Source organism: Malus domestica, chromosome 17 (genome assembly GCF_042453785.1).
Source record: "Malus domestica chromosome 17, GDT2T_hap1".
In the NCBI taxonomy this organism is placed as follows: Eukaryota; Viridiplantae; Streptophyta; class Magnoliopsida; order Rosales; family Rosaceae; genus Malus; species Malus domestica.
Genome location: NC_091677.1, coordinates 30,541,745 through 30,613,833, shown reverse-complemented (window position 1 = coordinate 30,613,833; position 72,089 = coordinate 30,541,745). Strand labels below are relative to the sequence as shown.

Sequence of the window (72,089 nt, the reverse complement as noted above, 5' to 3'; positions counted from 1 at the left end):
GAGATCAATATTGATGTATCAAGTAAAGCCTATCCATGTTCTTGTTCAGTGTACTTGAAGGGATTTTGTTATTGGTTTGCAACAGATGGCGAGGAATACATACTTTCATTTGACTTAGGAGATGAGATATTTTCCAGAATACAATTGCCTGCTAGGAAAGAATCCGGTTTTAAGTTTTATAGTCTTTTTCTGTATAATGAATCAGTCACTTCTTATTGCTCTCATTACGATCCAAGCGAGGATTCTAAATTATTTGAAATATGGGTGATGGACAACTATGACGGAGTTAAGAGTTCATGGAAGAAACTCCTGACTGCTGGACCCCTTAAAGGCATTCGTTATCCATTGACACTTTGGAAAGGTGACGAACTTCTTATGCTTGCCTCCGACAAAAGAGCCACCTCCTATAATTCTAGTACCAGAAATCTCAAGTATCTTCATATTCCTCCTATTATCGATGAGATCATAGATTTCGAAGCTCTTATTTATGTGAAAAGTATTGTTCCAATCAAGTGAGGAGTGGTCACAGTTCCATTTTACCCTATTTAATTTGTATGTATGATATAAGGCTTGAGTTTGCACCTACAAATTTTGCTTTCCAGCCTTTGTACTATGCTTATCAAGGGCTACCTTTAGTTTTCGGGCCTTCCAAATTTTGTAATATTTCAAAGTGTATGATAACTATTCTTCTACGGTTACTTAATTAATAATAACAATTCCATTATGTTCGTTTCAAAAAATAAAAATAAAATAAAAACATTACGTTTTTCTTTTTCTTTTTTTCTTCTGAATTCCCTTCTTAAATACTTAATAAGTTTTTCCTCATTTTACATAATCAATTTACAGGCCCTTTATGAAAATGGATTTTTATTATTTTTTTATAAAAATGGGGATTAGGTGTGGAGTCTACTCCACATCGAATTTCAAGGATCCGAACCGTTTATTTTGTAAGTCTCGATTCATAAATCATTCTTATAAAAATTCAATTCAATCCGAAGCCATTTGTCTATTTAATTATTATGATCAAATTTCATTGTTTCTTATATAACAAAGTATTCGTTCATTTCTTTGAACCCAATTAGATGTCTTAAATATTTCCGATTTGGCTAATATTTTGCAAGGATGATCTATGAGGTACAACTTGAAAAATAGACGGTTCGGATCGTTAAATTTCAATATGGTATGGACCCCGCAACTAATCCCCATTTTTATAAGAAAAAAGGGAGAACCCTTCCCTTAAAGGTTTCCTAAATAAATTTCAGGGTGCTAAAAGAAATTTAGGCAACAAAGAATATTTATAGCCTTTTAGCCCCTAACCATAGTTAGTAAAATACGGAGCGGATATAGTATGTGAAAATACGTACATGTATTATTCTGCAATTTTGCTAAAACTTTACTTTGAAAAATTCGGCCACTTTTTTTTTAGAGTAAATTACATAGTAACCCCTCAAGTTTGAGGTCTATTACAACTTCATACAACATCTTTAAAACATTTCACTTTCATACCTCAAGTACTATTTTATTTCAATATAATACATCCGTTAGATTTTCCATCCATTAATCTGTTAAATGCTGATGTGGCTGCCAAATGTGTGCCACGTGTCCCAAAAAAATAATTTTTAATATTTTTTTAAACCTAAATCTTCTAAATAAATTTATAATTTAAAAAATAAAAAAATAAAAAATAAAAATAAAAAACCAAACTCACTTCGTCTTCCCTCCTTCCCTCCCTCCCCCCTCCCCCAAAAACCCAACCTGCAAACTATAACCCAGAAGACGAAGAAGAGAAAAAAAAAAAAAAAAACAAACTCATCTTCATCTTCCCCGACCCCTTCCTTGCAACCCACCCCTTTCTTCCCCCCTCCCGTCTTTCCCAAACCCACCGCACCCATCCTCCACGTCCTCCTCCGCGCCCACCCTCGCACCCACCGCGCACCCATCCCCCGTACCCATCGCGCACCCACCCCCTGTACCCACCCTCTTCCCTCCTCTACACACCCCACTCCTTAAATCCATACCCATTGGGGAAGATGGGATTTGGGTTACAAGGAAAGGGAGATGAGTTTTTTTTTTCCTTTTCTTTTCTTTTCTTTTCTGGATTGCAGGTAGCGTGGAGGGGGGGCTTGAGTGAGGTGGGTCGCGGGGTTGGGGGGTGCTACGGTGAGGTTAGTTGCAGAGGGGGGGGGAGGGATAATCGATGGGGGATCTAGGGAAGGGATAATCGTTTGCAACATACACAAATGAAAACACAAAGCACTCAGTAGTAAGATTAATTTAAGTAGGCAAACATATACACCCATCATTTCTAACCAAAACTCAAATTTAAACAGCAAAAATAAAAATTACCCAATTCATTGCTCACAGGCAAAGTTCAAATGGTAACAAATTAGCACCAAAAAAAAAAAAATTGAGTACATAAATGTAAAAACAAAAAATTTGGGGGCAGAGAGTAGTACCTTTCGAACCCTTTTCCTGCGAATCGCTTCGATTTCGTAGAAGCCGTCATCAAGCTTGTTACGCTCTCTATTTTCGTCATCAGCGCCAGCCTCACCGTCCCCGTCGCCACCTCCCTCATCGTCAGCGTCCTCTTCAGCTTCGCCGTCTCCGTCGTCATCGCCATCTTCTTGGGTAGCTTGAGGTTCCTCCTGATGCTCTTGCTCTTGAGCGGCGGCAGAAGCTTGCTGTTGGTGAAGAGCAAAAGGGGCGTCGGGGTGGTTGTTGCCGGCGTCCCGAACAAGAACAGCACCGGCAGCAGGCATTGCCTCCTTCCAATTGTTGTCCCAAATCTCCCTTCTTCCTACCTTGGTTCTCATTTTTTCTTCTTCTTCTTCTTCTGGGTTGTAGGTTGAGTTTTTTGGGGTTTTTTTGGGGGTGGGGTGGGGTGGGGAGAGGGAAGGCGAAGTGGGGTTTGATTTTTGTTTTTGTTTTTTTTTTCTTTTAAATTTAATTATAAATTTATTTAGAATATTTAGGTTTAAAAAAAATTAAAAAATTATTTTTTTAGCCACGTGGCACACATTTGGCAGCCATGTGGCACAAATGTGTCAGCCACGTCAGCATTTAACAGCTTAATGGATGGAAAATCTAACGGATGTATTAAATTGAAATAAAATTGTACTTAAGGTATGAAAGTGAAATGTTTTAAAGATGTTGTATGGGGTTGTAATAGACCTCAAACTTGAGGGGTTACTATGTAATTTACCCTTTTTTTTAATATTTATTTATTCCTCATCAAACTTATTCCAATATATGTGCTGGATGGGAATTGCTACTAGGCACCCACTATTTCTTGCTATAAAAAGGCTAATAAAGGGTTACACAACAAATGCAAGAGTGAGTCATTTAGGGTTTTGGCAAAATCTCCCATCTCCAAAGGAATCCTACGACCTCTGATTAATTCATTGTCTTCCTTTTCTTCGAGAATATCCTCCGACCTTCACAACCATAAGAACAATATAGAAAGAAAAAAAAATACTCTATCAGAGAATGAATCTCAAACAATCCGTCAGCAAACTAACCGACGTCACACAGAGAATTACAAACCTTCTGCTTACCACTCAAGGCAACGAGGAGAACATGGTGTATTCGCTGTTGGCTATTTAGGTTGTGCTGAGTTTGATAGCATCTGGATCAAACAATCCAACCGAGAACTAATTGCTCTCGTCCCTCTGGTTTTGGTCGATGGATCTCCTAGCGGAGGTCCATGCTTGTCCTTTGCCATGGGCCTTTGAGTCGAAAAGCCTGTCCCCCCTCAAGCCTTCTTTCAAACAAGTGGCTGAAGAAGCGAATGCCAAACTCAATTTTTATGTTCGTGTCGTTTTTTTTGTGTTCGTGTCATTTTTATGTTATACCCGATATCTTAACGGGTCTTGTCATTTAAGACCCGTTAAAGTAAACAGGTAATATGACATGATCCGAAATCAGGTAATATGACCTGGTCCGAAATCGACCTATTAATATTATCAGGTAATATGACCCATTACCTGTTAAAAAATATTTTTTAAATCAATAAATAATGAAAATGAAAAACATAATTTGACACAAAAAATAGAAAACATAATACTAAATTAGTATATGCATACTACATTATCACTAAATATTACTCTAAAACATTAAAAAAAATATTTGTCTTTCAAGTGTTATATACTCCAAAATTAGAGCATAATGAAAAATACTAATACATTACTATAAAATACTAAAAATGTGAAAGGATATGCAAAATGAAGGGAGTTGCGTTTCAAGATTGAGAAACCTTGCACGTTTATATATCCTTTCACATTTTTTTAGACTTGTACATTAAGGATTATGAATTTTATTTATTTTGAACTCCCTTAAAAATACTATTCATGAGGGTTTGTATGGTTTTAAAATTCAAATGATGTTGTACCCATACTCATAGCGTAGAGGATGTGAGCATGAGCCTTTGCATCCTTTTTTTTCTTCACATTTTTCGCACTTGTAAATTAATTATTATAATTATTTTAATGTGTTTGGTATTTTTAAACTACTTGATACTTTTATTTTAATGTCTTTTATAAATTTTTTTAATCTCACTTTTGCCTATTGTATACTATAAATAAATATATAAAACTTAATTTTTTAAAATTTATATAGAATAATAATAAAATAACACATATTTAATATTTAATATACAATATATACATATACACTATGACTATTGTATTTATAGAAAGTTTTTTTTTAGTAGTTTAAAAAATTAAATCATCAAAATAACTTTTTTCTTAACGTTTCGAAACAGGTTACCCGCGTGTCACTTTTTATGTAAACCTATTAATGACCAGTTATTAATGGGTTCTTATTGTGAGACCCAATAATGATCCAATTAGTTATCGTGTTGATTCGAAACCCATTATTTTCGTGTCGTGTTAACCGGTCGTGTAAGAAATTATCAGGTCTAATTTGTGGGCCAAAAGGAGACTAAGGGAGTTATTAAGGAGGCTCTTCCGCCAAATTCAATTGACCATTTAACCAGAGTCATCTTTGCGAATGCATTAAACTTAAAAGGAATTTGGGATCAAGGTCACAGTTTTGATACATCACAAACAAAAAAGTACTACTTTTACCTTCACAATGAAGATAGGAGACTACCACCGGTTAGGGCACCCTTCATGACAAGCAATGCGAAGCAATTTGTAAGAGCCGTTCATGTGTTAGAAGACTTAAAGCTTGCTTATAAATTGGGGTCAGACCGGGATTTTCTCAATGTATTTGTTACTTCCAGATGCAATAGATGGACTATGACACACTCCAACCCCAATAACACAAGTTATGAGGTAACCCCAATAACATAAGTTATGAGGTTGTAATGTGCTGGCCGACACTAAATTGACTACATGACCCCATCCGGAGATGACATCATAAGTCAACTCAATGACGAAGCCATAGTAAGATATTTATGATATGTAAGAATTTGAACCAAAAGATGTTCATTAAAATAATAAATCCAAAGTTGCTGCATAAGTACTTATCATCCTCCCCACTTGGGGACACAAGTTATCTCGGGTTTGACCCCATTATTAATTACATCACATCAAAGCAGCTAGAAGTTTCACACAACAATAAATACAACAAAGTGCAATGCTATGCATAATCAAAAGTGTGATCATGCAATAATTATTACAACATAGATAAAACTGCATGAAAGGAGCCATCACCCAAAATCTAGAGGATGAAAGCTTCACTGCCAAACCCACTCATCCCCACCGATGTTCTTCTTAGTCTCGTTGCGTCCCGAAGGTGTCGATAAAACAAAACGTGAGTGGACCAGTTTTATCATAGTTATAAAATCATCATTTAAACATAATAACTAAGGCTACGTTCGATACAAAACGGTTCGGTTCATTTTTTTTTTGTTTTCTTCGGTTCCTTTTTTTTTTATTCAGCTTTTTTCAGTTCAGTTTCAAATTGGTTTTGGGTTTTTTTTTGTTTTTTTTGTTTTGTTCTTTTTTTTAAGGAAAAACAATTGAAACATATAATCATCCTAACATTAACACACCACAAGTCTGCAATGACCTTGTCATGCTAACATGGTAAGCCAAAACTCAGAACAGGGAATCAAAAGACTATCTATTTTGCACAATTTATCCAATATAGTATTGTTGCTTCAATTCCCAACCAAAAGAGGGAAAAGAAAATAGCAAAACCCATGAAGTTGAAAAGTTGCTGAATCCATGAAATTGAAAATAAAATCTGCAAAACCCATGAAATTGAAAAGAAAATCAGTAGAACATGAGAGAAATTACCATGAGAGTAACCTTGCAAAGGAATTTTTGGGTCGAGACTCAGAAGATTGAAAAATCCAGATTAGAATCTTCCAATTTGGAGGGGGTTTTGATTCAAAAATGGCGAGGGGAAATCACGGTTTGGAAAAAGAAATTCGCGAGGAGAACCCAAGAAGAGGGAGAGAGAGTCTGATTTAGAGGAAGAGAGGAAGAAAATAAGAAAGCAGAGCATGGAGGTGCATGAATTCGACGGTGGGAGAGAGAGAGGTTGAGAACAAAGAGGAAATGAAATGGGAGTAAATTGGATGGCTAGGGTTTTGTGTTTAGAAATCTTATAAAGAAAATATCCATAATCAGTATATATGTTTTACTAATACGATTATAGCAACACAAAACTTGTTGTCAAGTTGGCTGAAACAAACACTCTAAACCTGAAGGTAAAGGAAACATCTGGCCTTTAGATTATGAGTATTTGTATATGATTTATATAATGAATACATATTAAATAATTAAATATAAACCGGTTCGGTTTGATCTGGTCTAGTTTTTGGACAACCAAAATCGAAACCGAACTAACCTATTTCGGTTCGGTTCGGTTCACTTAGTTCGGTTTGATTTTTTTTTTTGGTTTGGTGTTCGGCTCTGTTTTTTTCGATTTTTTACCCACCCCTAATAAGAACCCCTATTTTGAAAACATATATAGCGAAAAACTATATAATATAATACTACCATAATAGTAAAGTTTCATTCATCAATATCAACGAAAAACCATCAAGTCAAGTCTAGATATCATACCTTCTGTCAATCAATCATGCTAGCATCCAATATGAGTATAGAAAGCAGGAAATATACTAGCTCAACTAGTTAATCTCAATACTAGTAATAATCGTAAACCTTAGCATCCACTAGGACAAATATAACCCGCAAACAAATCTACAGTCGAAGATAATTATATGACACGTCACATGATGACCATGTGGTGAAAATAGATCACAAATGATCTAAAGATATTATCAATATCATCTTAAGTCTTGTTTGAGACTAACATAATAATATGCATCCACATATTAAGCATAAAAGCATAAACATATATATAAGGTTAAAACATTTGGTTTTTTGAAAAGGTCCACTCACAGGTAAGCAGAGCGTCCCTCGCAAATAGACTCATTGCATGTATCCTTTTAATCCTCAATCAACCCTGTGAATATCAATGTAAGCTAAAATAAGCTTAAATAATCATTTTAATGGAACATTGTCTAATTCAACCATTTAGGCTTCAAATTTTCACAAACAGAGGGCACCACGTGTTTTAGAACACCAAAAAACCTAGGGTTAGGTCTCGGGTCTATCACGTGCCTCCATGTGCTTCCATACTCCAGCCACGAATCACCACGCGTCGGGAAACATGTGCCGCCATGGGCTACCGTCGTAGGCGAACGTGCCGCAGTTCGGCGAGTAAACGTCGCACTCGTCAAAAACGGTGCTACAGGCCGATGCAGTGAGGGTTTAAAACAGTTAACGAAATATACCTTTGCTGTTAGAAGATTATGTTAAAACTAACAGAATCTCAATCCCTGCCGTCAAAGTTAACGGTGACCGTCACAGGTCACCGGTGCTTCGCCAAAATCTGCAATGAGAACCCAGAACACTTTGCAGATCCTATGTGGTCGAAATCAGCGTATCCATTCACAAGTAATTCCCATTCAACATTTCCTACATACACCAACATAAAATCCTTAGTTCTGTACTTAAGGATTGCCTTTAAGACTTCCTAAGGTGTTTTTATTTTTTATTTTTAATATTTTAATTTTAATTTAATTTATTAATTTTTTGCGCTGCGAAGTTAATTGTTTGTGCAACGAAATTACAAAATGTATATTATATTAAAAATGTACATGGAGATTAACAAAGTACAATGATAAAATCTTATTACAAGTCTATTGTGGTGGTAGTGGTCGGGGATATGGTCTGATGGCGTCCTAATCCTCGCCTCCTCAACTTCCGCCTCCAAAGTCGTAACAATTCTCTGCGAAAAAACAAACATTGTCAAATAACCAAAAAAACAACATAAAATAATACCAAAATAACCTCCCCTAAAATCAGCATACCTCAAATCCGATCCAAACTCCACTGCGTACCCCATGCCCCAACCCCAAATCCAAAATCAACTCTAAAAACACATAATAATGAAAAAAAATGTAAAATTCAGGGAGAAATTAGGGAAAGGGAAAGAGAGAGAGGGAGCAGAGAGTGAGTGAGAGTGAGACAGAAATTAGGGAAATTAGTGAGAGTGAGAGATAGAGAGGGAGAGAAGAGAGAGTGAGAGAGTGAGTGAGAGATAGAGAGGAAGAGTGAATATATTAAGTGTGAGTGAGATGAGATAGTAAGTATGAGAGAGGGCCAGATTTGGAAAGGGAAAGAGAGAGGAGAGGTAAGAGAATAGAAAGAGAAGTTGAAAAAATTGAGGAGTTAATTGGTTTTAGACCATATAAATTTTTGCTACAAATGATTCGATTTGTGCAACGAAGGCTTGGTTGCGCAAAGTCTTAAAAGAATTTTCTTGCATCCCATTTTTGGTGGCCACCCACGGTTTACTAATATGGTGAACAGTTCAAGATCTTCCACATCCACTGCGTCACCAAGTAAACCCGATATGTTTTCACTAGGGTAAGTTCAAGTCCAAAAGATACTTCACCTGATGCATATCATGTCTATTATCTCTCAGTTTTAGGCAGCCTAGTCATATATTTGCATTTAAATGTGGGGTGTTATAAGTAAATTGGTGGTGTTTGAAACAAATTTCAACTCACATGTGGGGTATTATTGGAAATTTTGAGTAGAATTTTCATTGTCCCACATTGGTCACCAAAAGGTTCCCTCAGTTTATAAGGCTTTGGTCCTTATAGAAAGTGATTGGAGTGATGGACCATGGAGAATAAAATTGGGCTTGGCCTTGGGGTTAGACTTTGAGGTGTACTAATTAATTGATAATTAATATATAATTAATTATCAAAATATGGGCTCTAATAATTAAATTCTTTAATTAATTATTTTTTTATCAACAAACTCATCTTTTCAGATGAAGTCTGAAGTGTGGTGAAGCATCGTAGAGAGCAAAGCACCCTTCTGAGAAGATGTCTCCCAAAAGATGCATCCTTTTATCATACATGTTGCAAACAGGTATAAACCTATTATATATACATCCATCTGCATGGCTTTTAGAACATAGAAAATAAAATCCTTCTTCTACAATCCCAAACATTCTTACTGAGAGAACCACAAAGAAATTCGCTAGAAGTCAAGTTTTTCGATGTTGGAATTCTGACTTAGATCGTTGAATCCTGGTGAAGCAGACGTTAGTATAACTATAAGGACTGAGTAGGGACGAAATATATGTTTCAAAGACATTGCAGTACGTAAGCCTCGATCTTCAATGTATCTATTTAATATTATTTCTTTGTTCATACTCTGTTAATTTAGTTGTTTGCATTTATTATTTATTAGCAAAAATAAATTTATCATTGATTGTTGATATTTATCCAACAGGGAAAGGTTTGAAGCAGATACAAGAGGGTTGAAGAGCTTGATCTTTGTATACCATGTACTGAAGCCTTTGTTGGCTTATAATAAGACTTTGTTGGTGACTATAACCCTTGTTGGGCATAAGTACTCCCTCAGTTGGGTTGAGTTAAGCTTGCTTATCCCCTTTTTTAGTTGTAAGGCTTTAGGGTTTTTGATTATTTGTGAATGTTAAGGGTTCACATGTGCAAATTGTATTGCTTCTCACCTAGTTGGTGAGAAGAATGATGAGTTTCCAAGGAAAAAATGTTTATTAATAGTACTAGTTGTACTCTTTATCGCCTGGTTGGTGATATAATGGTGAGTTTCTTCATCACTTAGAGTACGAGTTGTATCCTTCATCACCTGGTTGGTGGCAAGAGTGGCAAGTTGCTGAAAGATATTAGAGTATGGGTTGTACCCTTCTTCACTTGGTTGATGATACAAAGGTGATTTCCTTCATCACCTGGTTGGTGAGAATAAGGACAAGTTGCCGCCATTGTAGCAAGTGTCGAATAGCAAAATGTATGTTGACACCTATTCGAAGCTCAATTGGCATATGTATGAATGTATTGAAATGTTTGAAGTTTATGTTGACTGACATAAGTAATGCTTATGAATGTTTTGCTATGCATATAGGAATCCATTTTGGATGTGTGAACCATGTTGGTTGTAACACTTATTTTCACTTACTTTGTGTCAAAGTACGTATACTGAAGCTCTGAGTTACAGTATAGAGGTAGGTCAGCGTTGACCAAGTGTTCCAGTGCTAGGAATGTAAAAGACTCAGACGAAGTTGTCTTAATTCCATCTTCATTAAATATATGTTGAATGGCTTGTATTACAAATGATCTCATACGATTAAAGGTTAAAACATTTGTAATGTGTATGCCTTCTTGTAATAGCATTTCCTTCAGCACCTAGTACCCCCACTTTGAAAGAGCAAGGCTTGACCCAGTGGTCATAATAGTTGAAGGTACATTCACCTCTTGTTATCTTGATAGGAACCTTTATCCCTCTTGCTGTAATAAGCTTACTGAGATTAAAAATCCTTCCTCTTGCCAAGAAACAGATACGTTTTGTGACTTAACGGGTAGCTAAGTGAGGCAAAAGAAGATGCAATGAATGTCTGAACGGCCCAAAACCTTCCCACTTAGTAGAACTTGACTTCCCCTCCCCATTTGTTGATAGGGGTTAATCATAGGATGGTTATTTTGGTATGTCATTGCCTCGGTAGAGGCATGATTGTAAGCTTGTATCATCATTTCAGAGTAAGTCTTCCAAGTGTTAACATTGATCATGTACTTGAAAAAGAATTCACGTATGCCTACTGTTAACGCCCTAAGTGTTGTTTTATCATCTGCCTTAACACAACGAAAGTACTCATGATTGAAGCGATCAGCATATTCACACAATGACTTGTTCGACTTCTAATGAATGGTGTATAACTCATCAGCGGAGTGTAAGCGATCAGCTTGGAAAATGTGTTGAGCCACGAAAATGAAGGAATATTTTGTGAAAACAAGTTCATTTAAGCAACATCTATAAGCATGCAATTAACAATTAAAGGCGGAATCATGCTTGCATGCACTTAAAAACAAAACTTTAACCATGAAATTCAAAGCCTAGTAGATTGGTGAATCAAAACTCAACTCAAAACAAAGTGAGTTGAAATTGTACCTTTGTAGATTCCTCTTTGCATAAGCAAAGGCTAATCACCCAAAGAGAGGGCCTTCATTCCTTGCATCTTAAATCTATGGATTTGGATGGATGAATAGGTTTCTCCAAGTTCCCAAAATTGAGAACCTCTAAGTCTCTTCACCAAGGAGAGATTGGAGAAGAAATGAGTGACCTTGGAGTAGTGGGATTGCAAGATGCACCCCCCAAGGTGGCTAGCCTTTTTAGAGAGAAATGGAGAGACAAGTTCTCACCAATTTTCTCCAAAACAAACCCTTAATGAATTTTGGCTATAAAGTCATATTTATACCTTTATTCATTTGAGTGGCAAACTTGTAAATAAGTCCAAGTTCACTACCCTAAACAATATGGCCGGCCATTAGGATATTTTGGACTAATTGGGCATTTGTGAATCATTATTCTTTAAGTTGTCATACAACTTAAGTTAATGGGCTTGACGTTCGAAGCCCCTTGGGCCTTAAGGTCCAAAACTATCCCGAGGTCTTTAACGAACTTATTCGTTTGATTAATTAACATATTAATTAATCCTTGCCATAAATAAATGATTAAACCATTTAATCATTCTTACTCATCTCCATTGTTTCTTCAATCTCCACCTTACACGGTGTGCGATCCATTAGGTTCCTTTTAGCGAGGCAGTGGGCGATTAAAACTATTTTACATCGATTGTGAATTGAAACTTACTTTCAATTCTCCCTTTAGTGATTACACATGTTTAGGGCTTCCACAAATCATGAGTGACACCTTGCAGCATATCATGGTTACCGAAGCTAATCAGAAGAGGTAAAGAAAACCTATTCAGTTTGGGATTACAAATGCAATACGGTCTTTCTCTAATACAATACTCTTGACCACATTGTTTGGTTTGATAGTTTATTTATTCATGTCTACTATCCAATGTGATTCGTGTGCTTATATGATTACCTTGAATGTGATTTAGAACGACTTTTCTAAATCTCATTCATACTCTGGCCAGAGATTCTAAATCATATCATAGAGTATTCTCCCTCAAACCATTTGAAGGTTAGAGATCCCTTGTTGCGCATTCACTTGCCTCCATGGCTAAGTGGCTTAACCCCAACGATGCCGTGGACACTCCAATGGAATGACGTTTGACATAATCAAAGATCAAGAACTTAACCACAAGACAACTGTGATGCCTCAGGTCAAAGGACTACTTTGCATTATCCCAACCATGAGTTCTCATGCGACATGAGTATGAGAACTCTTCGTTGATCGCGTTCAGTGAACTCATTCTCTACTGAGCACCTACGTACTTGTCTTGATGTCACACACACCAATGACTCGAGACTAGTCACTCTCCCTGAGAGAAGACATAGCACGTACCGATCTTGACGGACTGTCAATGCCCAATTGGCAATCCTATGATCAGGAACATTTAGGATGTGTCTACGAAAGAATAGTCTCATGAATCCAACTTCATTAGATTACATTCTCCCAATCACATATTCCTTGGACTTTATCGTTTAAGCATATAACATTTATATGAGACGGCTCAAACAATAATCTTTGCCCTTTATATTAAACTAGATTAGTTTAACATGTGAAATGTCCGTAAAGTATCATCATATGATTGGTTTTAGGGCACATTTCCAACAGAAAAGTCTTTTTAGCTCAGTGAAGGAATCCATAATATTAGGTTGAAGACGACAATACCAATTAAGAGCTCCACTAGAGAGAGTTGAAGGAATATAAGACATCGTTCATCATCATTGAGTCTTATGTATACCATGGTAGATTCAAAGACGTGGATATGCTCAATTTGATCTTCCCTCTTAGTATGCGATTGTAAGCCAAGCTTCTGTTTTGTTTTTCCTTGTAAAGGGGTATGAATGATCCTCATTGTTAGAGGGTCTTGCATTGGATGATTCCAGTCATGTTCTTGGCCTGTCTCTCAGTCTTCAGCTTGTTCACTTCCTTGAGAATTTGTAGGATAATGGGGTCCTAAGTAGAGTCAAGCACCATTGGAACCCTCTTTTGTAAGTTGTCTTACGAAAGTAGGAAAGCTTGGTCAAGGAATGTTGCCTTTCCTTAGATTTAACGTACTGTATGTTAGGATGTGCCTGTTAAAAGTCCCCCGAGTCTCATAAGCCCTCTTGTTTTCCAAAGGCATGCCACTCCTTTCCTAAATTAGAGGCTAGCCTAGGTTATGATAGGGGACAAAGTCCTTTGATGATCTTTGGGTCATTGATTCTTGAGCCTATATGGATAGGTTTTTCTTGATGTTGCATTAAGAAGTCTTGACAATTGCGATAAACAGTTTTAAATCCTTTAATTCCTTTTACAAAGAGATGTCTACTTCCACATCTCATGCTTCGGTGTGTAGTAGCTGGGTTGAAAGAAGTCTCATGTTGATCAATATCTGGGTGAGAATGTCGCTTCTCATTAAAAACTCTCATACTAAAGACATGTAAGTCTACGTGTTGTAGGGTACCCAAAGGGTGATCCACATTCACGAGGGTGATGGGCTCATAAAATAGAGATTGTCTAGCCTCATAGAGCATCTCAAAGAGCTTCTCGTATTGTTCTTAGAGGATCTCACTCCTGATCGCTATTGTGTTGTTTCGAGCTTTTAACTCTTTGATTTTATCATGAAGAGTAACCTTCTTCCTTTCCCTCATTCGTTGCCTCACACTAGGTATGAGGAGGTGTTGTTCTACGTGTTATGACTTCCTTCGTTTCCTATGTTGAAGAGGGATGTATGATCAAAGGGGAGTGTACGAACAATGGAAACCAACTTGACAAAGTTGGTGAAAGTAGGAATAAGTGAGACTTTGGAACAATGTAAAGTGTCAAGTTTGTGACCTTTGCACGACTTCTCCAATCACCTAGTAAGGATGATATGTGAAGAGATAAAGATAGGGAAGCAAACACAAGATGTACGTGGTTCACCCTAAGTTTGGGAATGTCCAATGAGCAGATGGGTTCTCATTAATAGTGAATTTTTTACACAATACATAGGTTCAAGCATAATGATCATTAATAGGTTCTAATGATGAGTTTAAGTACAGTAATGACATTTGTTCTTATTGTAGGAGAATGATCTTATTTTATAGTTGATGAGAGTCTTTGGCTTTCAACCACTGTCGATGTGGCTAGGAGTTTTAGTCTAATGTTGACATGGGTTGTATTGTGATTGGCCTCCTGGGTGGAGGGAAACTCTTATGCTTCGGCAATGTTGGCTTAGTGTAAACCCCTCAGTGGGTCCTTAAGGGTATAAAGTTGATCGGTACTTGGTAGTTTCAGGATTGGTCAAGTATGATACAAACAATCAGAAACTAGCTAAGACATAACGTACCTCAAGGGTTGTGCCCCTTCCACAGGGAAATATTAATGTAGGCTTTATAAAAGTAATTTCATCAGCTTACAAATGACTCATCTTAGCCAATCAAATGTTGTCAGGTGTAAAGCAGAACCCTACCATCGCCGGTCACTCCCTTATAAATATCCCATCTCCACCATTTACTGGTAAGCTTTCGCTACACACACAAACCCTAAACTTTTACTCTTTTCAGAGTTACTGACTTAGGTATCGAAGATCCATTGGCCAAACCCCCCGCTCCCACCTTGTGGGAGCGTGTGACTTTGGCCTTGATCAAAGATGTTGATAGACTAAAGACGGTGAATTTTTACTACCATAAAGTGGTGTTTTCATTGAGAGCCTAATTTGTTACCCTCGAAGAAGGCTCTCGCATTTGGTCTTCGAAATTTTTTGTTACGTTGAATTCTTGTATGCTCCTAGTCATTGAAATTTTGTTAGAAATGTTCCTTGATTAGTCCCTAGGGAAATGATACAATGCTAGGGAATTTCAAAACCATGACGAACGGAACCTCTGCATTAAAGGATACAGACCAGAGGTTGGAGACCAAGACTAGGCTCAACGTGATGACAAAAGGAGACTTGTATTCCATAGTAACTAAGTCATCAAACAAAGTTCCTAGCCATTTGGAAAGTCAACTAGACATTGACTATCCGGAAAGGTCGGTTTATACCACATTAAGGTTAGCATGGTCTCATGCTACGCTTGTTGGAAACGTGATAGATATACAGGTGCTTATCTATAAAAACAAGTCTAATCAACACTGACCGCCCAAGAAGCTTAAACGTATAGATGCTTATCGCTTGTCAAATGTTGCAAAGCTTCTAGTTGTAGTTTGCAAATAGTTCTTAGAGCTAAGGCATCATAGGTGTCGTATATTTGTAGATATGAACCTTGATTTCTCCTTATAACCTTCAATGAGATCACAGAGCCAGATAATGTGATATTCAAGTTCACATGTACATGTATGAAGGTACATGAATGTGCGATACTATCACATTTTGGGTAATTGTTCAATAGAAGGAGATATCCCCCAAAGTCACATGAGATGCATCATGGCGATCATCGATAAATGTATGTGATTTGACATATCACATAAATTTTGATCTGGATATAGATGATAGAACAACCAAACTGCATTGTAACTACAATCAAGGTTCAAAAGAGTATCATGATTAGTTATGGTATATTTCTACTAATCTAAGGAGCCATGACATGATGCTAGGTACCATTCATGGTTTGTGGAATTATATTAATTCATTGATTAATTTCACTGCTGGCTTTAGCTTGAATCTAAGTGGTAACGCATATGTTAAGTCGTAGTAACGTTATATGGATGATGATTAAATATAATTAATTGTTAATTATATTGAATTAATTATTTGTGTTTAATGGTCGTGATTTTAGTTAAATAGGCGTTAAATTTGTTTAATTAAAAAGGAGTCCAAGTCACCCAAAGTGGGAAAGTGATTGGACTAGGCACAAGGAACAAGTCCATGTCGCGAACACTAGGAAGGTACGGCTAAAGGGGGTGTGGCAAGGAGTTTATAAATGATTGGGTTAAGCGCATGGAACAAGTCCACACGTGCTTCACATCACCCAATTCGTGTTATCCATATGTTTAGCCTGAAAATTCGCCACATGTGAGTGGACGTGTGTGGATATACAACGTGTCCCACATCAGTGAAAAAATAAATCTTGCAAATGCTTTTAAAAAGATGAGTTACTCCTCATATTGCTAATTAGTTTTATGCTAGAGCCTCAACTTTCTTCAAAAATCACATTATTTGTAATGCAAATTCAAAACAAAACACAAGGAGTAGTTGAAGCTATTGATCAAATAGAATGCAATGATTGAAGGAACGAAAACAAGAGGTTTTTGATCAAATCATCGTTCCAGCGGATTGATCACTTGACCAATGAAAATCAATGTTCCAGTCATTTCCTCTCTAATAAAAAACCGAAAGCGTGGTGATCAACCACACGGTCTATCTTTTGGACGGGTTGAGGAGCACAACATCCAAACTCCCGAAAACACCAACAGTAACTGCTGCAGCTTCATTGTGACGGTAGAAGTCATTTCTTCTCTTGCAAATTCCTATCTTCATGATTTTAAATTAATGAAATCATTAAATTCGTGTCATTTTTTTGCCTATACTATTAAAAAAATCTAGCTTATTATAATTTTTGTAGTTTTATTGATGCGAGGTGACGGGTATAGTTATAAATTCGTGTATTATACACGTACTTATTTATTTTTTAACAAATACTTTCATTTTCCATACATATTTTAATGATTTGTTAAATTGAACATTTTTTAAAAGTCCAAGGTACAATACATGTTTTAAACAGGTAACTACATGTAGTACACGTTTTAAATAGGTACGTACCTAACGCGTTATTGCCACACAATTTTTAATGGAATCGGATCCCCTCCTGAGCATAGGGTGGGAATCCTCGTGACCGGATCATCTGGACCATTGAAATTTGATCCAACGGCTACAATAATTATAACTTTTAGAGGATCCCTCTATTTGTAGCCGTTGGATCAAATTTTAATGTCCCAGATTGCCCGATCAGGAGGTTCCCACCCTATGCTCAGGAGGGGATCCGATTCCATTTTTAATAAGACATACAAAATTCATCTAACACATATTTTTAACATATTTTTGAAAGAATTAAAATAACTAATCAAGAAATATTAAAATTAAGGGTCAATCTCAGTTTACTACCCTGAAGTTTCGTGATTTTCAACATTTGGTACATGAAGTTTTTTTCATCCCAGAGTCATACCTCAAGTCTTAATTTTGGGACAGTTTCATACATCCGTTAAGTTTTCCGTTAAAAGTTCTGTTAAATGATGAAGTGGTGTACATATGGACAATAACTAAGTGCCACGTGTCAATATGAGTTCCACGTGGATATTAAAAATAATTTAAAAAATACAAAATCACAAAAAATAAAAAATGGGCGTCTTCTTCAACCCGAGACCTCTGCACTTCCGATACCCCAACCCTCAGAAACTCCCACCCACCCCAAAAACTCCCGACAACACCCCTCCAACCACATCACCCCAACCAAATCATGTACTGGAGTATACAATTTTTTTTTAAAAAAGCTCAAACCTTTTTTTAGAGAGTTCATCAAGCATCCTTTTCCGTTCGGCCTCTGCCCTCGAAACCTTCAACATTCTGGCCTTCAAATCCTTCCTCTGTCTTTTCACAATGTTCCTCAATTTCTCCATCTCCTTTACCGCCAAGTCCCTCTCTTGCAGCGCGACCTCCCTGGTCTCTGCCACACTAGCAGCCTCCCTAAGTTTCTCCTTCTGAAGCCATTGCAATATCGCTTCCGGCTGAGCCGCAGAGCTCTGCGACGATACCTGCATTCTTCCGTATAAAACCTAGTCTTTCACGTCTCCTCACCATCTGCGGCGAACATCCAAAAACCCTAATTCGTGCAGTGGTGAACTGAAATTGGAGCTAAATTACTTCAAAAGCCTCACACTGACACCGCTATCAGCGTCGGGAGAGTGCGAAGCAGAGCGAATTGAAGGCAATGGAGGTCTCTGCGACGGTTTATGAGAATTAGGGTCTGGAATTTGGGGGGAAATGTTGGAGAGGGAGAAGTAGATATGAGACTTCGCCAGCAAAGAGGTATAGGTTCAACGGTAATTTGATGTATTTAAACAACTGAAACGAGTAGTGTAAATTTTGTTTGGGGGAGACTGGTTTTGGTGGTGAAGGAAGATTGGGGGAGAGGGTGCAGGTTGCAGAGGGAAGAAGGAATGGAAGGGGTTGGTGCGAGGTAGAAGACGGGTTGGGTTTTTTTTTTTTTTGTTGTTGTGTTGTTTTTTTTTTAATTGAGATTAACCTTAAAATTAAAATAATGGCCGAATTTTTAAAAGTTTTAGCTAAGTTGTCGAATAATACATGGATGCATTTTCACATATTATAATCATTCCGCATTTTATTAACTACGATTAGGGGTTAAAGGGCTATAAATATTCTTTGTTGCCTAAAGTTTTTAGCACCCCGGATTTTATTTATAAATGTTTGCACTCCTATGCTTGCAGGTTTCACATGATTATGTTAAATGAGTAAAAAAAAATTAGTGTAAATTACACAAAATTATCTCACAATGTCCTACTCTATGTTTTAATAATTATAATGTCATATCTCACCTTATGAATTTGTTGTAATATCAGACCTCCATTAATTGTTTTGTCAATTTCTCTCTTAAGTGTTAACGTGGCTTGAGGTGATCCCACTTCCTAACCCAATCGGATTAAAAAAATTAAAAATAAAACTATTTAAATATTTTTATAAAAAAATGTATGACCCACCCCTACAAACTCATCAACCTCACCTTCTTCCCCAATCCACCTATTGAAGAATATATTTTCATTTACTCAATCAAATAAGATTACAATCTGAATGTATATATACACCTGTGTTAGACTAACTAACTCATAACAAATAACAACTTTCCTTAACCTCTAAGTATTATCCCTTGATAGTGTATTGACAGTATTACCCTTAATATCCCCCCTCAAACGAAACTGAGGGACCCGAAGTTGAAGTTTGTCCCTGAGAAACAAAAAACGTGCTGCAGCTAAGGATTTTGTACAGATATCAGCCACTTGGTCTTGGGAGCAGATGTAGTGAAGGGAGATGTGCTTGGCAACTACTTTTTCACGGATGTAATGATAATCAAGCGCGACATGCTTGGTCCGAGCATGAAAAACAGGATTCTTGGCAAGGGAGATAGCAGATACGTTATCACACCAAAGTTGAGGAGAACAAGGCAGACAAAAACCAATGTCAGCAAGTAATTGACAAATCCAAGTGATCTCAGAAGCAGTGTTGGCAAGGGAGCGATACTCTGCTTCGGTAGAGGAACGAGCAACAGTGGGTTGCTTTTTAGCGTTCCAACTAATGAGAGAATTACCCAGAAAAATGCAGTAACCACCAGTGGATCTCCTATCTAACTCACAACCAGCCCAGTCAGCATCGGAAAATGCCTTGAGAGATGGAACAGAGGAGCACTTCGAGAACCAGAGACCGTGATCAATGGTGCCCTTAAGATACCGGAGGATACGCTTGACAGCTTGGAAGTGAGAAACTTTGGGAGTGTGCATGAACTGGCAGACAAGGTTGACAGCGAAACTAAGATCCGGCCGTGTCCAAGTTAGATATTGAAGAGCACCCACCAAGGACCTGTACTCAAAAGCATTATCAAGGAGAGGAGAAGCATGATCAATCTTGGAAGTGCTCAGTGGTGTGTTGCAGGGTTTTGCACCAACCATTTTGGCTTTGTGTAGCAAATCCAGAATATATTTAGTTTGGGAGAGGAAAATGTCAGTAGAAGAGCGCTTGACCTCGAGACCAAGAAAATAGTGTAAATGACCAAGATCCTTAATAGGAAACAAATTGCTGAGCTGTGTGATCACATGTTGACAATCAACAGAAGAGGGCCCAGTAACCAAAATATCGTCCACATACACAAGAACAAAGACCAAGGATTTGTCCTTTTTGACAAACAGAGAGTGGTCACTTTGAGAACCAACAAAGCCAAGAGAAGTAAGAGCAGCATGTAGTTTATCATACTGATAGGATTTTTGCTACTCATGTGAATGCGATAAAAACCTCCTATTTTACTTGCAAGAATCACAAGGTTATTGTAGTATAAACGGATCTCGCAAGGTCATTCTCCACAGGGATTATTAAATAATTCGAAACAAATCAGATTCCAATTAATGATTGTAAGTAGAAATTTAGATGATTGATTTTATAACCTATTTAAATTAAAAACGAATTTAACTATTAATATTAAGACAATCTGCAATATTAGAGCTAGAGAGAATAAAACAGTTTTGTGAGAATAAAATTAAGAAAGCACTAGGGATCCACCATCACCTAACAATCCTATGAATTTTTACCAATTACTTATGATCTACACATGCCACTTTGAAGGTTAGATTTTCCTAATTCATATTCTACTTGGAACCTCCAACATAGAACGTATATCTAACATGCAACCCGTCCGGACGTTCGGATCAAATATGAACATGAAAGACTCATTATGCTTTATGAAAATCCTTTGAAAAACCATGCAATCCTTAAGACGTGATATTCATCCTAAGAGAAATTACAATTATTAATCACAAGAAGCCAGCGTCAATTTCAGGGAACCTTCCGACCAAAATTGCATCAAATTACTTTTCTAACGATCCTAATGGTGATCAGGCATTAAAACAATTAGATAGTTTTTATCTCGGTGATTAATAATTCAAAGTACGCATGCAATCAATCATAAGCAATTAAATAAAAATCACATATTCATGCTAAGGCTCAAGGCTTCGCCCTAGCAATAGAAATTAGTTCTGCATATTCATAATTGAAATCATAGAAAATATATTCAAGAAAAGGATTGAAAGCACCTTCAAGTAAAAAGTCTTCAAAACCCTAACAGTTCTCTCTGTCTCCAAAATTGCATAAAAGAAAGCGTCTCCTAAAACTGTAAACGGCCAAGCAATATATTTGCTAAGCCCCCCACACAAACCCTTGCAAACTAAAATTAATAAAAACCCTAAATAAAGATAGCAAAATTCGTCTAAAATCTGAACAGCCACGTTTTGGCCCATAAGCTGCTCCAAAACTGGCCCAATATAGCTGAATTTAATGTTTGGAATATTCTGAACACTTTTCCAGAAGGGCACGAACCCATCCGAGGTCATCTTGGGCTCCAAAAACGTCATTTAAGCCCAAAAACGTCATTTTCCAACACTGCACGCTGCTTCTTTATTTCATCGCCAGAAAATAACCGCTTAGTGGAAAAATCCCAAATTTTGATACAATCAAGCTAAGTGACTCACGAACGTCCTCCAACTGGAATTACTCCAAAATTCGTCCATTTGGTCCTATTTTGCTCCAGAGGAAGTCGAAAGTCCTATATTGAAAATACAATTCAAAGTATCAAAATTCTTCCAAAATATTAACCAAAATATACTAAGATTAGGGTAAAATATATAATATAAAATATACTCATCACATACCAAGCTCGGGGAGCTTGTTCAGACCATATAACAATTTATGAAGCTGGCACACATGATAGGGCTTGGTAGAGTCTGCAAAGCCGGGTGGTTGTTGCATAAACACAGATTCAGAAAGAGTGCCATGTAAGAATGCATTACTGACATAAAATTGGTGCAGAAACCAATCAAATTGAGCAGCAAGGGTGAGTAAGAGGCGAATTGTCACAGGTTTAGCCACAGGGCTAAACGTTTCAGTGTAATCGAGACCTTCCTGTTGGTGAAAGCCCTTGGTAACCAACCGAGCCTTGTAGCGATCGATGGAGCCATCGGGTTTTCGTTTGATGCGAAACACCCATTTGCAGCCAACTATGTTCTATGAAGAATGATATGGAACCAGGGACCATGTTTGAGTATGAAGAAGAGCATTGAATTCCTCCTGCATTGCTTGTCGCCAATGAGGGTGGTGAGATGCTTGGAGATAGGTTGTAGGAATATAATCCAGAGACAAATGAGAGGGAAGAGGATGATTTGTGGCAGTAAAAGCTTTAGGTTTGTAAATGCCGGACTTAGAGCGGGTTTGCATAGGGTGAGTGTTTATGGAGGAAGAGGGTGTAGGGGATGGCGGTGGTGGTGCAGGAGGAGGAGGGGAGAAGGAGGGGCCAGAGGGTGGTGAGGATGGCGGTGGTGCAGTGGGAGGAGGGGAGGAGGATGGGCCAGAGAAAGGAGATGAGGGTGAGGAAAGAGTAAGGGATGGAAAAGTTAAGGAAGATGGAATAGCAGAGGATGGAGTTGCAAGTTGTAATGGGGAAGAAGGAGAGGAAGAAGAAAGATCAGAAAATGGAAACTTACTTTCATCAAAGAGAACATGTCGGGAGATGTAAAGGCGGCCCGTAACTGGATCAAGGCATTTGTACCCCTTACGATTGAGACTATAGCCCAAGAAAACACAGGGCTTGCTCTTAGCATCCAACTTAGAAGAAGTATACGGCTTTAACCATGGAAAGCAGAGGCAACCAAAAACTCTGAGGGTACCATAACAAGGCAATGTCTTGAAAAGAGACTCCCAAGGTGAGGGCTGAGACAGAGTAGGTAACCTGTTAATGAGATAGATTGCAGCTGCAAAAACATCAACCCAATATAAGTGAGGAACTTTAGATGCTGCAAAAAGAGTCCGAGCAGTTTCCACAAGATGCCTGTGTTTTTGTTCAGCACACCCATTTTGCTCGGGTGTGTGAGGACAAGATAACTGATGCTGGATGCCATGTTGTGCCAAGAAAGTAGAGAAAAGAGTACTCATGTATTCACCACCAGAATCAGATCTCAAAGTAATAATTTTGGTGCACAGAGTATTTTCAACCAAAGATTTATATTGCATGAAGACTGATAGTACATCAGATTTGTATCTCAGAGGGTAGAACCAACAGTATCGAGTAAAATCATATACAAATATGACATAGTACCGGAAACCATCCTGAGAAGTTATAGGAGAGGGTCCCCAAACATCGGTATGAATGAGTTCTAAAGGTTTCATGGTAGTACATGTAGTAGATACAAATGGCAATCTAGAACACTTTCCTAATGCACAGGCTGAGCAAAAAGAAGAGGTCTTATGTTGGAACACAGAGATACAAGATTGAGAAGCGAGCTTATTTAAAATCCTGAATGAAAGATGGCCCAACCGTCCATGCCACAGAGTCCGGGAAGCTTTTGGAGTAGCAGTAAGAGCTGTATGCTTGGCACCAGTGTGAGATGAAGGATAAAATGGATAGAAGCCATGCTGAACAGGACTTTTAAAACGCATCCTCCCCGAAGAAAGATCCTTCACAGTAAAGTGAGAGGGATAAAGATGCATAAAGCATTGATTATCAATAAGAAATTGATTTGCAGAGAGGAGATTATGCTTCAGATCAGGCACAAATAAAACATTTTTTAGTGCAAAATTACTATGTGAAGTGGTAATGGAAGAAGAGCCAGTGTGAGTGATAGGCAAACCTTTGCCATCACCGATATACACTTGTTCAGGCCCTGTGTAGACTTCAGGATTCTGGAGAGTGGCATAGTTGTTGGTCATATGAGAAGTGGCTCCAGAGTCGACAATCCACGGAGAGGAGGAGTTGGAGGTGTTGGCAACCAACGCAGTTTGGGATGACTTGCCATTATAGTGAGGGTCCATGCGATGAGGACAGTCACAAGCCTCATGGTCAAATTGACGACATATTTGACAAGAACGTTTCCTGTTAGATGAAAAATTGGACCGAGGGCCTCGATTGGAACGCTGATTGTTGCCTCGATTGAAAGTGGAGAATCGCGGATTGTTGTTCTGCCTGAAATTGCCACGAGAATTGTGGTTGCCTCGAGTAAAGTTACGATCCAGTCCACGGTTTTGATTGTGAGGAGAGAACGACTGCTGAGCAACATAGCCGTGAGAAATAGAAGAAACAGGCAGAGGAAGAAGACCAGTGGAGGTGTTGTAGGCCTGAAAGGAAGACACCGGTGGACTTTGCTTGCGATTGGTCAATTGGATCTCTTTGCTAAGAACCAAGACGAAACTGAATGGCATCCATAAACGAGTCAAATTCAGGAGGTAAGCCATGGAGAATGACAGAAATCAGCTTTGAATCTTCAACTGGAGCACCGGCACTAGCAATAGCATCAGCAATCTCCTCAGTGCGTTGAAGATATTGAGCGGCTGTGAGATCTCCTTTGGTGAGACTGCGAAGGTGAGATCTAAGTTCGTGGATGTGAGAATGCGAGGCAGCAGCAAGGCGAGACTCCAATTTGGCCCATAGTTCTCGAGCCGAGGAAACTCCAACAGTATAAGGAATTAAGGATTCCGAGAGAGTCGAATTAAGCCAGATGAGAATGTTCTAATCATTCTCAAACCAAGCAACATACGCCGGATTAAGATTGCGATTTCCGGAAGAGTCGGTAAGAAGTTGAGGCGGCGCCGGCGAAGAACCATCAATCAAACCGGTGAGATTGTATCGACGAAAAATTGGAGCAAAAAGAGCACTCCATGTCAAGTAATTGGTAGTGGTAAGCTTAATCGGAACCATAGATCCAATGTTCTGTATGGTAATTGAGGTAGAATTCGAGGAATTAGGGTTTGAAGCTTCTGACGGTGGAAGAATTGGAGAATCCGATGCCGTAGAGGAAGAGACGGCAGGAGCCATGATCAGAGATGCAGAGAAGAGGATGAAGCGGAAAAGATCAACAAGATCGGAGTAGCAGATAAGCGGGAAGATTTGGGATCGAAGAGAGAGGTCGTCAGACGAGGGCGAGTGATACCATATTGAAGAATATATTTTCATTTACTCAATCAAATAAGATTACAATCTGAATGTATATATACACCTGTGTTAGACTAACTAACTCATAACAAATAACAACTTTCCTTAACCTCTAAGTATTATCCCTTGATAGTGTATTGACAGTATTACCCTTAATACCACCGACCACATCGATCTCATCGTCTTCTCCCTCATCTAGTCCCACTCCTTCCTCGGCTGCTCCCTTCACCTCAGCCTTTTCTGCCACTCCTTCGACTCCTCCCTTCGTTTCTCATTTCTCTTCCTGTAGAAGGACTTTCCAATTTTCCACAGCCCCAACTCACCCATCCTAAACCACCTGCAACCTCCAATAGCCCAACCAACCCTTCCCCCACCCAGACCCCCATATTCTCAGACAACCACCCTAAGTGCTCCAAATCTTATATCGTTTTCAAATATGGGTTTCCTCCATCCTATCATTTTTGGAAATTTCATGAATAATTTATTTGAAATCTTTAATTTTCCTTTCTAATTTTCTTAGAATAGCTTCAATTGGAATTTCTTATATTTTGCAATTCAAGTTCTGAAGGCATTGGAATTAGAACCCAGTGGGTATTTACCTCTAGAATTTGGAGTGATAAAAATAGCACCATAACCCACCATAGCCACCACATATCTGATCTCTGGTTCACCGGAACCAAGTTCTCCTATTTTCTAGAAAACTAGAAAAGTTAAAAGAAAAAGGAAAGAAGCTCTAGTTCATTGTGCTTGCATCTCGTTCATGAGGAAGACAACATAAAAGGAAGAAAAGGGAGAAAAAAGAGACTTACGGGAGGCAGAGAAGGGGAAGAAGAAGGCAGAAGGTTAAGGTGGATGGAATGGCCAGCTAGGGAAGAAAGTGAGATTGATAGTTTGTAAGGATGGGTCCCACCATTTTTTATAAAAATAATTAAATAGTTTTATTTTGAGTAAATTACAAAAAATCACCTTATTTATAGGTCACATCATAATTTTGTATCTTATATTTTAAACATTACAATATCGTGCTTCGAATTTACAAATACATTGCAATGTCATATCGTCGTTAAAAATTCCGTCAATTTATTTTTAAATACTGACCTGACAACAAATTAATGAAATATCATCAAATTTGTGCCACGTGCCAAAAAAATAATTTCAATAAAGTTTAATAATCTAATAATGCCAAAAACAAGAAAATCTATTTAAAATATAAAAAAGTTTAATCATTTTAAAAGAAAAAGTTGCAGACCTTCCCAGCACCCATCTTCCCCAACCAACCCCAACCCTCTCGACCCTTCGTTGCGCAATCCACGAGAATCATCCAGCCAAAACACCCCCCCCCCCCATCGAATCATCCACACCGCAATTACATTACTCCTCAATTTTTGGGGTTTTGGTGATGAGAAAGGAGGTGGAGAACGGCGAGGTTTGGTGGCAGAGGAGGAAGTGAGAGTGGGTGAGTGGATTCACCAACGACTCGGCACTGATCGCAGTAGGCAGATCGTCTGGAGCGGGTGACTCCTCGTCCACCACGGTGAAGGGAAGCACGGCGGGTTGCCAGCTCGTCGCTTGCATCGTCGTTGGCGATAGGGTCTTCTCTTAGTTCTCTCTCCACATCGGATCGTGCGGCTATCGGGTCATCTCTCAAATATGGATCATACGACTATCTGGTGTAGAGGTCTGCAACTATGGCAATGGATGCCATCGGCTGTTGTCGTCGGAAGTAGATTGAGGATAGAAGAGAAGGAGGCTATAGAGTGAATTTCATTAATTTAGGGCCCAAATTGTAAATATATATATATATATATATATATATATATTTTTTTTTTAATTTTATAATACTTTTTATTATTTTCAAATATTTATAAATAATAACAATTTTTAATTAGTTTTTGTCCATGTGGCTTAAACTTGACATCTATATTAACAAAAAGGGCAAAAGACTGTTTACTACCCTCATGTTTCGTGGTTTTCAACATTTAGTACATCAAATTTTTTTCGTCCCAAAGTCATACCTAAAGTGTTAATTTTGGGACAGTCTTATACATCTGTTAGTCAAACTGTTAAGTTTGCTGTTAAATGATGATGTGGCGCCTATGTGGACAATGACTGGACGCCACGTGTCATTATACGACTATCTGGTGTAGAGGTCTGCAACTATGGCAATGGATGCCATCGGCTGTTGTCGTCGGAAGTAGATTGAGGATAGAAGAGAAGGAGGCTATAGAGTGAATTTCATTAATTTAGGGCCCAATTTGTAAATATATATATATATATATATATATTTTTTTTTTTTTAAATTTTATAATACTTTTTATTATTTTCAAATATTTATAAATAATAACAATTTTTAATTAGTTTTTGTCCATGTGGCTTAAACTTGACATCTATATTAACAAAAAGGGCAAAAGACTGTTTACTACCCTCATGTTTCGTGGTTTTCAACATTTAGTACATCAAATTTTTTTCGTCCCAAAGTCATACCTAAAGTGTTAATTTTGGGACAGTCTTATACATCCGTTAGTCAAACTGTTAAGTTTGCTGTTAAATGATGATGTGGCGCCTATGTGGACAATGACTGGGCGCCACGTGTCATTAAAGGTCCACGTGGAATATTAATTTTTTTTAAAGTTAAAATATTAAAATAATTAATTAAATAAAAAATATATATATATATAAAAAAAAAAAAAAACCCATTCAGTCTTCGCCAATCCAATCCCAGGCTTCTTCCCCCGCCTGGAATCCAACTCCCAGATCTTCCAGAAACCCTACCCTTCCTCTCAAGATTCTCTCCCATTCCTCCAAGATCCACTTCTTTCTCTCTTCTCTCCGCCTCCACCTCCGTCTCTTTCGCTCCTTTTCTTCTTCACTTCCGTCTTCGATCAAGCTCCTTCGTCTTTCACCGGCGAAGAACCAGAAGCTCCAAACACCCACAAAGAAAGCCCAGTTCGAGCTCATCACAATATTAGCCATTAGAGAACAAAGATACAAACTTCAACTTCAAAAAAGCCCTAACATTTAATTAAAATCAAAACTGAAACAAAAAGATTAAACACGATGCGCAAGACTAAATTAAATCAGTTCCCAGTCTCAGAAAAAACAAAAATTAGAGAAGCCATTAGAGAAGTACCGATAACAGCTTCCAAGAACAGGAACGCCATGGCTGAGTAGCAAGGTGCAGAGAGAAAGAGAGGTTTTGAAGAATTGAACCAAATCCGCTCCCCATTTTTCTGAAACCCCGCCCTCTCTCTCTCTCCTCCAAGCCCTCCCTCTCTGCTTTCTCAGTAACTCCTGCCTCGTACAACCCGACATGTGCATCGATGCCTGCAGATCCGACATGTGCACCGTGCCGCCATCACGACTGCAAGCCGAGGGCGCAGAAAAATCGATAAGGCCCACTTGGAAAAGAACATAGCCATCGTGAGCAGCATAAATAGGGGGTTCGGCCCTTGGTTTAGGGATTTCGTTAATTCCGAACAATTCAAGAACATCGAAAGCTTCACAACTGATAAGAAATGAGGGGAAAAAATAAAGAAAATTGAGGCGAGATCAGAGGGTGATTTAGGGATTTCGTTTCAACCAACCGTTCTTGGCGAGCTCGAGGACATGCGTGGTGTGCTTAGCAGAAGCTCGATAGGGTTCGCTTCAAGATAAGGTGGAGTTAAGGACCTACACCTGCTCGCTGACCTCGCTCAGCAACGCCCTTCTGGGAAGAAGAAGGAGAAGAAGAAGAGGAAGAAGAAGGAAAAAAAAAAACGAATCTAGGAAGAAGAAGAAGGTTTTTTTTATTTTTTTTAAAAATTAATTATTTTAATATTTTTAATGACACATGGCGCCAGTCATTGTCCACATGGGTGCCACGTCATCACTTAACGGGAGAATTAACAGTTTAACTAACGGATGTATGAGACTGTCCCAAAATTTACACTTTAGGTATGACTCTAGGATGAAAAAAATTGATGTACTAAATGTTGAAAATCACGAAACATGAGGGTAGTAAACAGTCTTTTGCCCTAACAAAAATGTGAGCTTTACAATTGTCACGTTATTATTTAACAGATAAATTAACAGAAAATTTAACTAAAGTGTGACATTGCAATGAATATCTAAGATGAGATATGATATTGCAATGTTTAAAAGATGAGGTATGAGTTTGTTATTTGACATAAAGTTAAGGTGGTAAAATGAAATTTACTCTTTTATTTTTAATTTTTAATCTAGTTGGGTTAAGGATGGACCCATCTCAAGCCACGTTAGCACTTAACAAAAAGTTTGACGGATGTCTGACATTGCAACAAATTCGTAAGATGAGGTATGACTTTGTAATTTTTAAAACATAAGGTATAAGATTGTGATTCAATCTATAATTAAGGTAGTATTATGTAATTTACCTACAAAGTTATTAGGTAATTTCTAAGAGTGGAATTTCCGAATAAAAAAAACATAAAAACATAAGGGAATTGCTAGGATTAATTAACTCTAAAAATAGTTATCATACACTTCCAAATAAAAAAACATTAAAAATATGGAAAGCCAAAAAACGAAAGGCAGTCCATGATAAGCAAACAGAGTACAAAGGCCCCAAAGAAAAATTAGAAGATGCAAACTCAAGCCTATACAAATTAAATAGGAGAAAATGAAATTTTGCCCTCAACTCAGTTGACTGGAACAATACTTTCCACATAAATAAGAGCTTGTAAATCTATAACCTCATTCATAATAGGAGGAATATGAAGATACTTGAGGTTTCCGGTACTCGAATTATAAGAGGTGGCTCTTCTATCTGAGGTAGCCATAAGAAACTCGTCACTTTTCCAAAATGTCAATGGATTCTCATTGTGTTTAAAGGGTCCAATGGCTAGGAGTTTTGTCCATGAACTCTTCACTCCGTGATAGTCATCCATTACCCATATTTCAAATATTTCAAATAATCTAGAATTGTCACTTGGACCGTAAAGAGAGCAAAAACAAGCAAGGGATTCATTATACAGAAAAAGATTACAAAACTGCAAACTGGATTCTCTCCCAAGAGGCATTTGTATTCTATGAAATATCTCATCACCTAAATCAAATGAAAGTATGAATTCCTCGCCATCATTTGCAATCCAATAACAAAATCCCTTCAAGTACACTGGACAAGAATCAAGATAGCTTTTACTTGATATATCAATCTTGATCTCCTTCCAAGAGTTAGCAGTCGTGGTGTATACCTGAGCCGTATGAGGAAGATCAATACGATGGTAATATGTTCGTTCAGCATCTGAATACTCACAATTTTCTGTAATTCGCACAACCTTGTATTCTTTAGCTTTGCAATCATAGCCGAATCCCAATCCTCCAAAGCTCGTCTCCAATTGGAATTTTATGTTGGGAAGGGGTAGAAGGAGGCAATCGGGAAGTTGCCTGAATTCCCCAATTGCAGGATTGCATAAAACAACATGTTTCCCTGTTATTACACAGACAATCCCATTGCAATGACCGTGAATCACTACAGGATGATGGTCTTCCATTGGAAACGGTATATTTAGGTCCTCAACATCATAATGAAGGTTGTGCTCATCACTATCAATGGAAAGGCTAATCATGGACCAAAAAACTTCATATTTCCAACTGTTGTCTGGGAAAACGGGCATCTGAGAACGGTTGAGAAGGATACAAGTGTTGGATGAGCGTTTGTTGTCCACGGAATTGTTGAGGTGTTTGGCCACAAAACTTGGACTATTGATGAGAGTGCACCAAGACTTGCGTATGCATTTGAATCGCATCAGAGACTTGGGTGGCAATCTGGACAAAATTTCGACCACCTTATCTTCAGGACTTTCACTTTCATGCACCTGGGACATTTCGGCAGTTTTGTTCCACAAGAATTCTTCACATGTATATATACATAGGAAAAGAACACCACCAGTTTGAGAGACAAGCTAAATAAAACTCTTAAGTCGTTAAGGCCTGGTAGATCGAGGTCCAATTATTAAACATATTACCACATAAGACGCCAAAATTCAACAGTACTAAATAAACTTGGAGTTCTACAACCACAACATATTTAGCTATAGAAAACATGGGTGACCCAGTCACTTTCGAGTTTTTTGGAGGATCATATGTTCAAATTTTACTATTGTTAATTTTTTTAATTAATTAAAAATAATCATTCGAATTTTGTCTTTTAGCTTTACATTAAATTGATGAGAAGATGAGCATGATATCTGTATAGTCAGCATGTAACATCACACGATTTTAATTAACTAAGAAAGAAAAATTCACATATTCACACGAATTTTAATTAATTAAGCTAATTTTTTCATTAGAAATACAATCACATAACTGTATCCTTATTACAACTATGACTTCTATTTAAGCACAATTTCGCAATTAAGTTTACCCCAATTTCTATCTAAGTGCCGTCAAAATTAAAAAATTAAACATTTTCTCAGTTCACTACATTTCTTCCAAAATGCCGTCAAACATGAACACATCATCCACAAACACCCCAACGCAGCCTCCCATGCACCCCCAATTTTTGAACTTCCAACGGTGGATGACAAGGGTACAAATAGCCTAAAACTCAAAAACATTGCTCCACTGGCCCAAAAATTGAAGGGCAATCAATAGGCCCCACTGTACCCAACTTAGTGTTAAGTTAAGGCAAGAATTTTTAGTTTAGTTTTTTTTTTTTAGTTAATTTGTTCCTACCAACTTTAGCTGACAGAAGGCCACACGCAAAGAAATGGTTTTTAGTTGGCTTTAGCCAAAAGGAGGAGACGTCAAATTAAACTTGGGCAAACAACTACATAGTTAAACTTGGATAAACAAAGTTTCATATAACTTTTATGCAATCATATGTTCAAAAAATATTAAAATATGTTTAAAACTCGAGACGAAAATTGGAGGAAGACTGGAATGAGTGCTAACAGAGAGCATGGGGATGTAGTAGGTATGAAAGGAAGTAAGAGTATTAAGGAATGTGGATCTGCTGCTGAGGATGACGTCGCATCCATTATGGCGGCGCCTAGGCCTAAAGTGGGGAGTCTAAAGTCTGAGGAAGCGTATCCGAGAGGAGGTTGCTGAAGCAGAAGGGAGTCACAAGAGTCCTCTTGATGAAATTGACAGATGAAGTGCAACACTTGGAACTGTAGGGGTCTAGGGAGACCTGATTTTAACTGTATTTTAGTTTTGTGTACTTCAATTAAACTGGACCTTTTTTGCTTGTTTGAAATGAAGATGTCTTTAGATAAGGTCTAAAAATACTTCTATGGGAGGTTCTTTAATCCGGTTTTTTGCTACGATCTCATTGGGTGGAATTTGCTTGTTTTCGAATTCTACCAGTGTTGATGTTTCGTTTGGAAATCCATTTCCCGTTTTATTCACTGTGTTGTGAAGGATTTGTGCAATGACCGTCTGCAGTTCGTTACTTTTGTTCATGCCTTCCTAAAAAACATTTACAGGATTGTCTTGGGGAGGAAATTTTAACTCAATCCTTTTAATCAACCTTGGTGTCTAATTGGGGATTTTAACCAAATTTTTTACCCTTTAGAAAAGCTTGGTGGTTGTCAAAGTACAGTTACATGAATAAGTTTATTACTTTCATGAACAATGGAAATCTTCATCCCTAAATGCAACCGATGTGCCTTGTACTTGGTGTAATGGTCACACCGATAACACTAGTCTATGAAAAACTTGACAGAGGTATAGCTAATCCTCAGTGGCTAACTGAATTTCATGATTATAGCTTGCATAACGTCCCAATTTGTAGCTTTGATCATAGTCCCATACTACTAATAAATATTTTGATAACGGTGAGTAATGCTAATTATACCTTTTGCGTTTGAAGTGGTTGCATCACCCTAACTCTAAGGATTTTGTTAAGAAACCATGGCACAGTGTTGATTGCTTCAGACCATTGACAAATTTAGGGATTGTGCTGGGTCCCGTAAGTTCTTTGTTAAAAACTGGAATAAGGAGACATTTGGTGATATCAAAGATCACAAGAATAAGCTTTTAAATGCCCAAAGTTGTTGAATCCCACATCGGCTAGAGGGAAAGGAGAAAAGCAGTTTAAATAGAATTACCCCACTTAAACCAACACCAAGACATTTTGTGATAAAACCTCACACCTGACAGATTGTGTAGATAGCAATTACTAAGTTGGAGACAATATCGGTGTTGTTGGAAGTGGGTCATCGGCCTATCTCTCCCATAATTCTACATGGTATCAAAGCCAAGGACCGGGCCCGTACTACCACATCATGGGTGGATCCCCTTGACCTTGCTTGAGTGTGTCCCTTGACCCCGTGTGTAGCGTGAGTCCCCTTGACTACACGTAGTTGTCGATGTGCGGATCTTCATTTGTGACCCACAAAAATGGGATCTTACATGCGAGCCATACCCCGTGTGTAGCGTGATTCCCTTTGACTCCACATGGTTGCCGATGTGCGGATCTCCTCTTGACCTTGCGTGAGTGGGTCCCTTGACCCCGTGTGTAGCGTGAGTCCTCTTGACTGCATGTGGTTGCCGATGTGCGGATCTCCACGTGTGACCCACAAAAATGGGGTCTCATGTGCGGGGCACGTGTGACCCACAAAAATGGGGTCTCATGTGCGGGGCGTGTTCAATCCCACATCAGCTAGAGGGAAAGGAGAAAAACAATTTAAATAGAATTACCCCGCTATATCCAACCCCGAGGCTTTTTGTAATAAAAATCCACACCTGACAGATTGTGCAGGTGGTAATTACCAAGTTAGGGACAATATCGATGTTGTTGGAAGTGGGCTCTCGGCCCGTCTCTCTGATAATTCTACAAAAGTGATATACACGATAAAATTATGATGGGTCAAGATACAAACATTAATATGGATTTGGAAGCTAAAACTAGAGATAAGTGAAGTGTTAAAGGAAGAGGAAATTATGTGGGCGCAGAAAGCCAAGGTTAAAAAGGTTGCAATTGGGGGATAAAAATACAAATTACTTTCAAATTGTAGCAACTATTTGTAAAAAGAGAAATGAAATTAGAAAAATCAAAGATGGTAATAGTTTTTTATGGAATTATGGTGAGGGTCTTGAGCAGATATTTATGCAGGAATTCAAGCTGCGTTTCTCCTGTGAAGGCACCCTTCTGATAATATGGCTGCGTTGGCTGATATTATTAGCACTTGCATTAATAGCCAGCATAATATGCATTACGTCTACTTTGTTGGAACCAAATTTAAGCACTGTTGCGAATGGTAGAGGCATTAATCCGAATAACCTACAAAACAGAGAACAAAGGCCAGGACAGGGTCTAACGGTCAAGTTAGTAAGCAGTTTTAGACTCAAGTATTAGGCAAGAGAATTATAGTGCAGAGATTGTGTCACGCCCCAAAAAGGGGCACATAACAGTGTCACGCACTACTAGTAATGCAATACTATATTGTTAAAATTCAACACTATAGCATTACATTCCTAATAGAACATAAGGCTATTTGAGGGGAATAAAATAATTTATTTTTAAGCGGTACAGAAGCGGAAATCATTTTGGTAAAGCGAAGAATAAAAGGGCAACTGAATTTGGATAAAAATTTTACAACAAGACCAAAGAGTTTAAGGTAATTATCATACTAAACCAACTCCTTAGTACGATTTGAAAATGTAAAACGCTGAGTTTGGCTACAAAAATCCCTTCAAAACAGTGAGGCAATCAAGTATATGTACAAATAAAAATACTTAGAAAGAGTCAATGAACAACCAAGAAGTTGACAAGTAACAAACAACGCTAGTCCCGACTTTAGTCCATAACATCTATTGTAGATGCACCGATCCTGTAATAAAGTAGGGGGTGAGCATCACAAAGGTCTCCCCCCCTCAGGGAATCTGCCCTAGCTAGGTTTGAAAATAATATATGACACTATATATACTGTAGGAAAATGATGCACAACAAAAGATTTGTTTAGTTTTGAAAATAGATTGTATGCTCACACAATTTCCTTTTAAAAATAAAACAAGGATCCCAATAAATCCCTACATGCCTGATGACCGGTCCAATGATCAACTACCCCCTTATCTGGACCAACTCCGAATGAATATACTTATGGTAAGGTGTAGCGAGAGAGTCCTTTAATGCTCTACCCTTAGATATCCTAATACCTCTCCTAGAAAGGTAGCCCCTCCGGAGATTTAGGGGATCGAAACCCAAGGCGGTTGCTATGCCCCCTTCAGTCTCAAGTCATCACTTTAATTTGTAGCATAAAACAAGATGCATAGCATGATATAAAACAAAATCCTCATGATTCTAACACAACAAAATATATGCAGCTTTCATAGGCATTTGTATGTTTACATATACATACATTCATAAAATTCCATGACTAGGGTAAGTGAGGATTCCCTTTCCTGGCCTCCAAGCCAAGCAAACAATATTCCTCCCCAAACCTCGATTAAATGCAAGCATCGCGAGTAATTGGAATCCCTAGTTGAACAATTACAATATGTCACTACATGTCCACATATAATGACTAAACTTTATTCCCATAGCAACAACTATATCCAATATGGACCTTCACTTAACCAGAATAAAAATTCTGTATTTAAACTTTTTATTATTTCAAATAGTTCCCCAAACTTTAATTGCACTTTGGCCCCTGAACTTTCGGTAATTTACAAAATTACCCCAAAATTGAAACTGTTTTTACAGTTCAATCCCTGGTATGAAACCAACGGCTTTGAGGTCTGTTTCCCAGAAATTGAACATATATTTTAAGCCAAAACGCAATCCATCAATAGTACAACTCACTTTTTCCATATAAACGTCCTTTAAAGACCAAATTTGATGAATTTCGAGTCAAACATCAAATTTCTCTATATCTCATCCATATGAAACTTGTACAAAATCCCAACAATTTGATCATGTGTAAATCTTTACCTTTATGTCTCAGAAATTGTTCTCCAGTCATCAAACAGGTTTCAAAGCCCTCAAATCGTGCAAGAACAAGCTTGAAATCAAAGATTTAAGCCTAATTAGTCATAAATCCAATATGAACGAATTATTCAAATTTAAATAATAATCCTAAAATTTACCTTAGAACATTGAGTTCGATTCATTGAACATATAGGCGAAAACTGTTCCTCAATTGGAATCCCAGATTGAAAGTTACAAATTTTGAAAGATTAATGGAAACTTTGCTTATTTGCCTTGTGTTTCAGGTTGTACGAAGAAGAAGAAGAAACCGACTTTCTTCTCATATAAATAGGTGCAAATGCATCGGTTCGTTTTAGTTAAGGTCCGATGGCAACTCGCCAAGAGTTAAACTAAGAAGGAAAATTTGATCTTTCTTCCATTTTTCTATTCTTTTTCTTTGGGTTCGATCCCAACTTACCATGCAATAACATGGTGAATTTAGATGATGACCAACATCTCTTTTGCTGGAATTGTTGGCTGCTGCCACGTGTAGAAACCAACCATTGTTTGCTGCCATGCGTCAAAGTCAGTCATTTTTTGATTGCCACATGGTGTTCTCCAATCCGTCAGATTTAAAGTTTCATTGTAAGTTCGTTCGAGCTCCGAAAATTAATTTAAACGATGCCACGAGCTCGTAATCTCGTCCATTTTTATCTTTTTACCTCAAAATAATATTTGAACTCAAGTAAAATTATCACCCATTAAAAAGAAACTAGAAATTGTAAAATTCGAAGGCACTCCAAAGTTCATAAAAACACTTCTAAAATTTCAGGGTCTCACATATTGCGTTACCAGAGACAAACCCTAGATAAGTCTATTTGTACTGTTTGGAGAGAGACCTTTTGAGAATAGAATCCTCGTTCTAAATTGGGAGAATCCTAGATGATATCTAGAAGTAGATATTGCACCCTTTTAGGAGTTCTGATTGTTTGCGGCGCACATATGAAGAATTTGATTGATTCCATATCTGAATTTGATCTCGTGTCCTGTGGAACAAGCATGGTCATACCAAAGGAGTCACTTAGACTTCGTTTATTGTCCCAGAACAGGGTGACAATGGTACACTTGTGAAATCCCATACCCGGATTTCACTGTTTAAAATTACATATTTTGTATCCTTAGTTTCGATGCGTTTATATTTGCAACGTATATTTTTTGGGGGGGGGGATTTTACATGAATGTATTTGATCCTTTAATATTTTTTTTACTTTCTTAGTATATTTAGATAGTACGTATTATTATGAACGCGTGAGCACAAACGAATTGGAATTTGAAATTCGAACGAGCAAATTATGAATTTTCAGAATAAAAAGGCTTTCTGGTAAGTTCGAATGGAACTTTCTGGATGCCAATAGGCTTCCTTTTTCTTCTTCCCTGCGTGTAAAGCCAGCAGCTTTGCCGCTGTTCTGGATTTTTTTCTCTCCACCATTTGGCTCCCCAACTTCAAATCTTCACATCTTCTTCATTCGGTTATGGTTTTTGACAAATCTTATACCAAAATCTTAAGCCCTCATTGATGGTAAATCTGTTGATGTGATTGGTGTGCGGGACACCTTTAACTTGTAATAGTTTTATTCTTTATGTAATAACCCTAGATTAGTAAATGTTCTGCCAGTCTATTTTGGCTTATGAAGCAAAAGTATATTATTGAACTTCACATTTTACTGAAACGACAGTTGGTAATGAAAATGTTCAAATCATGGTTAGTAAATTCCTTCTATATGGGATGTTTTGATTGTGCACTATGATAGACTTAATATATGCGGTATCGGTGATTACCCTAACAATTCCCATGCTAGTATATTTAGTGGATATGGGATGGTTCTACAAATGTGTTTTATATTAAAATATTACTTTTAAACTCTACCATCTATCTATTTTATGAAAATATGAGTTGGAACCTCGTTAGAATTATTCCATAGAACTCGTTTGTCTGGGTGATTAAAGATTGGTTAGTTAAGTGGAATCGATAGGATGTACATTTAAAATTGTGATTCATGATGAATTGACATATGTTATAGAATGTGTATTATGTGATTCAATGGTCGTTTGTCTTGTGGGATCGCTGGTGTGTGCTAGTAATTATGATTCATACTAATTTAGTGCTTGTTGTGTAATGATATGATTGCACCATGTAGCAGTGGTACATGGATGGTTCTGCTTGGTATATTCGTGATAAGGGACCATACGTATTTCAGGGGTGATCATGCTTGGTATATCTGCGAAGGGTGATCACTGCCTACACGATTAGACTATGCCTATGGTTCTGCTTGGTATATTCACACTGGTGGACCATACGCATCCTAGGGGTGATCATGATTGGTATATTAGCGATTGGTGATCACTACCTAGAGCTACAGGATACGGTCTTGCTTGGTATATCTGTGATAGGTGATCACTGCTTATGTTATTAGATTGTGCTTATGGTTCTGCTTGGTTTATCCACAATGGGGGACCATACACATTCTAGGAGTGATCAAGCTTGGTATATCCGCGATAGGAGACCATACGTGTTTTAGGAGTGATCATGTTTGGAATATCCGCGATGAGTGATCATTACCTGTACGATTAGATTATGCTATGGTTCTGCTTGGTATATCCGCAACGGGGACTATAAGCATTTTAGGAGTGGTCATGCTTGGTTGCGATGGTGATCATTGCCTACCTAAGGTTGTATAGAGTGGATGTGCTCGGTAGACATTTGTGTTTGTAATTTAGAGCTACAATGCTATTGATTTGGATTCTAGCAAAGAAAGTACAACAAACTTGTTGGAGGTTAGCTTTATTAAATTTAATGAAGTGCTATATAACTTGATTGGTTGATTAACTTAGCTAAACGTTAATATTTCGCATCTTTGATTCATTGATTTGACTTGTTGTTATGGTTACGGGAATAGCTAGAAAACAATGCGATAAACGTGAAGGGGGGACAAACACACTGGTTATGAAATGGTTGACTCACGTATTATAGAACCTAGTGATGCTCGTCGATTGCCATTGAGTAATTATGGAATTCTATGCTTTTCTGTTATAATGTACTAGTAATGTAGGAGAATGTGAACTATGAATGGTTTGATTTCATCTATGGTATGTGATAGGGATTTGTACCAACTGCAAAAGTAAGGATAAAAGCACTTAAAAATACTTGTAAGAGTACAAGGTTATCTTAGTATAGCAACTCAAGTAAGGTCGATCTCCATAGGGATTGAATGAATAATTTATGTATATACCAAATATTAATTAATTATTTGAAAACAAAAGTTTGGAAAAAGGTGATTTTATAATCTAAAATATTAAAAACGAATTTAATTAAAAACAATTAAATAAATTAGGAAAATAGATAAAACAAAAGAAAATAGTTTTGAAAATAAATTTGAGCACTAGGGTTCCGCAGTCACCTTAACAATCCTACGTAGTTCTTCCAATTACTTATGAATTACATATGTATATTTTGAAGGTTAGGTTTTCCTAAAGTGTATCCTACTTGGAACCTCCAACATAGAACGTATATCTAACATGCAACCCGTCCGTGGCGTTCAGATCGAATGTGAACATGCAAGACTCATTAAGTTTTGTGAAATTCTTTTGAAAAACCATACAACCCTTAAGACATGTCGTCCATTACACATATTAACCACAAGAAGCCAGCGCCAATTTCAGGGACAAGCCTCCGCCAAAATTGCATCAAATTACTTTTCTTAATGGTGGCCAATCATTAAGACAATTAGATAGTTTAAAGCACAGTGATTAATAATTCAAAACTTGCATGCATAATATCATAAACAAATTGAAAAGAAACTACATATTCTTGCTAAGGCTCATGGCCTCACCCTAGCAAACGAAACTAGTTACAAATAATCATAAAATAAAATATTATTAAAAACAAGGATAGAAAACACCTTGAAAATAAACTTGAATCGTCAAAAGCTCTCTAAAGCCAAAATGCGTGCGCTCTCCCCCCTCCCCTCTAACCTAATGGCTAAATATCTTATTTATACTAATACAAAATAAAGCCCTAAAAGGTCTTAGAATAAAACTAGGAAACATAATAAATTGAAATAAAATAGGAAACATAATCTTAAATTAACTTGGTAAATTCGCCCAAAAATCTGTACAGCCACGTTCTGGACCCAAATCAGCTCCAAAACTAGCCCAAAATAGCTGGATTTAAAGCTTGGACTATTTTGAACACTTCTCCAGAAGGCCACGAACCCATCTAAGGTCATATTGGGCTCCAAAAATGCAGTTTAAACCCAAAAACGTCACTTTCCAACAACGCGCACTGCTCCTTCATTTAATCTCCAGAAAATAACCGCTTGGTAGAAATTGCTGAGATTTTGACACGAACAAGATAAGGAACACATGAACGTCCTCCAATATGAATCACTCCAAAATTCGTCCGTTTGGTCATGTTTTGCTCCAGAAGAAATCGAATATCCTACATTGAAAATATAAAGCAAAGTATCAAAATTCTACTAAAATAATTGCCAAATTACACTAAGAATGGGGGTCAATATATAATATAATATTGACTCATCAGTACGTAGGCAGTCTAACATAGGGTTAGATCCAGCCACGATATAAGAGAAAAGTTATTGTGTTGTTGAATCGTTGTTCTGTTTTGGTCGTGTCTCGAAGGTGAGACGTGATGAATGGACAGGTACGTAGTGATGTCACGTGTTGATCTGGGACGTAGCTTAGGATCAAGGCGTGGCAACACTGCTCCATTTGATCCAGGTCTGCTTGGAGCCTTAGAGTTCATGACCGGACTTTTGAGGTAATTGTATTCTTATCAGCCTTATTCTCTAATCCAAAAAAATCATGGTCCCACAATTTTCCCACACTATGCATTTGAAAGGCAACCTGTTCCACTTGAGGATGAATAGTTATCCAAAAACCATGCCTTTTAGAGTAAACTAGAATATGTACTGTTTAATTTTCTAGCTCCGTATGGTGATTCGATGCTCAGAGAGTAGTGGAGACGTTTCAAATTCAGACATGTGGTCTTGGAAGTCGTACCATAAAGTTTGCAATGATGAAACTTTGAGTTTGTTGCATGTGCATGAAAATCAAGAAATTACTGTTAATATTCTGTACTGATTTTAACCGTTAGATTCGTTGATCAAAATAAAAGTCGATCCGTTTTCAACGGCTAGATGATTTTGTTTCCTTGAGTATTCTTCAAATCCTCGTCTTTCTTTCTTCATCAAATCCCCAATTTCAACATCAATCCTACAACACATTGACTGTCTCTTCATTTTTCAATTCAGATTCCTTCACCAAATTGTTTCATCACCCAGAGAATATGGCTGCCATCTCATCTGTTCATCCGGCACCCCACGTTAATGTGGTTATTTTCTTTTAGCCCACTATGATCAGAGTTCGTAACAAGGAGAATGAAGAGGCCTTCCTTGCAGGTCATGCTCGTCAATTGAACGGTTGCATAATTTGATAAGAGGATAACAATGACGTAACTGCAACACTTGCCAAACCTTCCGACAATCGCCTTTGCACCGGGGTTCATCCCCGGTATTTTGATTTGGGGTCAAGATTCCCTTTGTCGCCCTTATGGAAGGAAATACTGATCTGTTATCAAATTAGGATATGCACCCTTACTCGTATGTGCATCATTACCTGTTTCGAATGTCCAAAAAACTAGTATTGTGCCAATTTGTGTCTTCTAGAATTTCGCATACTCTACACGATACGGAAGAGTGTTGAGAGAGAGAAAGAGAGAGAAATTGGCACAATACTAGTTTTTTGGATGCCATGCCAATTTAGGAGGGATGCCATTATAGCCCTGTGCTCCAATCATCCCATTTTAGACCCGAAATGGGTTTATGCCAAAATGACAGGCTGCTCCCTGCTCTGCAAACCGCTAAGGATGCTCCTAAGGTCGAGAAGAAGAAAAGGAAGAAACCTGAGGTTATTATATTAAAAGAATCCATGTCAGGGTTTCTAAGAAAAAGTCTAAGTCAGCGAGTAGCTCTAGCCACCATCAAGACAAGATGTTAGAATTGTTGATCTTACTTTCTAGACTAAGGAGGGTATGTTGTGTTTGGCTCATACATTTGCGAGTAATTATGAGTCAAGTGTTAACAACAATGAAGTGACCTGTGTTTGCTTTCGGTGTAAATATCACATGGTGTGGGTTGCATGAAAGTTGCAGACAAAGTAAAAGCAAAAGTTTGGTGGACATCATCATGAGTAAAAACATAATGATGATGCTTGCTTTTGCTTTAATGATGATGTTTGTCTTTTACTTTAATGATGATGCAAGACATAATGATGATGGCTTGGCTTTAATGATGATGCCTTTGCATTATATTGAGAGTGTTTGCCGAGGGAGTGTGAGGGAGCGAGAAGCACCCAAGGTGGTGAGAGCATTCGGCTCTCCCATGGGAAAGCATGGGCATGGGTGAGAGAAAATCAAGAGAGCTAGAGTGAAAAGTATTCTAGTGAAAGAACTCTTGGGGTAGAGTGAGGCTCTTGGGAAAATTCTATGAGTGGGTGTACAAGGGATTTGGGAATAAGTTATGTCGATTTAACTCATGTGTACTTGTATTGTTATTCTCATAGTGAAGAGCAATATCTCTCCGGGGACGTAGGCAGGTTTTTGCCGAACCTCGTAAATTTCTCGGTGTCTTTGTTTCTTGTATTTTATTCTATTCAACTGAGTGTGATTTTGGTGAGGTTGTAATCTGAATCTCGTTTCCGCACTAATGAACGGGTCAAGGCACAACAATTGGTATCAGAGCATCGTTGGAGGTCTTGGTTCGTTGGAGGTCCAGATTTGTTGTTCACCATGGAATTTTCAGTTGAGCAGTTTAATGGGAGTGGCTGTTTTACTCTTGGCAGATGAGAGTAATAAAGCCCGAAGAAATGAAAGACGTGTTCAAGGATGCTTAGATCAACTGCAAAAGTTGATGTTGAGGAAGAAGACGAAGGCCTCTTTCTTCTTACCTCACTTTCAGATTTGTCGTAGAACCTTGTGAAACTTTACTGCATGGAAATATACAGTAAGGTTGGAGCAGGTGCAAGCTTCTTTGGTGTGGAATGATACACAAAAGAAGATGACCATGGATGATGGTGGGCACAAGATTGCTTTAGTTGTTCAAGGTTGGAATCGTGGAAGAAAATTGGAAAGAGGATCTGAGAGAGACAGCAGGTTCAGATCCGGTTCCGGAGGCAAGGGTCCACAGTGCTACGAGTGCAAGGCCGGGTTGTAGCAAGTTTGTGGCGGAAGACTTTGAGTATGTCCTCTAGGTATTCGAAGCAACACTTCTCCTGGTGATGTTTAGTCTCAAGTGTTGCAGCAGGTGGAGCTATGGGATTCACAGGTGATGAGATGGTCTTGAGGTAGGAGGAAGTGTGGGAATTTTGTCTGGCTCGATGGGTTGTTGCTGGAAACGGGCGCGCTGACAAGTTTCCAGGTTGCAGACAATGAAGATGAGGAAAACCTGTTGGAGGAGACGAGGATGTGTCGAGATCCTGTCTGAAGCTAAATTGTGATTTTTCGCTTGCAGCAGCTGCACATGCATTGGCAGTGACTGAATCGGAACAGGACTAAATAGGTTGTTTCAGAGTGTGCATGCTGGTACGTAAGGCCAATGGACTTTGGTGATGGGTGCAAGGATTTTTGTATGGTGTATTCGCCAAGGTGGAGATTGTTGTGTTTGGCTCATACATTTGCGAGTAATTATGAGTCAAGTGTTAACAACAATGAAGTGACCTGTGTTTGCTTTCGGTGGAAATATCACATGGTGTGGGTTGCATGAAAGTTGCAGACAAAGTAAAAGCAAAAGTTTGGTGGACATCATCATGAGTAAAAACATAATGATGATGCTTGCTTTTGCTTTAATGATGATGTTTGTCTTTTACTTTAATGATGATGCAAGACATAATGATGATGGCTTGGCTTTAATGATGATGCCTTTGCATTATATTGAGAGTGTTTGTCGAGGGAGTGTGAGGGAGCGAGAAGCACCCAAGGTGGTGAGAGCATTCGGCTCTCCCATGGGAAAGCATGGGCATGGGTGAGAGAAAATCAAGAGAGCTAGAGTGAAAAGTATTTTAGTGAAAGAACTCTTGGGGTAGAGTGAGGCTCTTGGGAAAATTCTATGAGTGGGTGTACAAGGGATTTGGGAATAAGTTATGTCGATTTAACTCATGTGTACTTGTATTGTTATTCTCATAGTGAAGAGCAATATCTCTCCGGGGACGTAAGCAGGTTTTTGCCGAACCTCGTAAATTTCTCGGTGTCTTTGTTTCTTGTATTTTATTCTGTTCAACTGAGTGTGATTTTGGTGAGGTTGTAATCTGAATCTCGTTTCCGCACTAATGAACGGACCAAGGCACAACAGGGTATTCAGCTGCCTTCAATAGTTAGTAGCGGAGAATGGGGCAAACCCCCTTTCAAGAAATGTGGAAGCTCCACTGAGGTTCTCCTGGAGCAAACACCTTCAATTGCGGTACAGAAATAAACATTGCCAAAGCAACAACAACAACTGCAACAGCAAAGTCCTCAAATCCAAGTCTACACTTCGTTAGCTCAAAATTCGACTTTTGAGCAAGCCCATGCTTTGACCCTTGTTGGTGAGGGCATAGTCAATGATCTCCCAGAAGCACCGCTCACCACGTCTGTCTTTCCTGAAGTGGCTCTGAGTGGAGAGCGGTGTTTGGTGATCAGGCCTATTCACGGTTCAGAGTTGCTTCCCTCAACGCGAGTGGTCTTCATGATGCCAAGCATGCTCAAGCCTTGGTCTGTTTGACCGTCTCCTTTCCGACTTTAGGGAGGTGATCGTCGACGCTGATCATCTGAAAAAAAAATGCTACCATAGCAGATATGGGGCTAGCCTTTTCTTTTATCTGATTTCAGCACTATTTTTCCCTCATTCTTGGTTTTCATGATTGTTCTCCTTTTTTAGGCGAACACTTGGAAGGAGGCTTAGCTCAAGGGTCAAGTGGGTAAGATCTCGAAGCTCGAGACGACCTATAAGAATAGACTAGGCAGCCGAATGAAGTTTGAGAAGAGTCTGCAAGAGAAAAGCTCCAAGTTGGAGGCGCTTTTGGATGCCAAACGATCTTGGAATGCTAAGAGAGATGTGCTGGTAGATCGCTTGCCTGATGCCGAAATAAAGTCTGCTCAAGTACTAAAAGCTAAAAAGGAAGCGTAGTGAGTCTTAGCTTCGGAGCAGAGGTCATGGGATGCTGACTGAGCATCCTTCAGTCGGCCTTGGATGAGGCTCTTAAGGAAGTTGATCAAAGTGAGAGGTTCTAGATTGAAATCCTTTATCAGAATGAAGCGAACTTGGCGAAGGTCAGGAAGTTATTTAAGAAGTCAACGGACCAAGAATACGACCACGGTTATCTTGCTGGTTATACGGGGCAAGACCATCATGACAGATGGGATTCGAGCCATCCGCTGGCGGAAATTCGAAAGGTTGGTTTGCTCGTGCCTTCCTCTCTCGTGACAAATGTGGTGGAGCTCGTAATATCTGAAGGGGAGCGAGTCCTCTTCTGACTCTGAGGGGCCATCGAATGAGGCTGATCCAGCTGACCCTGATGTTGCTCCTACTGACCCTTCTTCAATAGGTCTAAGGGGTGCTGCTGTGAGAACCCGTATTTCAGAATATATATGTATGCATTATATTTATATTTGAAATATTCTTATTAAATTATACTTATATAATGGCATGTCATTCTTAACTTTGTGACACCAGTATTTCTTTCTTTAAAATTTCTACATATTTGCTACTTCTGATGTTGTAGATATCAACTTCTATGATATTTATTTGCACACCCCCACCTTAACTTAAACACGTTTGCATGTATGTGTCTATCTTCTGTCAATACCAATCCTAACTATCTTTGGAGAGAAGAAAAGGGTGGTTAGTGAGCACTCTATTATGGTGACTTTCCAAAGCTATTAGCTAAACGTGTCATCCTTGTGGCCATGCAATTGACACCTCTTGCATCAACTAAGTGACTAAGCAATTAGATGTTGTAAGACTCACGTTGAATTGTTAATTATTATGGATCGAATTATTTAAAAGGCAAATAACTTGATCTTGAAGATATTTGACTTTTAATGTGATTCAATATTGGTTATCAAGAATCATGGAACCAATATATATTTAGTTGACTAATTGAAACCCCAATTAAGTAAGACATATTGTACATCCTTGCTGGGACAACATTAATATTAAATGGTGATTTTGTGTATTCCTCCAATTACTATAATAGGCGGAATTTGAGGAATGTGTGTTTGGTATGCCTTTGCCGAATTAGAGCATAATTTTGGTGGGCCCCAACCGAAACTGGGTATCATTATTAGGTAGTCTCCAGCTGAAGTTAAGTCTATACCGTTCTCCCACATTTATAGTAGTAATCAGAGCCGATAATTTGGTAAAGTTTTGCTTTCTACAATGCCGCTTCAAGAGCGAGTTAGAAACATGGAAGGACGAGAAAAGTATTCTCCAGTCAAAATTTTGTCAGATTTATAACTTCAAAATCATACTCATTCAAGTAAGTAATCAAGGGGTGCTTCAAGTAATGTATTTCATGATTAGACGGTCCGTATGAGCGAGCCAAAGAGCCATAGAATTCTCGTTCAGGGGATACTTCCGTTTGTAATGTTTCGAGCATAAGTCATCAAATAAAGATCATGGCGGAGGATTATTTAGCTCTTCCATGCCATTATTGGCTTCAATGATTTTTCAGCTTCTAGATAGTCAAGTGGGGTTCATGTCTTGTGCTCACATATAAACATCCATGTTAGAACATTCAGGTTCTAAATGATGGCTTACATGAAAAACTTCTGGATTCCACGGTGTATTGTTTTATGAAAATTTCCTGTTTCAAAGGCACTAAATTCGAAACTGCAGGTTCGAGTTTAGTTATGTACTTCTGGTTCATAAAAATGAGGTTCATGCAAGAGCATAGAATACAAGGTACTGATTTAAGTGCAATGGTTTTAGGTTGCTTTGGGAACTCAAGTTAAGTGCTGCGGGACACGGGGAGGCTGGATGCAGTGCACGGCTATAGGCCTTTTGGGTCACAGGGAGGCTGCAAGACTCTAGGCCATGGGTCTGGGTGAGCCCAGCAACAAGGGTAACTGGAATTAGGCTGAAACAGACGCAGGGAGCAGGTCCAGCACTTTGCTGGCCTAGGTAGGTGTGCGGCTGCTGGCTTCAATTTTGGGTCAGGGAAAGGTGAGCCTAATAGCACAGTGGCTACTGGAAAACAGGTCGAGGCATGGGGCAAAGCCCAGCAAGCTTCGGGCTTGTTGCAAGTAGGTCGAGATGAATGGACAAGCTCAATAAGTATCGGGCTTGCTAGTTTTGGGCCAGAGGCACGGGAGAGGTTCAACATAAGTAGCAGGCCTGCTGGAGTGGGTTGTGGGTTACAGGCCCGTGAAAACCCTAAACCAGGCCTAGGGCCTGTTTGTCCGTGGCGCACAACAAGCCCACAGGGCTACTACACGTGGTCCAAAGCGTCTAGATGACATCATCCAAGGTGGTGGAGTGACTGCAGGCTAGCCGACTCGGCTAAGGCCTGGTTTGGTACTGAGGTGATTCTGAAAAAAAAGTGGGTATCAAAAAAAGCTGGCAGCTTTTTTGTGTTTGGTAAACATTCAGCTTCAGCTTTTTTTCACAGTTTTGGGTGAAAAAAGCCAAAAACACAAAGCTGCAAAACCCAGCTTTGAAAAATTGGTTTTTTTTCACATCTATTTTACATAAAAGTTTACCAAACACTATAATACTACTTTTTTTTTTTCAAAAGCATTGTTACAAAAAAGTTTACCAAACACTCTACTGCTTTATTTCACCGCTGCTTATTCTCACAGCATAGCAGAAGCAGCTTTTTTTCAAAGCACAGCAATACCAAACCAGCCCTAAGTGGTGCCAACGGCGGCGCAGCTGTAAGTCGCAGCTCATGCCGCCAAAGAATCCCAAATTTAGTTTTAATTTTTTTTTCAACTCTAAGGTTTGAAAAACCCTTATTGTTTCTAATTTCTTTCGATTCTTTGACTCACAAGTTTCACATAGCAAAAATTACGTAATGCGTGAAACATATATATATTGGAAAGTAAATGTAAATGTAAGGGGTTCATACATCTTGGGGAATGTTTTCATGCTTCATAGTCGTTTCAAATATCTTCCTTTATTTTAAATGTACCTAATTGGCAGAAAACAACATAAGTCTTTGAATTTGTAGAAGATCCTTCTTGGAATTCCATCTCCAATGCGTTGTATCACGTTCAACAAAGAAAAATTAAATTGAATCAATAGCCCGTAGATCAATTCAATAAAATAATAAGTTAATCATAAAAAGAATGATGAAAACGTAATACTCCTCTAATTGAAAATCAAACTTTTTTTAACGCAGCATCACGAGCATGCTGATAACTTGTTGTAAACCTAATTTATTGAATCATTATAACGGACAGAGAGAGAGAGGGTGCTGCAACAATGGAGAGAAGAAAGAGATGTGTAATTGTGAGATGTGTGTTATCTCATCTCATTGTGCCTTTATTTATAGTAGTAAGGAAGGTAAATTCCTTATTACAACTCTAATAGGATAATATCTAGTCTAAGAGACATGGTACAATCCCACAAGGATAACTCAGATATGATAGGATTACAATTACATTCTTAATTTAATAGAATTGCAACATTATACAAATTTTCTATTAAATAATCAAATTCATATGCAAATTTTCTACTAACAAAGAAAAAACTTCTCATACACAATACTGCCGAATGACACATATATAACACCAGTAGTTTATGCTCTGCACAAAAAACGGATGGAAAAATAAATTTAATTGGCCGCTTTGATTTTAAAGTGAAAATGAAATGAAACTATGATTCTAGTCTTAACCCAAATTAATTTTATCTTCACAAACTGATGTTAAAGCAAATAACGAGTAAAATAATATACCTGGTAGGAGTAGATGCTCTATAACACGAGGATTTTCAACACTCCGCCATGCCACCCATTTTTACTGAGAAATAAATTTCTTTGTGCAATTTTAAGGAAGCACTCTATCCATATCCATATTTGCTCTAGAGCATGACTCCAATTAGAGTCTCGAAATTTCGTGCAAGAGCCTAATAGATGGAGCGAATAGTGATTCCGACTAGTAAACCCTAAAATTTTATTATGTAACCCTTATCTAAGAAATAACATATAGAATGTATATCACCTAGTTTGTGGTGTGTTTATGTAGAAGGCGCGGATGGTAATATATAAATAAAAAAATTGATGCAAAATCCAATGACGAGATATGGTTTGCTGAGCGAAATATAACTTTTCAATAAGTTTAGAGAAAATGGATGTATTAGAGAAAATGTATGCATCATGTGAATATGCGAAAATTGAGAGGGTTGTGAGAGGTAAAAATAAAAGTGGATAGCATCACCCTTAAAATGGTCATTGCTCTTGCAAATGGCTAGCATGTGAAGTTAGCATTCCCAAATGGGTTAAGTAGTATCACCCACCAAGTCTTAAATGGCCATGGTCAGAGTTCAAAAACACTTGTATGGAGTTATCTTAGAACGAATCATTATCCCAAATCGATTAGAAGCAAAAGAGGAATGAAACTCGGCTACTATAAGTACCTTATGATACTTCAGCAGCAACTAAAGTACTGGTGACCAGAATATGTGTGTACGCGCTCATGTCTGTTGTTGTTTAGTGTGATGCTTAAAATTTGAGATTCAATAAGGTGAAAGATGGGAACCACATTGCACCGGAGTAGGATTCTCTCCCCTTCTATTACCGTCATCTTCCATCCCCTCTTATCACACTCTTCTTTTTGTCTTTTTCTCTATATAAGAAATTCAAAACAAGATGTAGACGTAGCATAATCGTAACCGTTTAAATAAGAGAGGATGGAAGGGGTGACAAGAAATGTCCAACAACTGGATTGCATGGTGTGCAACAATATGATTGAAAGTTTTATTCTACACATATCAACTGACTGCCATACTATCTCATCTATTTATTTATGATAGGAAACTAGCAAAAGAATTAGTGATGTCCTCCACCACCGTATAGGCACTTGAATTCCCCCTACAACGCTCTTAACACCAGCTTCACCGTAATGCTCGCTTCTTATCATTACCTGAAATAGTTGTACTTGAAATTTAAGAAACAATATTATAAATGTGGAAAGAAAATTGAGCAAGTTAACGTACTTCATATGAGAGTGGCATCGTCAAATGCAAAGGCACACCCAGATTTGTACAGCTGCTTCCTTTTTGATATAAAATTAGACCACCAACTAAATTTTAGTGAGTAAATACACACTCCTAAAAGCGAGCCAAAAGTTTTGGAACGTTACTAATTACAAGAGTTGTGCTAGGATAGCACCAAACCAAATGGAACCAACTCAAGCTAACTCACAAGAAATATATTAAATGAAATGCAAGAACATAAATAGAAATAGACACCAAGATTTTAACGAGGTTCCTCAACAGTCAGTGTAACTAGAGTACGTCATCGGAGCAGTAGGAGCTCACCCAATAATCCACTATCAACCAAATGGGAGTGTTTACAAAGTGTTTGGCAATCTCACAACCCGAAATCCAAATACACCCAATAGCTCTCACACACAAATAAACAAATAGAGAAAAAATTATAGTGAATAATTTATTCTCTATATAAAACAAAGCTAATACAACAATTACAACTTTGATTGAGTGATTGCTAACAAATGAGGAGCAACAACTCTTCCTCCTTCTCACAAATGGGCCTGCGGCAGTAACGTCTTTTTTCTCTCTGTTGTGCTTCAAACAAGGGCGGCAGCTGCTGCCTTATAAAGAACCCTAGCCACCCCATGGCTTTTAAAAAAAGGGCTAAATAAAAGGCCCACTTAATGGGCTATTGGGTCAATAAGTGGCCCACTACAATTTGGCCACCAATTCAACAATCTCCACCTCGGCCAAATTCTGAAAGCGCCATGATGAGCCAAACTAACATAATCAACAATCAACACACAAAAAAAATCACTCTCAAATACTCATGTCGAGCCAAATGCTCTTAAACTCTTACTGCTCAACACCTTTATATAGGCAAAATTTGAGCCAAGTCAAGCAATGAACAAACTTGGCTACACCAATAACCTTAGTCAACATATCAGCGAGTTTGTCTTTAGTCGAAATCTTCTAGAGAATGATCTCTCCTTCACCAACGACTTACACACAAAGTGATAGCGCACATCTATGTACTTGGTCCTCGCATGATAAACATGATACTTAGCCAAATATATGGCCCTCTGACTATCACAATGCACCTCCACCTGCTTTTGATCAACCCTCAAATCTCTAATAGGTCCATGTATACAAATGGCCTCCTTTACCTCTATAGTAGACAAGGCACATACGACTGCAAAAAGGACCTCCTACAAACTGGTCCTTTAGCCATAGTAAACACAAAGCTTGTAGTAGACTTCCTTTTATCCAAATCACCTGCATAATCTGAATCAACATAACCAACTGCAAAGTTGCCAATACCAAAGTCATCCCTCTCAAAGCATAAACCAACATCTCGAGTACCATGGAGATACCTCAATATCCATTTAGCTGCATATCAATGCTCATTACCAGGATTATGCATATAACGACTCATCATACCAATTGCATAAGCAATATCCGATCTAGAGCATACTATTGCATACATCAAACCACCAACCAAATTTGCATTTGGTATATTTTTCATTTACAGCTTCTCTTTATCAGTTTTAAGACATTGTAGAGAACTCAATTTAAAATGAGAAGCCAAAGGGGTACTAACTGGTTTGGTTGAATCATGAACTCCAAACTTTGGAATCAACTTCTCAAGGTATTGTCTTTGATTCAAGCATACCAAACCCTTCTTTCTATCTCTAGTGATATCCATGCTAAGGATCTTCTTCGCTTCACCAAGATCCTTCATCTCAAACTCGTTCTTCATTTGCTTCTTCAATTTCTCAATCTCTTCGACATTCTTTGAGGCAATCAACATATCATCAACATATATCAAAAAATAAACGAAAGACCCATCTAGCAACTTCTTCTACAATAATTTTGGCCTCTTATAAATTTATCAAACCTCAAATGCCATTGTCTTGGAGCTTGCTTCAAGCCATCAAATGATTTCTTCAACTTGCAAAACAAATTCTCATTCCCTTTCACTTTATACCCATCCGGTTAACACATATAGATTTTTTCATTCAAATTACCATGTAGGAAAGCCATCTTCACATTAAGTTGCACAAGCTCAAGATCATATTGTGCAATAAGAGCTAACATAATACGAATTGAGGAGTGCTTCACAGCTGGAGAAAAGATTTCATTGTAGTCAATGCCCTCTTTTGTGCATACCCTGTAGCAACTAGTGTTGCTTTAAATCTACATTGCTTTTCTCATCAACACCTTCCTTCTTGGCATACACCCATTTGCAATCGATAACTTTCTTACCTTTAGGCAATTTAGCTAACTCCCAAGTCTTGTTCTTAAAGAACGAATTCATCTCATCACCCATGACATTGCACTTAGCCTTTTCTTCACTCTCAATGGCATCCTAAAAATTGGATGGAGTCTCATAAGTGATAATAGGAAGAACAAAAGCAATATAGTCACTATACCGAGTTGGCTTGGTAATATGTCTTTTTCCTCTTTTCTTGGCAATAAACTCTTGAGGTGAAACTTGCTCTTCATCTTGAAAAGTGTCTTCAACTTCAACTTCTTCAACATCCTCATGGTCTCCCACTTCTTCACTTGTAGTGGCTTCAACATCAGCAAAATAGGATTTGAAGTACTAGAGGCAACTTTCTCATGCTCCACTTGTTGGATATCTTTCACATTCTTCTCAAAGTCTCTGAACATACTTTCGTCATCAAATGTCACATATCTACTGCTTACAAGTTTCTTCATCTCTGGGCAACACAACCTGTAACTTTTGACACCACTACTAAAACCAAGAAAGATAGATTTTTTGGCTCTAGAATCAAGTTTATTTTCAGTTACATGAAAATAAACAATTGAACAAAAAAAAAAAAGAATATAATCATAATCAGAAGAAGGTTTTCCAGTCCACACTTTCATTGGTGTCTTACCCTGAACAGCAATTGAGGGTAAACAGTTGATAATGTGACATACATAAGTAACTGCCTCTACTCAAAATGACTTGTTCAAACTCGACTACAACATACATCTAACCTTCTCAAGCAAGGTTTGATTCAATCTTTCTGCAACTCCATTTTGTTGTGAAGTTCCCCTAACATTGAAATGTCTCACAATCCCTTCCTCTTTGCAAATTTTAAGGAAATTGTCCAATGCGTATTCTCCACCATTATCCAATCTCAAAATTTTAATTTTCCTCCCAATCTGGTTCTCAACCATTTTCTTCCAACCCAAGAAAATGCTCAACAACTCACTCTTGTACTTCATAGTGTAGACTCAGGATTTTCTAAAATAATCATCAACAAAGGTCATTCACCAATGTCTACCACTTAAAGAGGGAGTCTTTGAAGGACCCCAAACATATGAATGAATATAATCAAGAATGTCCTTCGTCCGATGTACTCCAGTACCAAACTTCACTATAATTTGCTTCCCTAAGACACAATGCTCATAGAAATCAAGCTTTTCAAAGACCTTGTGATGTGAAATATTCTAACACTCAAATTAAAACCCTATGATTGTAGTATATGAAAGTACGGATCGTTTTAGGCCAGTGATTAGAATGGATGCTAATCTACACAAATTCAACTCTAAAACACTAAACTAGACTCAAAAATACAAAACTAGACTTAGAAACACTCAACTAGACACTAAAAACTCAAAACACACTAAACAGACTCTAAACATCACAAAACTAGCAATTAGACACAAAACAGACTATAGGGAGTTATTTGGACGACTTTAAGACTAGTAAGACTCAAAACACTAAATTAGACAGATTTGAACACGTTTCTAACTAATATAACACACTTAATTAAAAGGGGGATTGTTTTGGACGAAATTAACTAAAATAAACAGATTGCAAAACTAAACAGATTACACGAAATTGGGTGATTTGAAAGGGTAAAAGGCTAGCTAGAGGGTCCTTCTCCACACATGAAACATATGCAACATAAATCGATTTCCAGTATTGTTTCTTTCAACCATGAATGACAATGCCCCAAATTAATTGTGAATGCACGAATTAACTTTCAGATTTTCCTAAGTTCATTGAGTTGAATGGACAGCTCATCACAACCAAATTATTCTTCTCAAATTCCCTATATGAACAACATGATAGAGATACATATCAAAGATTATTAAGTTCTATGAAAATCATAAGCATTGACAAGACAATCGTAACTATGAATTGCATGATACTCCTGCCATGGATTCACTTAACACAATAATGACTAGTGACTTCCACTACTTGTAAATATAAGTTTGTAACTATTAGGTGAAACTCCCTTATATTCTAGCATCAAATTCATGCATGCAAACTAAGTATGCATCCTTAATAAACACACAAGAATAAGTTCTCAATAACGCAGATAAGTAAATCACATTCATGTATTACGAAACAATAACTGGATTTAATCAAATCATATAAAACATATGTCCATGGCTTCGAATTCACCTCTAACTAAAAAGAAATTAGTTCCACATGTTTGCAGAAATTAACAACGAAATCAACATAATTGTAAAACTAAAATAAGGATAGAAAACACCTCAGAGATGCTCCAACACTCCCAAAAGCTTGGGCACATGCACGGCACAAAGGCTTCTCCCTCCCTTCCTTCCTTCCCCTTACTACGGCACCCTTTTGAAACTCTCTGAAAATCTCTCAATTGCTCTCTTGTATGTGGTGTATGGTGGTGTAGAAATATATGGGGGTGGTGTGTCCATTGTGCCGCAGAAAATATGTATATATAGGCCTAGGGAACTTGGCACAAATTCATGAGATGAGGGGGATAAATTTGACACAATTCTTGAAGGAAAAGGACTAGGGTTTGGCACAAAGTAGTGGAGCAAAAAGATTACACAATCCTAGAGAAAAAGGACTAGGAAATTCGAACAAAGCTTCTAGAATGGAATATCTGGCAGATTTCTAGAAGAAAAGCACTAAAAGGTGCGACACCAATCTAGGGCAGGTGATAAGGCTTCTAGAAAGGGGTATTTAGGTGATTTAATGTGTAATTGATCCTCCCTTGCAACTGGAATTAAGGTATGATAAGATTGGGATATGATAAGATAAGATAAGGTTAGTTTGGTAAGATAAGGTTGGATAATGTTTTGGATAATGTTCCTTCCTTTTAGCTGATTCCTTATCTTCTTTGTCTCAAATTTATTTTCTCCATCTCCTTAGCATATTCCTAGCCTTTTGAACTTAAAAAACGTCCATCCAAAGTGCTCCCCACACATGCTATCCATTCTCGGCCCAAAATTGCTCTAAAATGCTCTAAATTGCACTTTCTTGCCAACTTTGTCATTTGGACCTACAAACACACGAAAATAGCTTAAAACACTATAATAAGTAGAAACTAGCTATGAAAATGCAAGAAAACAAGCTAACTAAGTCGCATAAATATGCTTCTATCACCTTGTTTCAAAAGCCCTTATAGAGCTCTCTCACCAACATGGCCTAATCTCATATGCCACAGTCTAGTAGTATATGAATCAAACTTGCCCATATTTTTCTGAGACTATTGACACTACACCTGTCATAGTGCTTCCTTGTAATAGATACAAGTGACGACATCAAGGAGCTTTCATCACAACAAGTGCATCATAAGTAACTTTTAATGTTTACCCATCTGAATGAAACATGAAGCCCTTGGATTCTAAAGTGCCCAAAGAAATATTTTTCTTTAATTTCGGTACATACCAAACACTTGTCAATTCTTTAACCATGCCATCATGCAATCTTAAACGAACTATACCAATCCCTTTTGTTGTACAAAAAGCACATTCATCCATTTCCAAGCTTTTTCTACCTTTAGAATTTCCTCTAGGTCGAGACTGTGATTTTTTCTTACTAGAGAAATATCTCATCTCTAATGATCTACCTCTAACAAACAAAGCCTCAGAGATATTATCATCTTTTTTATCTATATGCATCATTTCATAATTCTTCATAATTCATCAAGACATTCGACACATCTTCAGATTTCACAGTTTCTTTACTATGCATAATAGTGGTAACAAAATGCTCATAAGAGTCCAACAAAGAATTCAACAATATTAAGGCCTTATCTTCTTCCTTAATATCCTCATCTAAATTCATCAAATCAGCAATCAACTTATTAAAAGCATCAAGGTGTATAATCATTTTTGTACCTTCTTTATATTGAAAGCTGTAGATCTTTTTCTTCAAATGTTGTCGGTTCTCCGCACTCTTCGTCATATACTTGTCTTCTAATTTTTGCCACAACATATTTGTCAATGTCTCCCGCATCACAATATACTTTTGAGTTTTTGCAAGGCACCCTTGACCTCACATTGCCACATTCTGAAATTGTTTGTACCATCAAATTTTTCCACTTCAAACTTTGCATTTTGCACCGTAGTTCTTGTAAACTTGAAGTTGCTTCCAAAAGGATTCTCATCTTGCCCATTTGACATCTTTAGCAACTAGACAATACCTAAGAGCAACCAATGCTCTGATACCAATTGTTGTGCTAGGATAGCACCAAAACAAATGGAACAGACTCAAGCTAACCCACATGAAATATATCAAGTGAAAAGCTAGAACATAAATAGAAATAGACATAAAGAATTTAACGAGGTTCCTCAACAGTAAGTGTAACTGGAGTATGTCCTCGAAGCAGTAGGAGCTCACCCAATAATCCACTATCAACCAAATGGGAGTGTTTACAAAGTATTTGGCAATCTCACAACTCAAAACCCCAATACACCCAATAACTCTCACACACAAAGAAACAAATAGAGAAGAAAATATAGTGAATAATTTACTTTCTATACAAAGCTCAAAGCTAATACAGTAATTATAATTTTGATTGAGTGATTGCTAACAAATGAGGAGCAACAACTCTTCCTCCTTCTCACAAATAGGGTTGTGGCAGTAGCCTCTTTTTTCTCTCCGTTGTGCTACAAACAAAGGCAGCAACTACTACCTCACAAAAGGTGGCTATTCAAAAAAGGGCTAAATAAAAGGCCCACTTAATCGGCTATTCGGTCAACAAGTGCCCACTACAATTTGGCCACCAATTCAATAAGAAGTTCATTCTAGAACTTTAGCATCACGAGCCCTAGCATCATCCACACTAATGGCACTCCTCATTTCCCTTACAAACAATTCGACCCATTTCGCACCATCTATACGCAGGTTGCTTATTCCAACTGATGGATTCTCAGTAGTGGCTCCAGCAGCTTCATCATTAGCCAATGCATCTCGTATGTGTTGTCGGCTTGAGAATTCACCACATGTGAGGGCAGGGGCAGAGCCATAAAGGGATCAAAATGGTCCCCGGCCTACCCTGACTTTTTTTCACAGAGAAAAACTAGAGTTATTCTTCTAATTTCCAAACAAGGGGGAGAGTGAGGAAGTAGGTGAGAGAGTTGGTTCTCCAAAAGTTTAATCTTTTTGACATGGTACTGGTGGTTGTTGACAAGCTTGAATTATGCTTTCATCCATGTGCGATTTTCATGTTCTTGTCAACCTTTCTATTAGGTTGTTTTCTTCACCAATTAACACAACTCCCAATTGATTGGAACATATTGAAGAAATGGAGCAAAATTGAAAAATCAACACCATTGTCACCGAGCAAACAAACATCATAATCGAACAAAAAATTTAGAGCAGCAAAGTAGTGGCTGAGACGATCACCAAACAATGAATGAAACGATGATCAGATGATGTTGGCAATATAGGGAGTAGCCCAACTTCTTAGAAGCACATGCAAGGTCCTCCTCTCATCAATGTGGGATTCACTCTCATTAGGGAGGAGGGACCTTGCATAAGCTTATAAGTAAGTTAGGCTACTCCTTATATTGGCAAATGGTTTTATGGTGAAACCTCAACTTTATTCAAAGAGACTGAAGCTGATCGAGAAGAGATGGAGCATAGAAGAGTTTTATGGGAGAGTAGGCAGAAGAAGAACAGTGAAGCCTCTTTCCGAGGGCCGGCGATTGGTCTTCGAAGATGGACCTCTTTCTTCCACACACAGCCACAGCCATCCTTCAATCTTATCTCTAGCTTAGCAGCGGAAAACTCAGGGAAAGCGGCATCTAAAGCTTGAAACACACGAAGAACACGATCTGTGACTTAATATGTACAGCAGCGAAGAGGGAAGAGGGAACCAAGGCTTTATATATATATATATATATAGTCATCGATCAAGTCCTACTCCTTGTTGGAATATAATTAGAAAGGGAAATCCTCCTAAAACATGTATAAAGAAATAAAGAAAACCGAATAGGAAAATAAACAAATTAAATCCTATTGCTATAGTAGGGTGAATATATAAATCCTAATTTACTTGCTCTTTTTCATTAAGCTTGGAGGTTATGAAGACTGTCTCCAACCAATCCATATCATTGCCTTGGATTTTTTATACTAATAACAATATTAAACCAAAAATATCCAATGCATCTCATTGAGCATGGATTAATTTGTCAAAAAGCTCTTTTTTATCCAACTGACAAAAATATAAACAATACAAGGCGTTAACAAAATGTTGTATTTTTAACATTGTTGAGAATACAATATTCAGAGGAACATGTGTATAATAAGTTTGTTATTCTATGTAGTTCACTTATCTCTCAATATTTATTAATATTTACTGTCGTGGATCATCCTGGATCATGAACCTATAACATTAGATTATGCTTTATTACGTACACATATACAACAAATTGATGCATTTTGTGTATGAAAAAATTGGCTTGCCCAAAACAGAATCCATACCATTACATCCATCGGAGCATAAAATCCGTATTGTGGCTGATTTATGTGGGATTTTTACATTGTAGCTTGTGAAACTCAAATATATATGGTTGTGTGAAAAACATATGCTTTCAATTGTAGTCATTGAATAGGAGCACACTTCTTTTACATCTTTCATATTCACGTATGTAAAGACCTCCAAAATTTAAAACAAAAAAACATTGGAGAAGGATTCTCTACCCTCCTATTCTCATCTCTTTCCCTCCCTTCCTATCATATATCATTTTTTGTCTTATTGTTTCTATAAAAAAAATCAATATAAGATGTTGACGTGGCTAAACCGTAACCGTTCAAATAGGAAGAAAGGGAAGAGGAGAGAGATTAGAAGAGGAGAGACCCCTCCTCCAAAAACATTCATATATAGCACTGGATTCTCTCTTAATTACACATCATATCCTGATCATTAATTAGTAATATCCAGTTTCAGATTACCTCATATATATTCAATGGTCATGGGTGCTTTTTGACTTCAAACTTATTGCTCTTGGATTCTTCTAACTTAAAGACAAATAAGAAGATGATTGAAAGCAAAAAAAAAAAAAAAAAAAAAACTCTCCTTACCCACGTCTCTCTATTTAAACGACTCAATATGCACCTCATCTAAAATTAAGTTGCTAGAAACTAGCTAGAAGCACTTCAAATACTTTAGCGTACTTATGGATTTGAACCATTCTATCAATTTCCCATCTTCTTCGAGCACTTCTTCCCCATTCGATGATTTCATGCCATTGGATTCTTTCATGCTACCCGATTGCGACCCTCATCTTTCTACCAAAGAGGTGAACCTAGCTAATTTCCTTCTACTAGTTTCTTATGCTAGACATGATCATGTGTTTTTCTTTATTCTTCTAATTATTTAATTTTCTTGATATCGTTTGATTATGCAGGAGGAAGATCATGAGGCGAAACGCTCTAGTTTTACTCAACTGCAGAAGGATAATATAGATCTATTTTGGAATCAACAGTTGTTCGAGATTCAAAATACACCAGGTTCTTATTTTGTTGTTGTCTATAACTAGAAGAAAACATGTCATTTACCACATCTCATTTACTACGGTCATGAAGAGCTAATGGTAAAAAAAAATCCAATTCCACCACGGACATCATGATACACAATTGACAAGCCATCCGTGGTAGATTGTTCGTGATAAATGAACCATTGTCTTGCAATAATGATCACGACTAGTATCTTCTACGCTCGCATGCCTGACTTTCGCCAACATCTTTCATTTTTATGGATTTAAGTTTCTAACCACCACGTATTGGCTTCTTATAATGTATAATCCACAGTGAGGAAAACCCATCACGAATTTCCTATTGCAAGGGTAAAACGAATAATGAAATCAGATGGAAAAGTTAAGGTTTGAACAAATTTAATCTTTTGATTAGTATATAAGCAAACTCCTTTTTAATTTACTAAACTTTCTAAAATACTAATTAGATTGAATATCCTAATTTCAGTTGATTAGCTCGGAGACTCCCATCTTGTTCTCCAAAGCATGTGAGCTTTTCATCATGGAGCTCACACTTCGTTCATGGTTGCACACCGAAGAAAGCAAGAGGCGTACACTTCAGCATTGTGACATATCCAGGGCTCTTCGGAATGATCAACTTCTTGACTTCTTGGTGTCTATCGCAAACTTGTTCTAAATTTCGGATATTTGGGATTTTCAATCTCGAATTCGTGAAAATATTGTTAATCTTTATTTTCAGTAATCGTAGTAATTTTCTTTCTTTTTTCTTCTATTGCTTGCTAGTTTTCTCTTCAATCTTTCGTTCACCTTCAATGCAATGTTGTACATCTGCATATTTGGTGACTTGTGAGAGCCATATGTATAAAGTTTGCTGAATGAATAGTAATGAAGCTTTACTTGAATTGAACGTTGCGTACAACCATGGACATTTCAAATATATATTAATTAATTAAAAAATCAATACGAGTGAAATAATGGATCCCGAATTTCTACATTTAAGTTTGGGATCCTAAAGTAACATATCAAAATCCACATTTCCCTCCCTGCAATGCATGGAGCATGCATGCCACTATAGTAATTTACTTAATTACTTCATTATTACTGTCTTAATTTTACGGTCTCAATTTTTATGATTGCGGTTTTTGTTTTTTTTTCCGTACAAACAATATATTTACACTAAAACAAACGTACTGGTTTTTTTTTTTTTTTTTGTTTCAAAACGAGTCTGAGACGACCAACTGCAGCTTCTCCTGCTCAGTAAGCGAGTGACGGAAGTGGCACCGGTGACCGTAAGGACACGCGCCACCAGCTAACACCATCCGGCAGAGCTGAGTCTTGTAGCGCGGGTGCCTCATCACGGGACGGAGCTCCTTAACGCCGTGAGCAAACTGGCAATTCTCCTGGTACGGACACGTCCCCGTCTCCTCCCACTTGTTGCAAAGCTCCGTCTTCAGCATGCCCTGATTGAACACCTTCATCTGGCTTTGCTGCACTTTCCCACACACTACCATCACCCACTTTATAATCTTAATTATAATTAATTATTTAATCAAAATTCATTTAATTCGGTTTAAGTGATTGAAAGTTTGTAAATTTAATTTAACTCACAGTCATCGGTCTAGAAACGCTCAGGACACGTGGTCGATTCGAGGAGCGAACGGAAATGCTCTTGGGAAGCGAGATCCGGTCCGCGTCGACGAATCTGTTTCGCTCCATGACGCTCGTCGGACTGATATCGGAGGATTCCTCGGAAACGACGCCGTCCTGAGGACCGAGACCAAGAGAACCAAATCCGAGTCGCCGAAAGTCGTCGAGAAACGACGTCGCCGTCGGACTCTGATACGCGGACGATGACGACGACGAGAGGAGGAAGCTCTGGAAGGCGGCCTGCGAAGAAAGGAGCTTGACGAGGTCGGTGTTCGCCGACCGGAGTTGGGCGTTCTCGCGGCGGAGCGAGTCGAGCTCGTTAGTGAGGTTGCGAAGGTGAGAATTGCATAGATCATAGTGGTCGCGGAGCTCCTCGTACTCGAGGACCAGCTGAGCCTGGTTGAGGCGGTGCGACGTCGTACTGTGGTGGTGGTCGTCGGAGTCGGTATCGGAGAAGGAGGAGCGGGTGGACGGAGTAAGAGAGAGGGAGCTCGGAAGTGTGTATGTAGGCTGGTAATTTGAGGAGAAATCGGAGCAGAAACCTCGGGAGGAATCGGGTGTGTTGGGCAAGGCGGTGTTGGTGTTGGGCTCCATGCATGTAATATATTATACTGGATGTGGATTAAGGGAAAGAGGAGAGTTGAGAGTGGAGGGGGAGCATCAAAACAGTTAGAGGCCATAACTGAATTTATATGTTATTTGTTGTTATGCAGTTAGAGAGAGAGAGCGAGAGAGAGAGAGAGAGAGAGAGGGAGAGAGAGAGAGGTTTGCTGTTGCTGTTGCTGTTGGTGGAGGTGGTGCAATGCAAGGTAATGTTTGGCTTGGTGTTGAAGTATGTTGTGTGTGAGGTGAAGATAGAAGTAATAGCTTAATGAGAGAGAGAGAGAGAGAGAGAGAGAGAGAGAGAGAGAGAGAGAGAGAGAGAGAGAGAGAGAGAGATAGATTAATAGTTTAATTAGGTTGGTTGGATTAAGACTGGCTTTGTTAGAAGAAGTTCTATATTCTAAGTAAGGTTTAATAATAATTGTATCTGGATGGTTTGCTTGTATATCACTACTTTAACAAACTCTCTTATATGGCCCCTCCTTTTGGTAATTGGCACCATCTCAATCAAATATTCAATGTGTCCATTTAGCTTCATGTGTAACCAACAACCAACCTGTTCTCACTCTCGCAAAGATATTCATATTTTATTTAGAAGAAATTAGGTTCTCATCCTTATTTTTATATTCCATTGATTAAAATTTTATTTCTTTTTAATTTTTTATCAAGGTCCTTGGGTTTTATTTAACATCATTTACTTAGTGTTAGAAACGTTTCATTTAGTATATTTATATTTATGGCTAAACTTTTTTGTCATATATTTCTATTTGTAGTTTGTACCCATTTTTAATTTGCAACCCTTTTTTTTAAATTGTACCAATTTTCTTTTAAATTTTAATTTGTACCCATATATTAATTTCTTTTTGTCCCTTATTTTTTAAACTTTTATATGAACTCATAATTTTTTTAACCTTTTATTTGTACTCATAATTTATTTATAATGTACCCATTTTTCGTTACAATGTACCATTTTATTATATGCAAAATGTATCCTTTTTTTTAAAGTACCATTTTTATGTAAAATGTAACCATTTTTTAATGTAAAATCTATTTATTTTTTTTAGTCTAGAATGTACGATTGTTTTTTACATAAAATGTACCTATTTTTTGTTATATATGACACACCCCGATCCGGAATGTACACTAGGACTCCGAATCGAGCTGTGATGGCCGACACCTGGAAGGTGACGAAGCCATAAAGTGCAGTGATATGGAAAATGTGAGTAAATTTAAACCTAAAAGTGCCTAAATACTAGCTAGAATGCGCTGGTGAGCGGGTATGCACCCACTTCACACGTGTTGTCAGAGTATAAGTAAAGTACAGTAGTGTGGGTAAAGATCATACCCTCAAAGGTAGCCACTTATACTAAGATTCGTCAAGAATCCTCGTCGATACAAACTTTCAGCAGTTAAAACCTGGAGGGACGCAAAACAGAAAATGTGAGTAGGCCAAAACAAAGTTTTTTAAAACATCTTTCTCTTTAGAAAATATAGTAACCCCTCACCGTAAAACCCGTATAATTTCCCAGAAAATAATACTACATACATATGTAGAAATCATTCTCGAAAGCATTGGAAACATGGTATATGCCATGACAACTATCGCAGCAATAAATATGTAAGCTCGGTGAAATAAATCAATGTAAAATGATATGTCAGCCGGAGTCACCTAACGTGACCTGTATGGTTGAACCTATAGCTCATAATCTATTCTTGGATACGAGTCGGAACCACCTAATGTGGTCTGTACAACAGGGCTAGGTGTAAATATGTACACTCAAGTGCTACTATCACGTGAAGGCTGTGCAAATAATCGTGGGTCATCTACGAGTCGGAACCACCTAATGTGGTATGTACGATAAGGCTGTGCACCAAACTTGGATCTAAGGTGAGCGTGCAGTGCGAGAGGTGAACATCACGTGAAGGACTATGCCCTGGCCACGGGCGTGAACACTAATACCAAGGTGCAGGATAATGAGCACTAAATGCATCCAGGCATAACCATATATATCACAACCACTAACATCACAATGTACTCACCTATAGCTTACCTGGGCCTTCGCAGCATCATGCAACATTATGCATAACTACACTAATGCATATATATTAAAATATAATGCAAGTATGACATGACATTTCAATCACATTTCATTTAAAACAATTTTTGGGAAAAACGTAAAGCATACATACATATATATATAGAAAACTTAAAAGCCCACTCACCTAGAGTCCGCGCTACAACTCCCTAGCACAAATATTGAGATGTCACGAACGATCGTCGCCTAGAGCAAATGTCAAATCACATCTCAGAATCCTTACTGATAGAACACGTAATTTACATAAAACACATCCCCAAGGACTATCTAGAAAGATTTGAGACCCATTGACCAAAAGTCAACTGTCGATCTTTGATCGACGGTAGGGTCGATAACACTACGTAACTCGATCCGGAATAACCACGTATCAGATTTTCTAATCCGTAACTTCTAAAGATCCACATTATGTTTCCAAAATAACACACTAAAGTTTCGGAACGATCCAACGATCGGATCTCCGCTAATTGCCAAACAAATTGGTGACCAACGTTTTATTTTATGAGATTCGTACCTCAGATTCCTAATCTATAAGTTTCTATGGTCCTCAAATATTATGAATAATAATCTATTAAAGTTTGATGACGATCCAACAGTCAAATCGTCAATTCATATAATAACCTATTCACGTATCGTAGAGAATTTAGGTTCTAACGATCAACCTACGTCATAAAATTATTAGAACTGAACTCAATGCATCTTATTTAGCCTAAAAGTAGCATAGACGGCCCCTGGCCAAGCACCACCGCACACACCACCATGCGTGGCAGTCGGTCGTCCTGACTGACCGAAAAATTCAACTATTTCCAAAAGTTTTCAAATTTTACCATAATGAATATCTCAATTAGTAGAGTAACTTTCATTCCTGTGACCAAGGCCAATTTGACCGATAAAAGCCCCAATTCCACGAAAATCCACCGAAAACCCTATAGAAGGTGGCCCTCAATTTGGCTTCCATACTTGCTCCGACGCCTCGACAAGCCCCTGGGCTTTGTTCCTAGGTTCTAGGAGAGTGTTCTAGTGGTGGATCACCACCGTGACACCCACGGCTCACCCTCGGGAGTCCCTCTCCCTTTCAAGGCCAAATTCACTCAAATTTAAGGTGGAACTTCAAGAAGGAAGGTCATGGACTTGTTTTTTGGGTAGTGGTGACGACGGTTTCTCTGGGAAAATGTCAAAATTGACGCCAGGGTGCATATGAGGTAGGTCGGGTCGACGGAAAGAAACCGGGTCATACACGATCTTGTGTTACTCTTTCTCCCTCATTTTTCCTTCTTCTTCCTTTTCTGATTGGGCAAGGCCCATTTCTCCCACTCACGGTCCTCCACATGGTGCCTCAGGATTATCTGGAGGAATCCAGATCATGAGCAAATGACAATTTCATCCCTACCTTTGCTCATTTGTAACTTCATTATAACTTCAAAGTCGATTCCGCTTATGCCCATGTGTCTGTAGCAATGAGTACTACGAGGATACACCAAGAAAACTGATTTTACGTGTCACGAATAGGTGGTCAACAAAAGTCAATGTATTTGCCTCGAAGGGCATTTTCGCAAATTCACATTTTAAATTTATAAAAACTATAATTTTTAGGGACGGGTCGTTACAATACCCACTAGGAAGTTCTCATGTGAGTTTCCAGAAACAAAACCATGAGGGCGTGGTCAGGGCCCAAAGCGGACAATATCGTGGTATGGCAGAGTCGAGCCCCGGATGTGGTGGGGGCTCGGACCGGGATGTGACATATAAAACGTGCCCATTTTTTGTATAAAATGTATCAATTTTTTTAATGTAATATGTACCCAATGTACCAATTTTTTAATTGTAAAGTGTAGCCTATATAAATGTACCCATATTTTATAAAAATAAAATAAAATCCCATTTTTTATACCTAGAATGCACCCATAAGCAATTATTATTTTTTTGAAAACCCAGAAGCAATTTTGAAAAATTGAATTGGTAGTGTAAATGAAAACAAAAAAAAAAGGTTGAGTTTTTATTGGTATTATTGCATCTTTTTTATTATTATGTCATTTATGTGGTAGGGGAGGGACTTCAATTAAAAACTGAAAATGTATAAGGTTTGAGTCTATAATAGTTAGAAACCAAGGACCGCAACTAAACTATCCCTTTTAGTTATATAGGCTCTATTTGGAACCTTCTCGCTTTTAGATTTTATTTTTTATCTTTTGCGTTTGAAATACGAGGAAACTATATAGGAGAAATGAGAGATAAAGAAGGGAGATGGGAGAGGAGAAGAAATTAATTAAGAGGGTGAAATTTCCTCTGTAACTAAGACAAACAGTGAAAACCAAAGACAAAAACCGAAATGGTAAATATCAAATTGGCCCTTAGATTGTCTTTTTGGTTCAACTTTTAGCTTTCAATTTATTCGTACTTTAGATAATACAAGAACCATCATTTATGTGGATAAGTTTGCAATCATGTATCAATTTGACTTTTGTGGAAAGATAAATTTACTAAAGCTTTTAGCTAGGAAAGTTAATGTATTAGCAATAAGAGGTGAATTACTCTGGTAATTAAGGTATTCTTTTTCAACTCACTAAATGTTGCGCCTTTTCTATCACATGAGTATAATTAGTGCTGAATATCACTTCCAATAGAAATAAAATAAAAAATTGGTCGAGTACATATATTTCAAACTCCCTTTTAATAAAATAAAACTAGCATATGGGCACACACAAATTGTGTGAGAAAAAAATTTATTTTTGTTTTTGAAATAGAAGGAGAGAGGAAGAGAGGAAGAGAGTGATAGAGAATGTGGGAGTGGGAAGTTTTTTATTTTTTTTATTTTTTTATTTTACTTAGAGATATGTTAGGATTACATGTAGGTGAGGCTTTGAAAAAAAAACCAACAAAATTTGGGTGTGTGAAATTACATTTATGCCCTATATATTTTTATTCATGTTCTGTTTTAATTAGAGGGTTAAACTGGTAATTTCATAGGATTTAGGTTGACAATGAATGTTTTATTAATTAGTAGAGATATGTTTTGTCTCTCCAAGTTTTGGTACCTTGCTGACGTCATCTCTTAAATGCACGTTCTAGGAATTTTTCAAGGTGTGTGAAACAAATTTCAAAAGAAAAGTCCATTTTTGCTCACCATTATGACGTGTGTCAAAAATACTAATCATAGAAGGTTTGCCCGCCAACTCTAAGGCCAAAGGCTGAGGCCGTCTAAAGGGAAAAACAAAAGGAAATCATCTTTTATCTTCGGCCTTAGTCTTTGGCTTTCGATCGGCAAGCAAACCTTCTAAAAAAATCCTTTTAGTTCTTTTCCATTTCATCCATTCCGCTTACTGTTGTATTTTGTGTCAAATTGTCACCGTGAAACATTGTAGTCACCAGATAGTTATCATCATTTAGCCCACAAACAAAGCCAACATATGTTTTGACTCCAATTTGCCCCTTCGACATGAGTTTGGAGCCACAGGGTTGCGCGGGTTAAGATTTAGGTAATACGACACTATGGATCTAGCCAATAAGGTACTATGATTCTCTTCGGAAAATCGGCAGGATTTGGAGTGGTGACGCTATATTGTCCTTTTAATTTTGATTACGTGCAATAATTCCCAAATTCTCACTAGGAGTTTGTTGGTGTTGATTTCTCTCGTTAGGAGATGTGTTTCTTTTTAATTTTTAATTCAGATATATGTGTGAAATACTGAAAGAGGTGGACTTGTTTTAATTTATTGGATCTACTTTACTTGGTATCATGGAGTCATGGCAGTGATTAAGTGATACAATTAGACCTATAGGCATCGTAATCCCTATCTCATACTCCCAATACAATATAAAGTTTTTGGTCTCACGTGATCTCCGTCAGTGGCGGAGCTAGGGTTTTCAAATAACTGGGTCCTAAATTCAACTAAAAAAAACTTCAATGGACCATCTCGTTAAGCACATGGTGGGCACTTGCTGATTCTTGCCGACATTTCCCGAAAGCTTACGCCAATGTATGTCAACAACTACTATGATCAATGGAGGCTTGTCGAAGGCAACTATAAGAAATTGTCGAGTAATATTGTTAAAATTGTCAAGGCTTGTCAACTGAGGCATTTCATTGCGAACTTCACACAATCAAGTTGCACACAAGAAGAGAGAAAGGAAAATAAGAAATGATAAAAGAAAACAAAATTAAAAGATAAAGGAAGTTCCGATTTAGTTTGCCATAACTGTTTATAGGGGTCAAATACAAATACACAATCAAATATTCATAGTGATTTTGAAGCTGTTGGGATCATGGGTAACCAATGACTCCATGTTAATTCCACCATTGATCTACAAGATTTTACGACATTGATCTTTGTAATCTTGCAATTCCCAATGAACTTGGCTTTCAACAAAAATGATTGAAGTCTGCTTGTTGCATTGCCCTTTATTCAATGAATGAAATATGAAATGTCATACTTTTTTATAAAATAAAGGGGTCTTTTGAAATGGGCCCAATTTTATAAGCCTGTTTTGAATGGAATCCACTTATGTTACATAAGCATAAGTGGGGGCTAGTAAGTACAACAATCATCCATGTCAGCAATTAAAATGCACATAATTTACCGACAAAATTACAACAATTGCCATTAGATATAGGCGAATATCTGGTTCGGGTTTCCTGGTATACCTAGAGAACAGGTATTGTAACGTCTCGAAAGATTTCAGCTTCATACATGGTCATCTGGTTTTATTTTTCTAATGTTTTGGTTTGGTGATTTGGGCTTTGTTTTTGCAGTGTTCTTTACCTAGATAACAGGTATTACACTCCCTCGATTTCAATACCAGTATTTGATAACAGGTGCTACCGTATCTTTGCTCTAAATTTCTTCTTTTTTTCACTTCAATTGTTCGAGATTTTAGAGTTTGACGATGGGTATGAATTGGTGGCCAGTGTTTACGACGCATTAGTGAAGGCTTGCACTAGTTTGAAATTGATTAGGGGGTTAAGAGGGTTTGTAATTACATTATTAGTAATGGGTTTGAGTTAGATCAGTATGAAAAAGAGAGTGCTACTTATGCATGTGAAATGTGGGATGATGATTGGTTAAATTTGTTTCTCTAGTATTTTGGTATGCTGCTTTAGCTTTTTACTTTTGTGGTGTTTGAAACCCTTTTCAACTGCATCTTTCATCAATCTTTGTCTGAACTCCTTGACACCACTTGGAAATTCTTGACCAACATGGCTAATGTAGTTTCTCCAAGCATGGGACAAATATGTCTTCCCATGAGGAGCGGCAAACTTCCCTAAATCTGCACGATCATCTAAGGGTTTGAAGCCTTCATATGTAAAAATCAGTTTATCATGTGGGGAAGAAATGGGATCAAGTTTCTCAACTGGTTCAACCATGGAAACACTAACAGGAATAGATGTTATGTTTTCAACACAACATGAAAAATTCATTACACTCACATCCATGTCAGATTGCAGCAAACAAGATTGGTGTTCTCCTAGAGAGTACGTCAACTCCATGACTTCAAGACTTAATCCCACAAATCGGGAACAAATTTGTTCAGCAATATCCTTGAACTTAGTATGATGAAATACTGGAATTAAAAGGGTCTTGCTCTCAAAAGTGCACTTCGCAATGATAGCTCATTGCATAACTAAACAATTATAAAACACAGGAAAAAAACATAAATGTAATAGGCTGAAAAAGATATAACTATGTAAATTTAGTAATTCTAAGAATAAGATTTCTGATCCTCTGCAGTGTTCAACCATGCAGCTGATTTTCGTAGATAAGTTAAATCTTTAATGATTCAGCATACTGATAAGTGCGACCAGTGTACAATCCCTTTTGAAAATTCTTATTGTAGCAAGTAGAAATATGAATAACTTTCAACTTTTCTAAATCAAAAGATGACCTATACAGTATTGTCTGTACCTTGTTCCCTAGTTGTCCTGCTTCCGAAATAGCCTTTCCACCAAAGAATGCCCAAAATCAAGAAAATGAGGAATAATGTTGAAACAACTCCAATCACAATGACTTTCTTCCTTTTGCTATCATCAAGCGGCTCGAAATCTAGAATAAGTGACAAGGACAATGACAATAAGAGAACAATAAATTTCTATGGGAAGTTAAAGAGTACAATTTTCAAAGAGGCATAACATCAAACACCTTCTGTGCATTGGTTGTTTTGAATAAAAAGAGAAAGAAGCATATCAATGAGAGATGATAGAAAGGGATTACGGGGATTAGGATGAAGTCTTCATGTTTTGAATTCGCACAGCTAACAACAATAAAGGAGAAAACAATTATAATATACCTGACTTAAAAATTTAAAACCCTCTGAGGCATAACATCAAACACCTTCTGTGCATTGGTTTTTTTGAATAAAAGGAGAAAGAAGCTTATCAATGAGAGATGATAGAAAGGGATTAGGGGGACTAGGATAAAGTCTTCATGTTTTGAATTCGCACAACAAACAACAATAAAGGAGAAAACAATTATAATATACCTGACTTGAAAATTAATTGGCATTCAATTTGCTGTGTTTTAGTCCTTTGATAGATGGAGAAGGTTGAGTATCGCCAAACCACGAAGGAAAAACACGATCATAAAAATTGTACCTAGAGAATAGGTCTCCTGAAGAAATATGCACATATAAAACACATGTAATTTGTATAGAAAGTTAAAAGTGATTAAGCATTCCTAAAAAATAGATTGATAAGAAATTCAAATTCAAAAATTGTTATCAAGAAATCGGGAAGAAAGATGAAGGCAACTACTGAACAATGAATTTGAATTCTAATAAAAATTTAAAACGTGGGAAATATATGAAGAACGTGCAAAAGCTATAGGAGGGTAAAATAGTAATAACAATACAAAAAAATCAACCTAATCAGAAAAATTGTTGACATGGAATCCTAGTCATTGGAGATAAGATAAAAGTAACTAAAAATTGAACTAATCCTAATGTTGGGCTATAAAATTGGACCTATTTCCAGTTTCCCCTAAAATAAAAAAGACTAATCATAGTTAATTAGTATCCATTTACTTAATTCTCATAAAAAATATATAAATTTGTTATGAACTTTCCTAGTTTAAGAGTGATTGTGTATATCCTAGATTAGATTTGATTCTAGTGATTCGTTCCTATATGGACTTGTATTCCTTAGGGATGAAGGATTTCTTTTCCATTTTTACTACTATAAATAAAGGCACTACGTAGGGGGGATAACATATCCTCAACACACAGTTCCCCTACGATTCTACAAACACATCTCTCCTCTCTCTCTCTCTCTCTCTCTCTTCCCTTGCCACCGGCCCTCTCTCCTTTGTCAGATAAAATAGGCTACAACACGTTATCAACACGCCCCTACCACTGCGCTTAGGAATTTGACGAGGAGATTTTTTGTATCAAACCAGTTCATCCATATCATCACGCAATTAGGTACTTCCAAAACAATGGTTTTTATCTCAATATTTTTGTAGCCCTAACAGCATGAACATTCACCATAATGCATGACCCAACTTTACGTTTTTCAAATTTTAGATTTTACATAAATTGTGTATGCATTATATTCATAATTGTTGAATTATGTAAATTTGATATTTTCCATGAATTCATCAAATATATGTACATGCATTAAAATATTTGAATTCAATATGCATTGAATTAATTGAATTGAAAAAAGAAAAAAAAAAGCCATTTGGATTCTTCGAACCCACACCGACGAGCCAGCCTAGACCATGGAGCCCTACTTG

At 37.7% G+C, this 72,089-nt stretch overlaps 4 protein-coding genes and 1 long non-coding RNA gene across 5 annotated transcripts in view; 2 read left to right on the top strand and 3 right to left on the bottom strand.

Annotated features, from left to right (window-relative positions):
* Positions 1 to 724, top strand: part of LOC103426174 (F-box/kelch-repeat protein At3g06240) — a 1,599-nt gene extending 875 nt beyond the window's left edge. Inside the window, exon 1 of the mRNA XM_008364263.3 lies at positions 1 to 724. This exon is cut by the window's left edge and continues 875 nt beyond it. Within this exon, the coding sequence (XP_008362485.3) occupies positions 1 to 516 (516 nt within the window). The 3' untranslated portion in view covers positions 517 to 724.
* A 28,890-nt stretch (positions 725 to 29,614) lies between these two features.
* On the bottom strand, positions 29,615 to 31,108 carry LOC103401498 (F-box/kelch-repeat protein At3g06240). Its single transcript, XM_008340205.4, has one exon. The coding sequence runs from the start codon at positions 31,003 to 31,005 to the stop codon at positions 29,818 to 29,820; it is 1,188 nt and encodes a 395-aa protein (XP_008338427.3). The 5' UTR covers positions 31,006 to 31,108; the 3' UTR covers positions 29,615 to 29,817.
* A 2,019-nt stretch (positions 31,109 to 33,127) lies between these two features.
* LOC139193908 (uncharacterized) lies at positions 33,128 to 36,512 on the bottom strand. The gene is made up of 3 exons (XR_011578447.1): positions 36,212 to 36,512; positions 36,057 to 36,126; positions 33,128 to 34,406 (listed from the first exon to the last, which is right to left on the bottom strand). It is a non-coding gene; the product is annotated as an uncharacterized lncRNA (long non-coding RNA).
* A 23,179-nt stretch (positions 36,513 to 59,691) lies between these two features.
* Positions 59,692 to 60,929, top strand: LOC114822490 (nuclear transcription factor Y subunit C-2-like). The gene is made up of 4 exons (XM_029096871.2): positions 59,692 to 59,827; positions 59,936 to 60,038; positions 60,339 to 60,409; positions 60,510 to 60,929. The coding sequence occupies exons 1-4, from the start codon at positions 59,705 to 59,707 to the stop codon at positions 60,696 to 60,698; spliced, it is 486 nt and encodes a 161-aa protein (XP_028952704.2). The 5' UTR covers positions 59,692 to 59,704; the 3' UTR covers positions 60,699 to 60,929.
* LOC114822789 (zinc finger CCCH domain-containing protein 14-like) lies at positions 60,890 to 62,366 on the bottom strand. The gene is made up of 2 exons (XM_029097940.2): positions 61,631 to 62,366; positions 60,890 to 61,509 (listed from the first exon to the last, which is right to left on the bottom strand). The coding sequence occupies exons 1-2, from the start codon at positions 62,261 to 62,263 to the stop codon at positions 61,237 to 61,239; spliced, it is 906 nt and encodes a 301-aa protein (XP_028953773.2). The 5' UTR covers positions 62,264 to 62,366; the 3' UTR covers positions 60,890 to 61,236.
* Positions 62,367 to 72,089: the final 9,723 nt, after the last annotated feature.

Bases quoted from the DNA above. Each gene is read 5' to 3' on its own strand.
- LOC103401498 (XM_008340205.4), bottom strand. From the start codon at position 31,005: ATGTCCCAGGTGCATGAAAGTGAAAGTCCTGAAGATAAGGTGGTCGAA.
- LOC114822490 (XM_029096871.2), top strand. From the start codon at position 59,705: ATGGATTTGAACCATTCTATCAATTTCCCATCTTCTTCGAGCACTTCT. The intron at 59,828-59,935 runs GTGAACCTAGCT...TTGATTATGCAG, and splicing joins CTCATCTTTCTACCAAAGAG to GAGGAAGATCATGAGGCGAA. The intron at 60,410-60,509 runs GTTTGAACAAAT...TCCTAATTTCAG, and splicing joins AATCAGATGGAAAAGTTAAG to TTGATTAGCTCGGAGACTCC.
- LOC114822789 (XM_029097940.2), bottom strand. From the start codon at position 62,263: ATGGAGCCCAACACCAACACCGCCTTGCCCAACACACCCGATTCCTCC. The intron at 61,510-61,630 runs GTGAGTTAAATT...GGGAAAGTGCAG, and splicing joins GCGTTTCTAGACCGATGACT to CAAAGCCAGATGAAGGTGTT.